The 71,036-nt window shown below is 42.6% G+C and overlaps 2 protein-coding genes across 5 annotated transcripts; one reads left to right on the top strand and one right to left on the bottom strand.

Annotated features, from left to right (window-relative positions):
* The first annotated feature begins 594 nt into the window (after positions 1-594).
* ZFYVE27 (zinc finger FYVE-type containing 27) lies at positions 595-19,271 on the top strand. 4 transcript variants are annotated; one of them, XM_031956212.1, is made up of 13 exons: positions 598-825; positions 2,050-2,247; positions 4,195-4,265; positions 9,396-9,582; positions 9,832-9,927; positions 10,462-10,574; positions 11,984-12,120; positions 12,458-12,529; positions 12,896-12,916; positions 13,094-13,238; positions 16,213-16,259; positions 17,089-17,170; positions 17,612-19,271. In XM_031956212.1, exons 2-13 carry the CDS (start codon positions 2,051-2,053, stop codon positions 17,674-17,676), a joined length of 1,233 nt encoding a protein of 410 aa, XP_031812072.1. In that variant the 5' UTR covers positions 598-825; position 2,050; the 3' UTR covers positions 17,677-19,271. The 4 variants fall into 4 exon arrangements, 3 of the variants coding, with proteins under 3 accessions (XP_031812072.1, XP_031812073.1, XP_003755240.1); XM_031956213.1 differs by having other exon boundaries at positions 9,447-9,582; XR_004232509.1 differs by lacking the exons at positions 17,089-17,170; positions 17,612-19,271 and adding an exon at positions 13,573-13,919 and having other exon boundaries at positions 595-825.
* A 12,079-nt stretch (positions 19,272-31,350) lies between these two features.
* Positions 31,351-37,758, bottom strand: SFRP5 (secreted frizzled related protein 5). The gene is made up of 3 exons (XM_031956214.1): positions 36,963-37,758; positions 34,693-34,770; positions 31,351-32,613 (listed from the first exon to the last, which is right to left on the bottom strand). The coding sequence occupies exons 1-3, from the start codon at positions 37,741-37,743 to the stop codon at positions 32,267-32,269; spliced, it is 1,206 nt and encodes a 401-aa protein (XP_031812074.1). The 5' UTR covers positions 37,744-37,758; the 3' UTR covers positions 31,351-32,266.
* Between the last annotated feature and the right edge of the window lie 33,278 nt (positions 37,759-71,036).

A 71,036-nucleotide genomic window follows, 5' to 3' on the forward strand; every position in this document is an offset into this window, starting at 1 on the left:
GGAGTTTGTTCCACCTGGTGATCCCAGGTGATCCCGGATGCCAGAGAAATCAAGGCTCCTTATCCCACTGCAGAGGTGGGGGGCCACGGGTGAGAAGTGGCGTAGACGTGTGGGTTGGTTTGATAAATTGCTCTTCCCTTCCCCCACCCCCCATCTTTGTGACCAGCCGGGGACGCGAGCAGGGATCTATCTGCAAATGCATGTGATGGGAAAGACAGCAATAAACAAGTGAGAAGGGCGATCTTGGACTAGATGACTTTTGAGACGCCTTCAGTTCGGAGGCCGTCATTGCATCCTTCTTGCCCCAGGAGGATTAATTTCACTGGGGGCTGCAGCTCAATCCAATCTCAAATTGCCCAGAGAGGAGGCGGGTCGATTTCCTGGTGACGTCACTCTGAACCCGGGGAAGGTTGCTTAGAAACCGGGGCTCGGAGAAAGACCCGCACAGGCGCAGTGCTTCCGAGGGCGACCCTGGAAGGGGAGTAGGCAAAAAAAGCTTGGGCGGAGGCGGACGTGGGGCGGGCTCCTCTATGGACACGCCTCCTCCCTCCGTCCTCGGGGAATCTGGACTATGATTGGGAGACTGACAGGAGGCGTGCCCGACGCGCTGACGTCACGGGGCACGCCGCGTAAACGCCAATGTCGGTGAGATTTCCGGAAGAAGCGGTGACAGAAGCTGCGCTGGAGGGGAAGCTATTGAGCCCCTGGGGCGGGGGGCTGCTCTCCTGACCGGGCCGCCCCCACCGGACCCGGTTGCGGTCCGGGCCCCGGTCCCGATCCTGAGAGTCGCAGACAGGCCGTCCCGGCCGGCCGGCCGCAGGTCGGGTACGTGGGGCTCGGGCACCTGGGCAGCGGCTCCCCTTCCTCGGCCATCCTGGGCTTCTCACCTGCGGCCGGCCCGGCTCTGGGCGCCCTCCGAGCCCCCTCCCCCGCTCGCGCTGCTCTCCCCCTGCTGGCTCGGCGGGGGGCCGCAGGCGCCGGGCTCCCCCCGTGTTAGGGGCCAGGGCCGGAGGGACCGTAGCAATGAACTAGATGGAGACCTTGAAAGCCAGAGCGCGGGAGGGGTCTGTCCCCCAGTGCGGGGTCGGGAGTCTCAGGGCGCGCAGGTTTGGACCCTGGCTCCGATATCTGTGGGGAAAGTAGCGTAACTTCTTGTGCTCATTTCTCCCCACGAGGCGGAGGCTGCGCTACATCTGGAGCGCTTAGCCTTCGAGGCGGACCCCGCTCCGTCTGGGGAAGCTTCGGAGTTCAGAGTTTCAAATGCAGGAAATAAAGCACAGCGCTGCCAAAGAAACGGATCCCGTCCGAGTCGCTATCAAAATGTCCAAAGATCATCCAGCGCTTAGGGTTTTGCGCACGTTTCTTGTCCGATGTGCTTCCCACTGAAGGAATAGAGTCCTTTTGTATGTAATGTCACCCCCTCTCCCAGGACTCCTTGCGACTGATGAGAAGTTTTAAAGTGTTTATATTTTAATTCTTTTTAAATCTGGCCTGGTTCAGCTCTTAGATCAGTGGTTCTCAAACTTTTGTTTTCAGTATCTTTATCCTATTAAAAATGATTGAGGATCTCTCCAAAGCTTTTTTTTTTTTTTAAATCTGGGTTATATTTATAGACATTTACCATATTGGAAATAAAAACTATTTTTGAATTCGTAGACCCTCTAAAAGGGTTTCAGAGATCCCCAGGACTCTCTAGATCATACTTTGAGAACCATTGTCTTGGATATTCAGGGAAAGTGATGTGCTGTATTGGGGGAGGTATCCAAGATTTTGAAGTTGGGAACAATGGTGGGTTACCTCCTTTAGAGGAAGGATATGAGGGAGTTGGTTCTTTTGAATCTCATAAAAGAGTAATTATTGTTTGAAGTAATGACAGGGAAGTTCCAAGAAGTTACCAGATTATCCTGTTGGGGAGTAAGGATGTCAAAGTATCAGTATCTATGGGTAAATAGGAGAATGTCTGTAGGAGCCAGGAGATTTTTTTCTCTTATCCACTTCTTTTCTCATTAATGTGTTTGTGTGTAATATTTCCATTCTAACTTAATATAGGATGCAGGCAGTAGAACAAGAGGGGTGTGGGCCAGAGGGGACCCCCACTGCCAATCCCGAGGCCCAACCTGATTCTCCGCCTGTCCCACCTAAGCCTCCAGGGCTTGATCTCTTCAACTTGGTCCTATTTTACAAGAGGCTTGTTCTCTACTTCGAACCCCTTAAGGATGCAGGCGATGGGATCCTCTATTTGCTCAGGTATGGTCTTCTTGGAGTAGGGATACCTGGTCTCCTGCTTCTTCACTTTGTTGCAATAGCCATTTTCAGAAACCTGGCCTGTATCACAATAGCTTAAGATTTATTCCTTGTTCTGGGCAGCCAAGCTAGGTAGCCTGTTTTTAGTCTGAAGCACTTGGTCAACAAGCATTTATTTAGCACCTCTCTGTGCTGGGCTCTGTGTTTAGCTCTGAGAACTCAAAATAATTGCGGGAGACAATACCTGAACTAAACCCCAGCTTTTTGAACTGTGGTTTGAACTATGGGGTCTCATAACTGAATGTGGAGGTTAGTCGTGACATTATGATTTATTATCATTAAATGTTTGATTTGTATGCCTATATTCTGTACCTGGTGTCAAGTAAGATTTCCCAGGTAAAAAAAGGTATTGTGAGTGGTAAACATTTCTTCCCCTCCCACCCCCACCCCCCAAAAAAAGTCTACAAGAATCTGATTTCTGGAGCCCCAGGGTATGAGATAAGCTTGTTCTTTGACTCTGTTCCTCTGTTAGTAAAAAGCACTCAGTGTTGAAAGGGTTTTAACCTTGGTCTGTAGTGATGACATCAGATCCGTATATAATCAGCCATGATTTCCTAAGAGGCTCTTCTTTTGTGAGCATCCCTTCCTGTGGGTAGTAGTTCTGTCACCACAAAAGTGTTTGTAAAGGGAGAAGTTAGCATGGAAGAAGCTTTAATGATAGAGTGGCTTCAATAGAAATAAGGTATTTTTCACACCATAAAGAGGTTGAGGTTTTAGGGGTAGTTCTAAAGAGCCTTCTTATTTCCTACGTCTTATACCTTTGTGCTACTATCCAGTGATCAGTGGGACTTGATTAGTTTAAGGTTGGCAGTAGTCAGACATTAGGTGCAGCTTGCAGAGAAATATCATTACAGAGAGTCTTAAGGTTTTTTTTTCTTTCAAAGTAAAATATATTTATATGAAACCAGAGAAATTAAGTTTATTTGGAAAATGAGGAAATAGTCCAATTAGATAGAATAAATGGTTTTTTGAAAGTACACATAGTAAAACTAAACACTCTTAATTGTCTTTTTATATTTGTTTATATTACTTTTGACTTCTATTTCTTGGCTTCTTTTCACCCACTTTTTATCTCTTCTGGGCAGTGATTACCTTATGCTCACAATCAGCTGATTAGATCTGTCATAGACAGATATTTTGCTTTTCTGAGTCTTTTCTTTACTGGAATTGAACTTCCTTCTAAAGGGATGCTTATAACTATTCTGTCTTCCCCAGGTAGTCCTATATCACTCAGGGTCCCTCACGTCAGGAGAATGATAAGACTGATAAGGGACCTCAGAAGTCATTTGGTCTAGTCCACCCTTATCCTTTTTGAAGTAATTTTTAAAATTGGTTGAATTTGTTCCTTCACAGGTATACTTTTGTAGGGTCTGCCCTGGTGATAGTCTAGAGGTCCTTTTTTTTTTTTTTTTTTTTTTTTTTTTTTGGTATAGATCTCTTTGGTAGGCTGGTGAAGCCTGTGGACCCTTTACTTAGAAGAATGCTTTTAAATAAGTGAAAGATGGAGGTTACTGAAAAGAAAGATATAATTTTTTTTTTCATTCAAGTTCATGGTTCCTCTGAAATCTACCCACAGATTTCCCCAGTGAAGCACCCTATTCTAAGTCCCCCAAGATGATCATTCTTCCAATCACAAGGATTAGGATGTGACTTGTTCCAGAGACATCTCCCCTCCCACTCCTGACATACTTATTAGGGCCTGCCTCCTCTCCCTACTCCTTAATTAAAGGAAAAGCCCACTCATTATTTAGCATTTCTCTTCAATCTCACATGTCCTGTCTTTGCTCCTTGCTGTCTTTGTGGTGTCATACAGAGTTTGCTTTCATTTCTGACATTCTGTAGGAGGGAACGAAGCATCATCTTTACTGATCAAGGTTTTCTGTGTTGTAGGTGGCAGACACCAGTGTGTTCCCTGCTGACCTGCTTGGGTCTCAATTTCCTCTTCTTAACTTTGAATGAGGGTAAGAATTGGTTTGGAGGGCTGAGGGAGGGCCCACATATTAATGAGAGGGAGAGAACTTGCAGATTGGGGGAGTGGGTGAAAGCTAATTTCTCTTCGTACTTTGATATTATGGAAGTGTTTAGCATGCTTAGAACAGGTCAGGGAACAAGGGCAGCCAGCCCTGGTTCTGTATCAGTTATAGTGTCCTGTCCCTGCTCTCTTTTATACCAAACAGCTCTTCTGGATGGACTCATGGCCTCCTTTACTTCCAAAAAGCTGATACATCAAGGCAAATGGCTTTTAGAATAGCAGCTATGTGGAGACAGTGGAGAATCTGAGTTCAAATTCTGCTTCAGACATGTACTAACTATGTGACTCTGTGCAAGTCACTTAGCTACTATTTCCTTCTGCTGCCTTATCTATAAAATGGGTATGATGATAGTTTTCACTTCCCTAGGGTTGTTGTGAGGCTTAAATGAGATCATGTTTCTAAAGTAATTTGTCAACTGTAAAGCACTCTTTAAATATATAGCTATTAGCTATTATTGTGCCATTGGTCTATGTATTAGAAAGAACGTGAACAAGGGTGAGGGAATGATCACAAATGATCGGTGAATGGGGAGTTGATATCCCCAGTTGTGGAAGGTTGTAGTACTGATCACATGTACCAAGAAAAAGTTGAGGTTTGAAATTGTTGGAAAATATAAGTGATCAGATCAACAAGTGTATATTAGAAAAGAATAGAGTAAGTTAAGTTGTGACTGCATTATGGATGGCAGCCTGGCCAGTATAATTATATGAACCTTTTTACACATGCCAGCAGTGCTTCTGGTTTTATCCAGGTAACTATAGGGGTTGGACCAGGCCTTCTATCTGTCTAAAGCAAAAAGGACAGATTGCAAAAAGGACATGATGTACTTTAAATAAGATTAGAATTTAGACCTCCCTTCCTTTGTACTAATACTTGCTGAGAAATCTGCAGACACTTCTGTATTAGCATATATAACATACTGAGTATAAAGAGGTGATAATTGACATGGTCACATAATCACACATTCTTAGAGTTGTAAGGGACCCTTAGTTGAACAAGAATCCTTTTTCTAATGTCACTGACAAATGATCATCCATCTTAGCTTGAAGACTTCTATTGAGTTCTTTAATCCATGATCTCCCAATGCTTTAATTGTTAGGATTTTTTTTTCTGATATCTAGTCAAAATCAGCCTCTTTGAAACATCCACTTGGTGCTCCTTATTTTGCTTTTAAGGGCCCACTAACTAATACTTGCTTGATCCCATTTCTTTGTGCTAATCAACCTTTAATTCAGGGGCTAGAAGATAGCGCTCTCGCTCTTGTACTCTCTCTCTCTCTCTCTGTCTCTGTCTCTCTCTTGGAGCTCTTTTCTAAAAAATAATAAGTTTTTTCTATTTCAAAATATATGCAAAGATAGTTTTCAGCATTCATCCTTGCAAAACCTTGTGTTCTACATTTTTCTCCCGTATTCCTCACCTCCTCCTTCCCCAGACAGCAAGTAATGCAGTATAGATTAAACATGTGCACTTCTTTTAAACATATTTCCATGCTGCACAAGAAAAATCAGATCAAAAGGGAAAAGTCAGATCAAAAGGGAAAAATAATGAAAAAGGAAAAAAGCAAGCAAACAACAATAGCAAAAATGATGAAAACACTATGCTTTGATCCATATTCAGTCTCCATAGTTCTCTCTCTAGGATGTGGATGGCTCTTTCAATCATGCCTATCAGAAATGCCTTGAATCGCCTCATTGTTGAAAAGGGCCACATCCATCATAGTTGATCATCACCATGTGATCATATACCTTAACTTATTCAGCCATTCTCCAATGGATAGGCATCCTCAGTTTCCAATTTCTTGTCACTACAAAAAGGGCTGCCAAAAACATTTTTGCCCATGTAGGTCTTTCCCCCTCTTTTATGATTTCTTTGGGATATAGACCCAGTAGAGATAATGCTGGATCAAAGAGTATGCACAGTTTGATTGCTCTTTGCACATATTAACTCTTTTCTCAAAATTAAATATTTCCAGATTTTACAAATGATTCATATATTCTCTTCATCATTATGATCACCTTGCTCCAACTGTTCTTCAGCTTCCCATTGTCCTTCCTATCACCTACCTAGTCCAGCACACTGTGCCCCTCCTAATGCAGTCCAGTCTTGCATTAGCATTTTTTAATCTGCCAGATGTCTCTGCTGATGAATACTGATTTTGCAGTCCACTAAAAGTCCCAGATATTTTCAGATGAACTATTATTCAGCCATGTCATTCTACTTCTCCTAAATCTTGTCCTTGTGAAGTTGAGATTTTGAACCCCTATGTAAGAATTTATATTTAAACTTATTACATTTCATCTTGTATTCTATTTAAGATCATTTTGGGTCCTGACTCTGTAATCTGTTGTCTTAGGTATTTCTCCTAGTTTTGTAAAGTTGATAGTTATACTGTCTGTGATTGTATACAGGTTGTTGGTGGACATGACATCAGAACCAAGCAGAGATTCTTGAGGCAAAGACATTGAACAATTAAGGACTTATTTGAGTCCAGTCACTTATCCACTTTCTAATTCACTTTACTATCATCTCCCTACCTTGTCCACAAGAATAACATCAGTAATAATCCAGGTAAATTGTCACTTTCTTGTGACAATTCCCCCACTTTCTTGTCTAGTAACTGTCAGTAAAGAAAACTCATCATTAAATTTATTATTAGTTTGAACAACAAATGTAAAACATTACAGTGTACAAAGAATAACAAAAAGAGGACTGTCAGTAAAGAAAACTCATCATTAAATTTATTATTAGTTTGAACAACAAATGTAAAACATTACAGTGTACAAAGAATAGCAAAAAGAGGATTTTGTCTGAAACTGTGAGCTTGAAGTATATATAGGATTTTACAGAAGCAACAAAATTGCTTTATTTGTGTCCTCTTTAGGGATTCTTATTTCAGAAATGTTTTATTGTTGTTAACTAGCACTTACACAATTCTTCTAAGTTAACAAAGTTCTTTCCGACTATTATCTTATTTGATCTTCACAGTAACCTTGGGAGGTAGATGCTATTATTTTCATTTTAGAGATGAAGTGATTCATCCAAGATAGCACAGCTAGCAATTTTCTAAGAGTAGTTTTGAACTCTGGTCTTCTTGATTCCAATACCAGAACTTTACCCACTTTGTCCCCACGTGCCACTCTTTCCTTTTCTTTTATTTTGCATTGTTACCACTATGTACAAACTCCCCTATAAAAGCCTTTCCTTGTAACACAGATATGGACATTCATAAATTGGCCATGTCAGAAAATGTCCCTCATCTCTCCAGTAAAATGACAGTGATTTGCTTCCTCATTGTGACTGGTAACTGTTGCCTAGAGTTTTGTTGTTTTCAAAGTTGCTTCCTTTTAATTATTCTCATTATCATTTGAATTGTTTTTCTGATTCTTTTTAAGTCACTCTGCATCAGTTCATGCAAATCCTTTTGGCTTGGTCTTATTTGCCATTTCTTTAAGAGTATGGTAATATTCCATTTCATTCATAAACCACAATTCATCCAGCTGTTCCCCAGTTAATGGGTATTTACTTTGTTTCCAGTTCTTAGCTACAACAGAAAGTGTTGCTATAAATATTTTTGTGTGTGGTAGGTCTTATCCCTTTGTCTTTGTATATGCTTGGTAGCCATATTACTAGGTCAGAGAATGTGTACATTTTAGTGATTTCTTGGCATTGTGCCAAATTGCTTTCTGGAATAGTTGGACCAACTATAGTGCATTAGTGTCTATCTTCCCACATCTCTTCCCGGCACTTGCCATTTTTATCTTTTATTGTTGTCCATCTGATGGATATGAAGTGGGACCACGGTTGTTTTAATGTGCTTATCTTTTAATTATTAGTTACTTGGACTGTTTTTTTTTTCCATGTGGTTATTGAACCAGAAGCTTTAGTTTTTTCATTTAAAAACTGGCCATACTTATTCTTTGATCACCTTTGCCTTGATGCTGGCTCTTTGTTATAACTGCTTTCTTTGCTATATGTTCCTTAATCATCCCATTAATAACAGATTAAAGAATTTTAACTGGTTTATCAACCTTTAGTTTGGAGGTCCACATGTTTTCTTCCCTTTTTTTTGGAAATCAAGACAGCTATTTTTCTTTTTCTAGTCTTGCAGCCATTCTCTTATTCTTCATGTTTTAAAGATCACTGACAGTGACTCAGTAAAGACATCCACCCCTCTTTCCAGTACCCCAGGACATTGTTCATTTGGGCATAGTCACTCGGTCTCATCAAGCCAGCAAAGATTTTACTTACTATTTTCCTACTTATCTTGGCTGTCACCTTCTTATTAGTCATATTTGTTTTGCCCTTTGCAGTCAAAGGAATGTTTTTCTTGGCAGAGGAAAAAAAAGAAGCAAAATAAGAGTTGAGGAGTTCTTCCTTTTGACCACTGTATATTATCATTGCTGCCCATCTCCTGGGTGGTAGGTCTACCCTATCTTGGATTTTCCTTTGCTTTCTTTTTCCTAGTCTAGCTAAAAATCCTTTTGTTGTTGTTGTTGTCTTTGACTTTCCTTGCTAGCCTTTGCTCATTCTGAGCTTTAGCACTCCTGATACTATTCCCACCAGATTATGCCATTTTTTTTTTTTTTTTGCATTTACTTCATCTTGCTTTCATCTTTTACATGTCTTTAAAAAAAAATCTAATGAGTTCCTTATGTTCACACCCATTCCCATAACTCTTCTTGTTTCTCCTTATCAGAATTTATTTTTTCTTCCTCAAGTAGTTAACAGTTTAGCCAGAAGATGAGACATGTTCACACAAATAATCCTATTTTGACTTGTACTGTAATAAAGTGCAGAGGAGAAGTGTTGGCTTTTTTGAATAGTTAGTTTGAATTACAGGTCCAAGTGGATTGTCTTGGTTCATAACTGGCTGGCCTTCTTCCCCTTTTATCAGGACATGAAAATAGTCCCTTGAGTGTGTTGATAGGCCAGGAGTTGATACTGGAATCACAGGGAGAATGTTTGACTCTGACTGGTGTCCCACATTGCTGCCAGCTCCTGGGATGCTCTGCAGACTCGAGAGTTCCCTTGTCTGACCTGCGGCTCTTTTGCGTTTAGGTGCCTGGTACTCAGTGGGTGCCCTGCTGATTTCTGTGCCTGCCCTGCTAGGCTACCTGCAGGAGGTGTGCCGGGTCCGCCTCCCCGAGCCCGAGCTGATGAGGAGGAAGTATCACAGCGTGAGGCAGGAGGATCTGCGCAAGGTGCGCCTGTCACGGCCTGAGGCCGTGGCAGAGGTGAAGAGCTTGTGAGTGTGAGACACCAGCTGGGAGAAGGTGGGCTGGGGGAGAACCGGCCAGAGGGAGTTGGGCTGACATGAGCTCAGACTGGGACCCCAGGAGTGCTCACCGAGTTGACGTGGCTTGTTCCTGTCCTCCTTTGTGATCTCCTCATTCTTCATTCGTGTTTAAAGAAGGGCACTGACCTTTGCTCCTGGGCTGACTAATGAAATCACGTGGTCTGGGCCTCTCATGGCTGCTTCTCTGTGCCTCTGCAGCTTGATCCAGTTGGAGAGCTTCCTGAATCAGTTGTGCTCTAGGTGTGAATCGGTCTATCGAGTGCTGTACTGGGAGAACCCAGCAGTGTCCTCACAGTGAGTTCCGTCCCTCCCTCCTCACAGGGAGCCTTGAGCTGGTCCTAACCCTTTGGCGCTTGGCCCCTAAAAAATGGGGCGCTGGGCTGGGTGATCTCAGGTCCCTCCCGGTTCTTTTGTTCTCTGATTGATAGGATCAACATTGATGAGGCTCTCTAGCTTGAGCCTGAGAAAAGCTGATGATTACTTTCTGGGGAAGGAGAATTAATTTCTTCAGTAGGTGGAGAAGGGGAGCTGGCATGTCTGGACTCCTTGGGTCTAGCCATACAGCGTATTCATGGGCAGAGGTGCTTCAAGCCGAGCTTCTGGCTTTGCCCTCCTGGCTGTGAAACTAGGGACCGTGGCCTCTGGGGCTGGCTCTTGGATTCCTGACCCCAATTCTCTCTGGGTGGGCTTGGGCAGGTCGGTGGGCCCCTGAGAGCGCTTCTTTTGTCAGGTAGGCCTGAGGTGCGGCTCTCTTGCAGTGGGAGTGTGGAGAAGGCCCCGCAGGGGTCAGTGCTGGGCTCTGACGGGCAGGGGGCTTCCTCTCTCCAGGTTCTATGGGGCCCTCCTGGCCTCCGTCTTTGTGCTGTATGTGTTTCCCCTGTGCTGGGTCCTTGCCCTTCTCAACAGCACCCTCTTTCTGGGAAATGTGGAGTTCTATCGAGGTGAGCACTTCTCCCCAGGGCCTGGGGGGGGGGGGGGGGGGGGGGGGGGGGAGGGGGTCCTCCTGGATGACACCTGAAGGCCGTAGAACACCTGGGTTTTGGCCTGTTTGCCCCACCAGGGGGCAGCACCCCACCAAAGAAGTCCCTCTCCTCATGGCTCCAGGTTGGAGGCTGCATCTCTGACACAGTCCTGGCCCGCTGCCTCTGGGCCGAGATTGATGACAACGGAGTGACTCGTGTCTTGTAACAGTCTCTCCACCGAGATTAGAGCCTTTTGATGTAGCGATTGCTGCAGTTTGTCCGCTGCCTCGTGCCCTGAAGAGACAGTCTAGGGGATGTCTGAGTCATGGCATGCTGGTGCAGAGATGTGTGTGGGCCTTGTTTTTTTGCGTCTCATGAGTTGTTTGAGCCAAAAAATATCATCACCTGGTGGCAAAAGTGTGCTGGACCCCTCTGTACTTAGAGTGACTTTTTTTTTTTTTTTTTGCTGTTTGCTGAGGCAATTGGAGGTAATGACTTGCCCGGGATCACACAGCCAAGAAATGTTAAGTGTCTGAGGCTAGATTTGAGCTTAGGTCCTCCTAACTTCAGGGCTGATGCTCTATCCACTGCACCAACTGCTGCCTCCCTAGATTGACTCTAAAAAAAATTTTATTTATACGGCATTTCATCAGCAAGCATACAGAAAACCCCACCTTTAAAGTATGTTCCTTGAAAACAATTAAGCAAAATCATCTGAGAGAATATTACTGATCCACATAAGGTTTTCACCTCTCAATGTTTACTGATTATTTTTTTAAAATTATTGATCTGTTTTGCATTTATGTGATCTGCATAAAGCCTGATGCTATATGTTATGGACTTATAATCCCCCTCCTCTACAAATAAGAGAGGGCAATTAGACTGGTTTTTGAACTGTACTTAAAACCTTCTAGTTTCATAGTATCTGCCAGAGTTTGAATTCAGTTGGCATAACTTTCAGGGACCCAGAATCACATTCAACATCTAGATGAGAGGAGGATTTTTGTGGATGGGAGAGGACATTTCTTATGGAGGAGCATCCTTGCTGATGAGAGATCATAGATCATCTAAATTTTAAGTGTAGATAGTGCTTCTTGGTCTGTCTTTCTCCATCAGCTATTCTTTCCCAGACAGATTGAGGTGAGAGGAAAAGGGCAAAAACATTATCTGTGGAGAGGTGGCGGTTTGCTGAATTAAAAACTATTTAGGCTACTGATCAATCAGGAAATGTTTATTGAGTGTTTACTGTGTGCCATCCACTGTGCTAAGTTCCTGGGATACAAAGAAAGGCAAAAATTGCCCTTGTCTTCAAGGAAGGCAATGGAGAAATCGCTAAAGATATTTTTTTATTCTGAATTGGTACCTTTGCCTCACTTGCTCCTGAGTAGTAGTGGCAGAATACCGGGCTTCCCTGCAGCAGCGGATGAACCCTAAGCTACCAGTGAGTACTGAGGAATGCCTGGAATCAGACAGCGGGGGAAGAGGAGCTCTTCTGGACTGCAGTTCAACCCCTACTCCCACCGAGGTGAGCATCTAGTATGGGGTCCTTGGAACCTGCTCACCAGTGACCTTCTTGAGGGTCATTGTCTCTTGGGGCTGTGCCTGCTCTTGCCTGGACTCTTCTGGAATCCTTAGTCTTTCTTGACCCCAGCTTCCATGCATTTTTAAAGGCTGAATTGGGTTTTGGTTCCTGTTTCTTCTAAGAAACTACCTTTCTAAGTCTCCTATCTCAAAAACTTCTTCTTTAGCATGTCTTCCCTGGTGGGAGCAAGCATCTTTCTGACCAGGTATTCCCCTTTCTCAATGACTGATGTTAATAATGAAACGCCTTCATAGGTGATGTCCTCGGCTTTTCTTCACAGGACCTCACACCAGGCAGCGTGGAGGAAGCAGAGGAGGCTGAGCCAGATGAAGAATTTAAAGATGCTATTGAGGTGGGTGTCTTTTTGATAGAGCCTTGTACCCAGGAATCCCAAATGGTTTTGATGGTTATTTTGTGAAGAGTTGGTAGCTTGCTGTCTTCTGTTTTCTTCTTTCATTCTCAAAAACCTACCAGCCCATTGGGAATCCTCTTGAAAAGGGTGGGGAGGATCTTGGGGCTTCTGATGGTAAGGAAAATAGAGTCAAGACTTCCCAGAACTTGAGAGTAGGTTTTAAAAATGGGTACTCTCTGAGCCCCACCCAGAACTCCAGGATGGTTGACTTAGAGTAGTCCACGTCTTGCCATAGTCTCTCCCTTCTCCTGGCTATCTATCTTCTCTTCTTTTCTCTCCTTCTCCCCCCTGCACCCTGGGAGGCAGGAGACCCACCTGGTGGTACTGGTGAGTATGTCTGTGTTGATGGGGAAGGGATCTGGGGACAGGGTGGATGGTTGGACTAGTTGAGTCTTTTGCTTGGCTTTGTGCAGCCTGCTTCATCTCTGCTGTTCTTACCCAGGAGCTCTGTGTCTCAGGGCCCAGTCAGCAACTGGGTAGGGCTAAAAAGTTCTTTTCCCACAGGAGGATGACGAGGGATCTCCCTGCAATGTGGAATATGATCTGGCCCTACATGACAATGGTTTTATGAGCAAGAATGAAGTGATTCGAAGCAAGGTGTCTCGACTCACCGAGAAGCTCCGAAAACGTTATCCCACCAACAATTTTGGTATTTGGTTGAAGAGAGCAAGGGAAGGTTTTAGGGTAGAGGAGGGAAATGGAGGCTGAGAATTTGGGTGGTGTTTAGCTCCAGAGATTAGTGTTTGGGTGGGAATCTAGAATTGGGACAAATGCAAATCAATATTGGGGTATAGAAGCTGAACTTGGGCTCTTCCTTACTTGTTCTTATAGATTGATGTGAGTTTTCAGAGAGGTAAGGAAAGTGATACCAGATCAGGCGTCCCAGGAATTGTAGAAAACTTTGACTCTGAGATAAACTGTATTTTAGGAAGACCTGAATTCTTATAGAAATACCTAAGATCCTGCCTGATTTGCCTTTTCAGTTCTAAATGGAAACAAGGTGAAGCACACAGCTTTTTCCATCCCAGAACTTAGCTTATGTATTTGTGGAAAGACTGTCAACTTCAGGTCTATGTATTTTGGATTTTGGTCAGCCCTAAATTTGTTGGGGAAAAGGTATGTATGGAGCAGCAGGGAGTGACTGGCTGGACTACTGGAGGCCTGGCTTAGGACTCAGGAACTTGAAGGCTAGAGCAGCTGAGCTAAAGGGAACATGAAGGATCTTTAGACTTTGGCTCATCCCTGTTAACAAGCCTTGGCTGAGAGGTCAGAAAGGCAGCCTTCTTTTTCCAATATCCATGGCACCAACAGCACCCAGGACACACCCATGGTAAGCATAGCACCTACGGTACCCACGGTACCATGGTACCCACAGTACCCACAGCAGAGCAGATTTGGAATGAGCTTGATTGAGGAGGTCTGACACCTATAGCCCCCAGCTGAAGTTACATGAATTGGTGGTTGATTTGAGTTATGCGATTAGAAGAGTCTGATTTCCTCTCCTTGCAGCAACTGATGGTTAAGGACCTCTTTCCCTTTTTTCTTAGGTGTTTTGTATCTCCCTTCCCCGTTAGTGTGTGTCACCTTGGGCTTGGAGAGGTCTTTCTGGGGCCACGTGACTTGCAAGGGCAGCCATTGCCTCTCTGAGGCTCTCCTGTTATGTTCCCTCAAGTTCCCCACCCCATCCCATGTCCTTCCCCCTCCCCCTGTGCAGCTTTGGATTGCACAGAGTCTTGGGCCATAGCCCTGGGTCTGCTGGATTTGTTGCAGTTCTGGCCAAGGAGCTCCTTTCTCCCTGGGCTCATCAGCTTCTAGGTCAGCCATCCACTGGAGGGGGCTAGAGCTGTTTGGGAAGAATGAGCAGCATCCAACCTTGGGCTCTAGCCTGGACTTGGGGTGAGAGGGGGAGAACGTCCTGATAGGGCAAATTCCTCATCTCTCTGACTTCATATTTACCTTAAAAACATCAATCATTGTTTCATGGCCAGGAGGTCTTGCTTGGGCCCTCCTATTTTTCTCTATTCCTAATGCCTGCTGTTTATCATCACACTGATTAATCTAGATGGGAAATATTTATTTGGTTGGAGTCAGGGTCTTTCCAAATAGGGGCAAAACCTTTTTTTAGGCATTGGAAGGAAGCCAAGGACCTTTTATTCCTCTCTGATCCCTCCTGTGATGCTGCCAGAACTTCTACTCCCTGTGACTATGTAGAAGTTTCATCAGCTTCTCTGACCCTACATGAAAGTGTTTGCTCTTGAGGCCTTCTTGGTCAAGCAGAGAACAGAACCATGTGGGGAGAACATTCCTAGAAAAACGCTACAGAGCCTTGAATCTGAAGTGCCCTTAGGGCAGTCCCCTCTCGCCTCTGCCTTTGTCAGTGGATCACGGCCCAGACTAGAAGCTTTGGGGGTCTCCTCTCTGGTTTGCTCCTGGAACTAACTGCTTACTGGCATTTAGTGAGCCAGCCGGGCCATAGGCATTTATAATTATAATGATGGCTATTGTTATTATCTGCTGAGCACTGTGCAGTACAAAGAAATATAGCCTCTGCCTGCAAGGAGCTCACCTAATGGGGAAGGTGGCCCATAAAAAGGAGCTGAAAGTTCAGATGCTGCTTCTGGCTGCCCTGGCTTCCATCCATGGGCCTTGCCGTAGGACAAGGGCTGGGTTAGCCCCCCCCCCCCCCCCCATAGTAGCCATGTGGGAGCCAAGGCTCTTCTGGATTCTGCAGAGAATGGCTGGCCTTCCCCTCCTCTGTCCAGAGCAGCTTCTCACTCCAGGCCTTAGCTTCCCTTCTTTATCTCCCTCAGACTTCTCCATTGCACCCTGGAGCCCTGAGCTCTCTCCCTTTTGGCTCTTTCCTCCATCCTCATTACTTACAGTATAGGAATAGCTTGTCCTGCAGTCTATACTGCAGGGAATTTAAATTATTTTGGGGAATTTTCAGGGTGAAAGGGAGAAACGGGGCCTTCAGATTGGGAGGGGGCACTGCCACCTTTAATATAAGCCTGGTGGTCTGCAAACAACAGCCCTGGGAAGTGATGGGGTTTGGCAGGCCAAAGAGCCAGCTCTTTTCTTTGGATGTGAGCAGCCCACTCAATCTCCCCCCTTTGTACTTCTGAAGTGACACCTGATCCCAGGCAGAAACAGTGGCCTGTCAGCGCCTCTTTTTTGTTCACCACTTACTTTGACTTTCCAAGGAAAATGCCTGAAATCAGGAATGAGTAGGCAAGGGACCTCTCTAGGCTGGGATGAGAAAGGGACTTTCAGGGCAGGCAGGAGGGTTAATATTAACCCTCTGAGGCCAGTGGATGAGCAGGGTGAGCAGGTGCTTTGGTGACAGAAGGGGCAGAGGAAATGGGTTTGGGGGGCATACAGCATCTTCAAGGCCCTCATTCCTGCTCAGCCTAAACCACTCCTTTGGTTCACTTGGGCTTTCAGGAGAGTATCCTCAGCTTTAGAGTCAGATGTGCTGCTTTTAGCCGGCTCTTGCCAGCCAGAATGAGTGGCTTGAGAAATTATTCTTAATGTAATTCAGGGAAAATTGGGGATGTAGAGGAGCAAGTAGAGGGTCAGGGGACTGGGTCAGGTGAGAGGGTGACCTTTTGCCTCTTATTTCTCAGGAAACTGTACCAGCTGCTCTGCTACTTTCTCAGTGCTGAAGAAGAGGGTGAGTCTTCCTTAGGGGGGTGGCTGTGGGTTGCAGGGTCATCCTGGACTTGGTTCCCCAGCTGATCCAGGCTTCTGCTTTCCTGACTGAGCTTCTCTCTTCACTAGAACTCACTTCTGCCCTGTCAGTTTAGGATTGCAGCCATAGACTTGTGCCCAGATGTCTTGGGCACCCTCAGATGGCATCATAATACTCTATTCCTGGGCAGCTGCTGGAAGGATACTCGGACATAGAAGCAAGGGAAACGGAGATCTAACAGGGAAAAGAACTAATGTCTTTACCTTGAATTTTGAAAATGGTCTGCTAGAATTTATTGTGTGTCAAGTGTGGTGCTAATTAGGCACTGATGTTTAGTTTAATTAGAAATTGAGTCGAGTTGGAGAGATGATGAGAAGTGATAGAAAGTTTTCTCAGCCCTTGATACCATTGTCCTTCCCATTCCTTCCTGTCAGCTCCCTGGTCTTTCTGTAAAGCTCATGCTCCAGGTACCCATGACTCAGATAGGGGTGGCAGAGGTCCCCTTTGGCTTCTGAATGAGCAGATTTCCAAAGCCTAAGAGAAAGCTCAGATTGCCAAGCATTGGAGGCTTAGGATGTCACCTGATAGCCATTGTACTCCCCGGTCTCTTTAGCTGGGCCTTGAAGTCCCTTGGGGTCTCCTTCAGTGACCTCTCTGATGGGGGAGCCTGAAACTTGGGGCCTAGAAGGTAGAAGATCCAGCTGTTGGGAACTTGGGGGTGAGCTCTAGTGTCCAGGAGCCAGGGAGCAGGGCTCGGACCATCAGGGAGAGACTTACTTGTGCTGACCTTGGCCGGCTCTTCTCTTTACAGCGCAGCTGTAGTAACTGTGGAAATAGCTTTTGCTCCCGGTGCTGCTCCTTCAAGGTCCCCAGGTCCTCCATGGGAGCCACAGGTGAGTGAGTGACTGCAGGGGTGGGAGCAGTGGGGGGATGGTATAAAGGAAAAGTGGGGGACGAAGTTGAAGGCACGAGGGATTTGGAGCCCAGTTATAGGGGTCTTGTTTACATTTTTCAGAAAAATTCTAACAGTGAATAATGTGAATGCTTTATTAAAGTTGCCTCTAGTTCCTTGGGAGAGAGCATTGTTGTCATGGTGGCCATGAAATCCCTAGGATTTTTCAAGAACTGCCGTTTCCATGGAAAAGAAATTCTAAAGGTCAAGTTAGTTAGGAAGTGAGGAACAATGGGACGGCCTGTAGTTAGTGATAGGGAGGGGTTGCTCCTCCTGGCCATCTGCAGGAACTTGTAAGAGATGAGTGTGTCTCCTGTTCTTGTGGTCGAGGACCGCCATGGGAGTGTGGGACGCCTCTCACTGAATTCTTTCTTCTTTTCAGCCCCTGAAGCACAGAGGGAGACTGTATTTGTGTGTGGTTCATGTAACCAGACCCTGAGCAAGTGAGAAGAGAGCCCTGGGGTGGCACTTGGGAGCCTGCCCTGCTCACCCTCCTCTCCTGAACCTGCTCCAGAGGCTAGTTAGACTCCCCAGACCCCTCATGCCAGTGTGTGGAGGTAGCTGGGCAGAGCTGATGTGAACATTGGCTAGGTGCCTCCCCTCCCTTTCTCCACCTGGGAGATGCCCACCCGGGGTCACCGATGACATTTCCAGCTTCTCTTTGTGTTCCTCTGGGTGACTGGAGTGATGGCCGCCCTCCAGTTTCTGTGCGGGGTAAACCCTGGATTGCCAAAGGTGTTGGCTGGGACCGCGGGCTAGAGGGAAGCGGGACTGAGCGGGGGATCAGAGTGGGCAGCAGTGGGGGAAGCCAGACCTTGGCTCTTCCTTGTGAGTGTGGACTCCCCTTCATCCTGTGGCCTTCATGACACTGGCAGTTGTGAAGGAACCTCCAAAGCTAAGAAGGAGCCTGCATCGCACATCAGCCTGGAGGGACAGAAGCACCTGAGAACTCGACCCCGGGCCCTTCCAGGAGAACTCGGGCAGAGCTGGAGGGGGAGTAGCTGTAGGCCCCCCCCACCCCCGTCCGTGGCATTTCACTGCTCCTCAAGGGCTGCAGGTGCAAGGTGTTGCCCCCTGACCTTTGGCACTGTAATTGTCAGAGGGTCCAGAATGAGGACTATGCAAGACCAGTTAGAAGCCAGCCGTCAGCTCTGTGTGAGCTGGACAGAAAGGCTTTTATGACTGCAGCCTTCAGCCCACCCTGCTCCATTCCCACAGTCGCTCCCTTGGAAAGTAAGACAGGGTAGGGAACTTGTAAGTTCCATGTTACTGTTCTGACTCTCAGCCAGGGGAGGCAGCTTGGGGAACTGGCTAGCTTGCTACCATTTGTTCTTAGGCCTCCGTAGACGTCCCTTCTGCTACACAGTCTCCCTTTAAGTGGACTGGATCCCTTCTTCACGTTGCCCGGGCTCCCCTCCCGTGTCATGGATGTGCTCAGAGATGTAGTGGTGAAGCCAGGAGATCCCTTTGACCCTCTGGGCCTGGGAGGTACAAGAACCTTCTGGCCACATCTCTGTTAAGGGATTGCTTGATGCTGGCCACACCCTTTGATTAGTTTGGGCAGATAGCTACTTTCTTGAGGACCAAATGGCGCTTCCTAGGCTATGAGTCTGGTCAGGTTCTCTTTCTACACTGGCACTTCCCTCTCTATATTGGAAATATTTATTTATTTATTACATGGTTCTTGGGAACAGGGGGTGTTGGAACTAGATTAAAGAGGAACCTGGGACTACCCTTAGCCTGAGACTTTCTGGAACTATGAGGTTCCTTCAGACATAGGACTTAGGAGGCTGAAGTATTTCAGGTCCTCACACCTTCCCCGCCCCCTTTCTCTCCCTCTCCCCCCCTTCAGTTGGAGGCACTAGGATACCCAGGGGTCTACCAGATCTTAGTGCCTCCCTTTCTGCCACTTCTTCCAATCTCTCCCCTTAAAAGTGTGAGCTTGAATATACTATGCTTTACACTGGAAGTGTGCTAAAGAAATCTCTGTGTACATGGAGACGACAATAAAAAGCATCAGGCCATTTGTGTTACTCCTTTCAGTTCTTGTAAACCTTTCCTGTGGAGGCTGGGTAACTGAACCTCTCTCTTCCTTCCCTGCCCTGTTTTCTGTTGGGTCCATCTTGGTAAATGGTGGCATTTTGTCCTATGATTGCTTGAGCTGAGACCTTTGCTGATATGTTCCTCCCGCTGTCTCCTTATTTAAAGACCTGCTACCACCATGGCTGTAGGTGGAAAGTGGCCATCTTGGGGAAGATGATCTTCAATCAGCAGGAGACAGAGTTTGAAGGCTTCTCCCTCTAACTAGAAGAAATGGGTCTAGAGCTGGGCCAGACTTGTGGCCTTCTAAGAGTAAGAGGTGGGGCTGGGTCAGTACAGGGGAAATGCTGGCTTTGGTGAAAACAAGGACCAGGCAAAATGAACTGGGGGTTGAGGGGACCCTGTAGTCAACAACAGATGCTGGAAAGCAGGGGTGGAGAGCAGAACTGATGAAAATTGGGGAGAGGTGGCCTTTTGTATGTCTTAACACTAAATTCTAGTTTTGTGGCAGAGAGAGGAAGACAAGAATGATGGGAAAGTGGGACCCTCTTGGTAGCTTTCTGAAACTCTCCTGGCCTGTCTCTGTTATCACAAGAGTTTGGGCAAAGGGGGAAGGTGCGATGAGAGCAGACTGAATATGGGGCTCTCTTAGATGATTATGGATGGTCTCTGGATTATGTTGTGGAAACCAGGAGCACGGGAGATTGCAGATCGGAGGGCACTGAGCCTCGAAATCTGCCATGTTTCTCTTAGAGAGGCTCAGAAGTTGATTCCCACCCTGTTGGGAAGTCCTTGATTGACCTCATTATGCAAGAAGTTTTGGCCTTGAGGCTGGGCCTGATTATAAAGGGACAACTAGAACAATTTGCTCATGATCATTCCGAGTGACCTTTAAAGAGGGCAAGAGTAGAAGCTGCCCCTGGAACATTGTGGAAAATGCCAAAGGAGTGAACGCCTAATTCCTTTCCTCTTGATGGAGGACTGTAGGGGAAATTGGATGGAGTAGGGAATTCAAGTGGGCAGCACCAAAGAAGGCCTTCTCTTGGCTTAGTCTTAAACTGGGGACTTTTCTAAGGCTGGGGAAGCAAAAGGCAGTGGGTGTCAGAAAGAATGGAGAGCGGGGGCTGATGGGTGGTGGATGTAGGGGGAGGGAGGGATGCAGAAAGAAGGGGCTGTAGAACCTGAGGGCAAACTTGCAATTTTGCCTAAAACTGGACCTGTTTATCTTTAAACATTTTTGGAGGTGCAGACCCTGAGAGTGGAGGATCGTTGTTTCCCGCCCCCCTCCCCCCCAATCACATAGCTTATCAGGAATGTCACTGAGCCTTTTGACAAAAGCCAGCTCTGCTACTTTTTTTTTTTTTTTTTAATAAAGGACATTCATTAATTAAGGTATACATGTCTAAGAATCATTTGAAGTGATTTTTTTTTCTTTTTAAAAAAAATTCAATTTTATTTTCAATTCTAAATTGTTTCCCTTGCCCTCTCCTACCCAATGAGAGAACAAGAAAAAGCCCATTACAAATATGTATAATTGTCAGTGGGAGGGGAAGGAAAAGAAAATATGCTTTTACCTTTTAAGTTTGTTAGTTCTTGGTCTGGAGGTAGAATGCATATTTCATCATGAGTCCTTTGGAACTGTGGTTGGTCCTTGTGTTGATCAGAATTCTTGAATTTTTCAAAGTTGATTGTCCTTATGATATTGTCACACTGTAAGTTGTTTCCCTGATTTTGCTCACTTCACTTTGCATCGGTTCATGCAAGTTTTCTCAAGTTTTTCTGAAACCATGCTGTTCATCATTTCATCCCACTCAAATTTCATAACTTGTCCAGCCATTCTCCAATTGGTGGGCATTCTCTGTTGCCATTTCTTTGCTACCATGAAAAGCTATTACAAATGTTTTTGAATATATGGGTCCTTTTCTTCTCTTTGATCTCTTTGGGATAAAGACCTTTTAATGACATCACTAGATCAAAGGATACACACAATTTAATCGCTTTATGGGCACAGTTCCAAATTGTTTTCCAGAATGGTAGGACCAGTTCACAGCTTCCCCAGTAGTGCATTTGTGTACCTGTTTTTCCACAATCCCAGCATTTTTCATTTTTTTTAATCTTATGGATGTGAGTTAGTATCTCAAAGTTGGTTTAATCTACATTTCTCTAAATAAAGATTCAGAACATTTTTATCCGACTATTGATAGCTTAGGTTTCTTCCTCTGAAAACTGCTTGTTTATATTCTTTGACCATTTATCTTTTGGGTAGTAGCTTTTATAAATTTGACTCAGTTTCTCATATATCTTAGAAATGAGACCTTTATCAGAGAAACTTGATGCAAAGATTTTCCCCCACTTTCCTAAAAAGTGCTTTTCAAGAGGGCCAAGAGTAGAAGTCTTTGGAGTATTAGATTGCAAATTCAATGAGACCAAGCACCACATTTTGTCTACATTATAGCTTTTCCCATAGCAGACACAAATGTTGAATTGAATTGGATTTTGGGTTACCCTAACACAGAGGTCCTTAAAAAATGGCCTGCGGCAGCTGAGGACGATTATCCCCCTCACCCAGGGCTATGAAGTTTCTTTCTTTAAAGGCCCATAAAACAAAGTTTTTGTTTTTACTATAGTCCAGCCCTCCAGCAGTCTGAGGGATAGTGAACTGGCCCCCTATTTAAAAAGTTTGAGGACCTCTGCCCTAAGGCCTGTGTCTGTCTGGTGTCACTGTAGGCCATTCGATGAAAAAATCACTGGAACTGGAACCAAAAACTCAGGTTCAAATGGCTTTTAAAGAGGCCAGGAGTAAAAGCTGCCCCTCAAACATTGATGGTGGACTTCAGGAGAAATTGAATTGAGCAGGATGATTATGGGTGATTATGGACAAACAAATCACTTAATCTCTCTGTAAAATGTGATTTATTTATTTATTTTTCCCTTGTCTCACAGAGTTATGAGGTAAGTGCTTTTGATGAGGTCCTGGATGGGGGGCAGAGAGAAACTGAAGAATTAATACATTTTATCCCTAGGGCAGGCAGGGAGAAGGCTCTGATAGAGATCAGTTTAGTCTGTGGTCCCACCTTCTGCGGAGATGGTCCAGTCAGAAATCCAAGTTATGTCAAACCCACCCTCTGTAGGGGTCTTGGTTAGCCTCACCTTACCAGGTCCTGTTAGGAACCCCAGTGATGTACTTGAAGTTTATTTTCCCTACAAAATCTACTTATGGCCCATGCCATATTCACTGCCCTCCTTTGGGTCAGTCCACACTGGCACTCTGTCTCCTCTGTTTCCCTTTACCCCCTTCCCATACCATATGGTATCTCCCCGGACTCCATTTCTCTTCCTTACAGCTGACTTTTTTCGGTATAACTCCCTTTCGGGAGTTGGCCAGTTCCACTAGGGAATTTGCCCTTTCCATAGTTAATTAAAACTGCTTTCTATGCTTTCCCACTCTCTTTCATATTTACCATTCCCGATGTCTATTGTTTCCCTTCATTTTTGTCTATAACCTCTTCTCTTTTTGCCAAAAAGAATGGCCATTGCGAGTTCTTCATGTGACTGAACCCCAACTTTTGGTGCCTGCCATTGTCTGGTGTCTGCATCAGCCGCATCACTTTATCTCTGTGAACTCTGAGCAGTTGGGTTGGTATTCTTGTAAATCCAGTCCCAATCATGAAGAAGTGGACGGGGAGAGGGAATTGATTTCCTTGTCTCAAATGATGACTTTTTAACCATATGCCCAAGCCTAGGACCCTTAGTTCTGAGAAAGTGACGTTTGAAGCCCTGCTTAGAGAGAGTGTGTGAGGAGAGCCCTGAGCTTGGGTTTGAAGCACAAACTATGGTGATTGGTCACTAAGTTTTCTCATCTGTAAGATGGGTGTAAAAATTTTTTATTACTTCCTTCAGAGGCTTGCTGTAAAGAAAGTGCTTTACAAACCTTAAAGCATTAATTTGTGATGATAAACAGCTGGCATAGTGCTTCAAAGTTGGCAGAGGGCTTTATATACAGTATCTCATTTGATCCTCTGAGATTGGGACTATAATTATCTTCATTTTACAGAATAGGGAGCAGGTAACATGTCTACTCGATGTCAGGCAGGATTTGAGCTTGGGTTTTCCTGATTCCAAGTCTGGAACAGTCTGTCACTCTGATGATGAGGATCTTGTCTTCTGCCCCAAACCTGAGTGCTGCTCTTAAAGAAAGAGATTTCCTTCTGATAGAGGGGTTTGGATCAGCTGCGAAGGTCATTCTTTTGCTCACATCACCAGAAGTATCTCCTCTGTTCCTGTTCCCAAGGTGCGATCCGGGGCTTTGTTACCTGGACCTTGACATTAGAGGATTGTGTCCACTTTTGGTCATCACCTTCAGTGGATATGGAGAAATCTGCTGCTTAGAATAGTATCATGGAGGCTGCAGCTGAAGCTGGAGAAGATTCAGAGAGGAACAGTAGAGATGGCATAGAACGGATGTACTGTAGGAAAAGGAGTTTATTTTGCTAAGAGAAGGGAGAGGTTCAGGGTTTATTTGACTGCTGTCTAGGTGTGAGATGAGTTTTTATGAAGGTCATAGAGGACAGATTTTTTTTTTTAATGCCTAGAAGAACGAACAGCAGGAAATGAGTAATTAATAGTAGAAATTAAATAGTAGCTCAGATTTGCATAGGGTATGAAGAAGGCTGCATAATTCTTCTCTCAGTAACCTTGTGGGTAGGTAATGTGAATATTAGCATGTCTATTTTAAAAATGAGGAAACCAGACACTGAGATGAGGTGATGCTCAGGATTGTCTAGTTAATAAGCGTGCATACTAACCTAAGGTGTCCTGTCCTCAAGCCCAGATTCTGACACTTCCTCAGTTTGTTAGGTGTGAAGAATAATTTAATTACCTTCCTTAGGTTGTGAAGAAAGGGTTTTGTAAACAAAGTGGGGCCTTCAAGGCTGTTTTTATTATAATTTGTCAGGACCTCGGGTTAAGGGAGCTTATGCCCTCCATTCTGCTTGGCGTTCAGCTCAAATCTCAAAGTCTCCAGTGAATTCTAAGGACTCATCGGACACGTTCTTAATAATGAGATAGGTACAACATAATTCTGATAACAACCCACACTTCAAGAGCTCTACAATTTGTAAGGCACCTTCTTCACTCTGGGTCTGTGAGCCAGCAAGTTACAAATGTGGAAACTCGGACGCATTAAAGTGATTTACCCTACTCCTTAGACGGAGCATCCATTTTATTGTTTTAAGGCTGATGGAAATCAGAAAAGGCATTACATTGTTTTTTGGGGGTTTTATTTGCAAGGCGATTGGGGTTAAGTGACTTGCCTAGAATCACACAGCTACTAAGTTTTAAGTGTCTGAGGCTGGATTTGAACTGGGACCCCCCTTTCTTCAGGGCTGGTGTTCTGTCCACTGGGCCATCCAGTGGCATTGTCTCAGTGTCTCTGAGACGGTTGAACAATAATGCTAATTTCTTCCTCTAACTTGGCAAATGCTGAACAAAGATAGAAGTGGGCTTGGATCCTCTCTGATTGGACTTAGCTTCCTGGGGACCAGGGCCAGTCTCCTGGTGTGAGTCTTATTTGAGCTCCTAGTGGCCCCTGATAGCCTCCCCTCTGCTCGCCCTTGCTAGCGTTCTTCCCTCAGCCAAGGGTTAGACGGGTTATAGCTGGGCCTCCAGCCGACACTGAGCGCAGCACATTCCATTCACGCCCAGCCTGTCTGGGGGCTGTGGGATTCCAGCCTCCTTCAGGCCTCTTCCCCCACTTTTCCAGCCTCAGCTCTTCCCTCCCCCCACTGGATTCTGCTACCCTGAGCGGGGAGCTAGAACCCAGCCACATATTCCAGCCACCACAACTCCCATGAGGGTTTTCCCAAGGAGTGAACTTTTGTCAGGATTACAGTTGGCAAAGTGGTTCAAGAATGTGACCCCTTTTCAGGGAAGAGGCGGGATACCTTCAGGGCTGGGGATGGGAGATGATTCAGGCCCTGCATCTCCAGCCCGGAGAACCCAGCTGGCCTCTGGTAGGGAACCCTGGACTCCTCCTGGGACTCGTGTAGGTCCGAGCCATCGGTCTGTACAATAGGTCTGTAGGATGTTGTCCAGGTGTTTGGGTGTATGCTAGAAAGAGCACTGGGCTGGCAGGCAGGAGATCTGGTTTGTCTGGGTTTGCCAAGACTGGCAGTGTGAACTTGGGCAAGCCCCTTCCTCACCAAGCCTCGATTCCTTTTTTCTGAAAGGAGGGAGTTGGAGTGCATGATCTCTGAGGTCCCTTCGGGAGTTAACACTTGATGCCTTGGACTGCTGAATGTTGTAGAAGGGGAACTTGGTCCAACCAGGCCTGTCATCGGGGAGCTCAGAGAATACTGTGGCATTGACCATAAGTGCTCCGGTCTCGGAACTGATCACAGATGCTTTAAGGAGCTAAGTCAGGAGCCCCGTCTTGACAGATGTGAGGCTGAGAATAATAAAGGCTGACATTTTGTAGTGCTTCTCAGTACTCTGGGGTAAATTTCCAAATCTGGAGATTAGGAAACAGATTCAGAGAGGAGAGACTTGTCCGGTGGCCTAGTACTGTTAGTAAATGACAGGTATCCATGGAGCCTAGGTCATTGAAGACTTCTGTTCTCTCATGTTGCCTCTGAAGTAGCATAAGGATTAAAAAAGAGGTGGGGAAGGGAAGGACAGGAAAAAGACAATGCTAGGAAAAACTCATTAGCCTAGGGACTAAATTAAATTTTTTAATAGTATTTTATTTTTTTTTCCAATTAGATCCAGAGATAGTTTTCAACATTCATTTTTGTAAGATTTGGAGTTGCTATTTTTTCTCCCTCACTTCCTTCTCCCCGCTCCCCAAGACAGCAAGCAATCCAAAATAGGCTATACATGTATAATCATGTTAAATATATTTCCATATTAGTCATGTTGGGAAAGAAGAATTAGAACAAAAGAAAAAAGTCATGAGAAAGAAAAAGCAAACCCCAAAAAAAAAAAAAAAAAAAAGGAAAATAGTCTGTTTCCATCTGCAGCATTCAGATCCCATAGTTCCCGGACTGAATTTGTTTTTCCAGAAAGTGGTGGTGATCCCAGCATAGAGCAGGGAGCGTTGCCCTTGGAATTAGGAGATCTGACATGGAAACCTCACTCACTTAGCAGTGATGACCTTGGACAAACCATTTAAACTTTCTTTGTGCCTCAATTTCCCCAACGATCCTTCCTGTAGGTGAAGAACAGATGTAGCATATCACAATGGAGAGAGCACTAGACCAAAACTTGGGTCTACGTCTGTGGGATAGGGAATAGAGTATAAGTTAGAGTCAGGGAGTCCTGCATTCTAATCTCGCCTCCTACACAAGCTTGTGGGCAAGTCATTTAGCCTTATCCAGCTTCAATAAAAGGATGGTTATAATACCTCCTCATAACTTTTTGAAGTTCTGAGACTATGTAGGTAAAGTGCTTTGGAGATTTAAGTGTCAGTTATTACTGAGTGGCTGAGGATGAATCTCCCGAGCTTGGAGCTTCAGTTTTGTCACCTGCTTGTAGAACTTAAAGAAAGAGAGCCTGCTTCACAAGCTTATTATTACAAGTACCTTGTAATAATACTAATAGCTAATGGCATTTCTATGGCACTTTCAGATTTGCCAAGCAGTTTGTCTAGGTTATTTGATCCCACAACAAGCTTGCAATTATTATCCGGATTTTATAGATGAGAACACCAACATTTAGAGAGATTAAAAGACTTGATAAGCTCCATCAGTGGCTTAGACAGCATTTGAATTCAGATCTTCACTTCTCAGCTGGTGCTCTATTCACTAGTGTCTAGCTGCCCGCAAAGTGCTAAATCACTAGGGGTGGCAGAGTCATCCGCTGCCTGGGGGCTGGCTGTGAGGACCACACGGGAGAGTGGATGTGAAGCCCTTTGTAGACTGGAGTGCTGTACACGAGTCAGGGACAGTGATGTTGGCCACAGCCCGAGGGCTCCTTAGAACCAGTGTCAGGTGGGGTGAAGGAGCAAGCTGGGTGGGCCCTGCCCTGAGCTGCCAGCACCTAACAGAACCAGCTACTATGCTGGGACCAAGAGCGGAGGCCGCTTGTCTGCTCCCGGGAAAAATAGCCCTGGGCCCAACTCGCCAAGAAAGCATCCACAAATATTTGGCCAGAGCAAGGGTGAGATGAGGACCAGATTCAGGAAATCAGCAGGGCTTCGGGGTGGGCGGCCGGGCTCCTCCCTCCGCAGAAGAGACAAAGGGGAAGCTGTGCATGCTGCTGTTTACCTTGTGGCTGGCCCACCTGCTTGCTTGGGAAGGGTGATTTATACCCCAGTGCTGCCAGCCGGCGGCCATATTAGGCCCCACCTGTTGGTGTGGTCTCAGAGAACTCTCTTTTCTCAGAGGGAGAATTCCTGGGATTATGCCCTTTTTCCTTCCCCTCCCTTTTAAACCGTTTTTTTCCTATAATAGTTGCTTTTCCCCTTTCCAGGGTGTGTGTGGGATGGAGCCCTTGGACAGAGAAAAAAACTGAAGCTTTTTCTTTTTTTTCTCCTTCCTTCCTTCCTCTCCTTCCTCTCCTTTCTCTCTTTCTTTCTTCTCCTCCTCCTCTTTGTTATCCTCTTCCTCCTTGTTCCTCCTCCTTGTCTCTGGGATTTTTCATTTCTTTTTTCATTGAAAACCAAGCAGCCAAGACATTTTCATTGCACTTCCTTGATTCTATTTCTAAGAACAGAATTCTTAAATTTTTTTTTGTTGTTGTTGTCATAGAACTCTGAGTGTGGTGAAGCCCATAAAACCTTCCTCTGAATAATGTTTTCCAATAATTGAAGGGAATGCTAAATTTGTGAGGCTAGTGAAAATATATCTATATATTTTGTCATATGAGTTCATGAACTTCCCCAAATCTATCCACAGACTCCTTGGTTAAGAACCCCTGTTCTAGAAGAATTTTCTAGCAGCATCCCCAGAGGCTAATGACCCAAGGAGAGTGAGAATAATTCAATAATTCAAATAATTCAAAATTCACAGGAACATCCAACAAAGCTTCCTTTGAGGATTGGGAACAGGGAGAGGAGATGACTGTGGTAGCCCAGATGGACACCAGTTCAAAGTAAGAATGCCCCAGCCAGGCTTTCTGTCTTGGCCAGCCTTAGAAAGCCTTACTGTTTACTAGTCCCAGAGGGAAAGGCTCCACCTTGGAGCACCTGTTCAAAGTTTGTTAAATCTGTGATCTTCCATTTCAACTACATTCTTATATGCAAACTCCATAGAGGTATAGTAACAGGGTGAGGAAAACCTGAATCAAATTCTGCTTCTGATACTTCTTAGCTGTGTGACTTGACCTCTTTCTGCCTCAGTTTCCTCATCTGTATAAAAATGGAGATAATAATAGTAATAGATAATAACTTCCCAGGGTTTTTGTGAAGCTCAAATAAGATGATTACACACACACACACACACACACACACACACACATATCACTTTATAAACTCTGTGCTGTATAAGTGTTTGCTATTATTATAATGTATTTCCCTCAAGGCAAATCTCCATAACTTTCAAATGGACACTCAAACCCTTGCAGTAGCAACAGATCTAGGATCTCCTCCTGCTCACCAACTTTACCTCTGCTGCAGATCTTACCTTTTAACAGCATAGTTATCTCTAGTACCGTAGGGTGGAAAATTAATAATTTAGAACATGAAATTCCTCTAATCTAATCCCTTCATTTTACATATAATAAAACCGAGACACTGAAAATTTAAAGTTACTTGCCTGAGGTTGCATTATTGCTTTTCTCTATATCTTCTGTGCCTGGTGCACTTTAATAAATGCTTCTTGAGCTAAGTAGTAAATGGTAGAATCAGCAGCCAAACCCAAATTCCGCTCTCTGCTAACCCTATTTTCAGGTCCCCGTGTACCACCTAGTGGCCTAAGCTTTGAGTGATTGCTACCCTTCCCAGAGTCTTCAAATGTCTCCTGGCCTTTTCATGGTACTTCATAAACTATGAATTCCCTATTTAAGGGATGCTGGGAAACTGAAGGTCAAGAATAAGAGGGGCCATTGTCCCAACCCTCCCGACAAGCTCCCCCTGCTTCTCCCAGACAAACAAGCAGAGTGATGAGAGCCCGTATTTATTTACCCTGTAGATGCAGTGTGGCCTAATGGAGAGAATGTGGGGTTTCGAGGCAGGAATGTCCGGATTCGAATCTTGCCACTGACTACTTGTGTGACAGCAGGCAGACAATGCCCTACGGACATTGCCCTAGCAAATCTCAGAAAGGATCATCTGAAGCACAGGGGGACTAGCCCAGGATTGCTACACACGGAGTTCAGCATGGATGCTCCCCGTCTTTGGGCAAGGTTTGGGATATTCTCTTCTCAAAGGAAGTAGACACCTTAGTAGCCCCATTTACAGATGAGAACACTGGAGGCCAGAAAAGTAAGTGAACAGCTGGCACATGAAATCTTTCTCTGGAAAACAGAGACAGAAAAGCAGCTTTCTCCCAGGGGTCGTTGTGACGTTCAAATGACATGGCGAATGGAAAGCACTTTGTAAACTTTAAAGCCTTCTATAGAGGCTAGTTATTTTTATAATATATATGACAGTTAGGAGGCTCATCTTTGTGAGTTCAAATCTGGCCTCAGACACTTCCTAGTTATGTGATCTTCCCTCAGTTTCCTTATCTACGAAGGGAGAAAGAAATGCAAGCCTCTCCATCAGCCCTGCCAAGAAAACCCCAAATAGGGTCATGTAGAGTCCACTCCACTGAAATGACTAAACAACAACAGTTTTTATTATGATCACACTGCTAGGAAGTGCCCCAGGGGAAATCCAAACCCGGACCTCTTAACTTCAAGTCCCCCTCTCAGTAAGAGATCTTCCGATTAGGAGGATTTGATTCCTGGGTAACTGAACATCCATTACACAGTCATCTCTGAGGGCGACCTCTCCCCTCGGCTTATGCGACAAAAGCAGGGACGTCGGCACTGGCCTTTGAGATCTGAAGGCTTCCCCCAAATACCAGCTGGCGCAAGGAGCAGAGCACGGGGTCCGGGACCAGAGGACCCCTGAAAAGGGGTTTCCTGCTCTGGTCCTCCCTTCCCCCAGTGCTTTGAAATTACCTGTCATGTATTTTGTGTATTAACTGAGGGGATAGACTCAGGACCCAGAAATCCTAGATTCGACCATCTCCAAAGTGTTATCTGTTTGTCCCTGGCAAAACAGGATTTTTCAGTGCTCTGCATGAGAAGCTTCAGATGTAGGGGTTGCGTGGGGCCCGTGGCACTCCTGAGCACCCCCACAAGCAGATTAAAATGGGACAAAATAAAAATACAGTAACCTATAGATAGCATTATATTTAAAACAATCTGTAGCCTGTAGCGATCCTCTTGGACTGCTTAGTGAGCTTGGCTTCTGCCAGGCTTTGATCCTGATGCTCTGGGTGATTCTGTAGGGCTATAAACTGTAGAAAAGATGCCAACCAGCCTCCTTTCGTAAGTCATTCACCAGGAGCTCCTACACTTGCAAATCACAGGTCCAGGCCTTATCTTTAGGTTTTATATGTTCTTATCTGTGGCTTGCAGGATAGGAACGATTTCATTTCTCTCTGTATTCTGGCACAGTGTTTGGCACATAGGAGATAGTAAATAGTAATAATGATGATAATTGCTATCATTTATGTAGTCCTTTAAGTTTGCGAAGCACTTTACATGTTTTATTTTATCTTCATTACAATTCTTAGAATTAGCTGTTATTATTCCCATTTTACAGATGTGGAAACTGAGGCAGACTTGCCCAGGGTCACAGAGCTAATAAGTGTCTGAGGTTGAATTTGAACTCAGATCATCCTGACTCCAAGCCCAGGATTCTACTTACTTTACCATGCAATTACACTAAGCTTGTTTTCTTATCTGTAAAATGGGGATTCCATGGCTTCCATTCCCTACCTCAGAAGACTTTTTTTTGGGGAAAAATTTCACCTTTAGTGGTGAAATGTGTGTATTTCTGAATTCATGAGTGCACCTGAAGTAAAGCTTCTTTGCTTCTAACTGTCCCTCCTCCTCCCAATCTTTCTGAAAACGTCAGGCAAAGAAACTCTTGGGTCCGATCCCATTGGTTGATTCCTCTGGTTTAATTAAAAACTTACAAAAACCAAATGACATAAATTCTTTAGCCCCTGTGACTTCAGCACTAGCAATAATTTACTTAAAACAGGCTGGGGAGGGTGGTGGCAGGAAGGAAATGTTAAGGATGGTGAATGAACCCCCAGGAGGAATTCTGGAGGGGGCAGTAATTGCATAGAACTGGGGACTGGTCTTCCTCTTTCAGTCAGGGCAATGGTAGGTAAACCTAAGTGGAAGGTAGGACAATGGGGGAAGACTAGGTCAATGGTAGGAGGGAAAGAGGGGAGTTGGGGCTTGGCCGATAACGCTACAATGCATTTAACTGATGGTTCTAATTTCTTTTACTTTCTGGAGGAATAAAGTGAGGAACAGAAAGAAATTTGACGCTAGTCAGGGCAGCTTATTGTATTTCAGAACGAAACTTCCCAGTTCTTGCTTTCATCATTGAGAATGAGAAAGGCTAAAGAAATTTCCATTTCTCTCTGGAAATAACCTTCTCGAGTTGGTCAGACCCTCCTCATTCCCTCCTATTACTTGCTTTCTGAACCCCCGAGGTCTCAGTGTCAATAGAGATCCACTCCTTAGGTACCAGCCAGGTGCACTGTAGCACCTCGCGGCCATTGAAGGTGACCCTTTTACTCCATACCTTCCCTTAAGGCCGGGATATCACCTGGTTGCCATGGCAATCATATCTTGCTAATTGGGCCTCAGTTTATTTGTCATTTCCTCCCACATGGAATTGCTCCTTCCTACTCATTGGCTCCATCAGGCCCGGCAGCAGGGAAGACCAGGGTGGGGGTGTGTGTGGAAGAGGCAGCCAGTCCACAGGACTGGGAGAAGAAGGCACCAGCTGAGACCAAGTGGGGCTGGGTGGGGGAGAAGGAAGGGCAGCCCTTCAGTGTTGCTCTGAAGCCCCATAGAAAAAGGGATAGTAGAGGGAGCAAGGGTAGGAGAACATGAACTTGACGGCAAACTTCATTTCCTTGTTCTTTTTCTCCCAGCGGTAGACAGCTGTAAGCAGAAGTTGTCCCTCCACCTTTCGCCCCATGATAAGGAAGTTCCCAGTCAGGCTGTCCAGCTGGGGGCAGGGACAGCTGGCCCCATTCTTCATATAGAGCACCAACTTCTTGGTGTCCTTGCGCTTTAAGGGTCCAGTCTTGAGTAGCTTCTTCTTCTTCTGGGCCCCAATGAGCTTCCGGTCGCCGTTTTCATTTTTGATCTCTTTGATCCGCATTTTGACCACTGTGGGAAGGATGGAAGGGAAGAAGTAAGGAGGACTTAAGGGAGGGAGGGAATCTACGTGCTGGAAGTGGCTTCTGAAATGCTGTTCTATGTAGTGTGCATTGGAAAGAGCACAGGACTGATGGTCGGAGGACCTAGGTTCTAGCTCTGTCACTGGTAAGCTCAATAAATCACCCAGTTTCTCTGAACCTTTTTTCTCATCTGTAAAGTGCAAATATATTGGTCCTGTCCACTTCTTGCAGACTATCAAATGAATCATAAACGTGAAAATGATTTGTAGCTTGTAAAATACCATACAAGTGTCTGTAGTTAAAATACCATACGAATGTCAGGAGTCATAATTTTAAAAAAGGAGATTTTTGGGAGATGATTGATAGGAGAAATACAGGATGAGAGGTGTGTGTGAGTTGCTATCTACTTTGGTGGGGAATAACTTGAATTGATGAAATAGTAAACCCATATAAATACTGATGATGATGATGATGATGATGATGACAGCAAACATTTATAGAGTGTTTTAAAGCTTGCAAAATGCTTTAAAAATACCTCCTTTGGGCAGCTAGTGCAGCCCTGAAGTCAGGAGGACCTGAGTTCAAATTTGATCTCAGACACTTAATATTGTGTGACCCAGGGACAAGGCACTTAACCCCAATGCCTCAGGAGGAAAAATATCTCATTTTATTGTCATAAAACCCTGGGAGGTAGGTACTATTATTATTGCCATTTTACAGATGAGAAAGCTGAGGCAGGTTCCCACAGTAGTAAGAAAGTGAGGGAGAATTTGAAGTTGGGTCTTCCTTATTCCAAGTCCAATGCCCTGTCCACTGTGCCACCTAGTGTCCGCCCTGTTGAACTATGAGATTTATTTTAAAGATACCCATCTCTGCCCTGGCTTTGACCCGGCTGTGGCAGTGTCCTTGGGAAAGTGTGCTGAGTTATTTTGGGCAAGCCTAGGCAAACGGGGGGTCTCCAGAGGAGAGCGATGAGCAGCCAAAGCCCTGCATGTTGTAGGGGAGTCTGTGGAAGCCTTGGGCTTTCAGGAAACCTGGTACCAAGAAACTAAAGAGGAAGAATCAGCCCTGCCGCGTGCAGGTAATGGAATTGTTTCACCATGTGACCTCTCACTTTCCTGATCCAAACCTCAGTTTCCCCTTCTAAGCTCCTTCATCTGTAGATAGCTAGTGGGAAGCCTCTGGGCTTTATTACGTTATTAGAAGCAGCGTGGTGTTTGGATGGATGCTGGGTTTGCAGTCAAGACGATCAGGGTTAAAACTCACCCTCAAACTTAGTAGCAACATAACCTTGGGTAACTCAGTGACTTATTTAACCTTGGGAAAAGCACAGCTCAGATACCTCTTCTGACAAGAGAGACCTTCTGATCTCAGCTCTTAATGTTTTCTTCCCTTTCTCCTCACAACCTTATTTAGTAATTACCCATCCTGTATGTGTACACACACCCACAAATGCACATATATTTAAGTGCATAGAGAACAACTCATCGAGTTGCCCAGGATCCCAGCTGCTCCCTCGGACCTCAAACATTTTTTGAGCCTCAGTTTCTCTATCTGTAAAATGGGCACAATAATAGTACCTATTTGTTAAGAACAGATGCGACAATGTATAAAAAGTACCTTTCAGACTCTAAACTAATACATTTGCTGGCAAATTTTTGAGAGACTGTGTAGTATAGAAGAAAGTGATATCAGGAGAGACCTGGATTTGAATTCTGTCTTTCACATTTAGGAGCTATATCATAGTTTCTACTTCCCAGGATAGTTGTGAGGATCAAATGTTATCCTGGGTATACAAAGTACTTTGGAAATCTTAAAATGTGAAATAAATAGAGTTTTTTTAAAAGTAGACTTTATATCCATCTTTGTTTGTAGGCAAGATAAATATATATACATATATGCATACATACATATAATATATGTAAACAAAAAATATATATAACACACACACACACACACATCTCCCAGAGATGCATATGTGATACCTTCTCTCTGATAGAGGCTTGAAGCTTTTTGGAAGCCAGGTGAGGACTGAATTTGAGGGAGGTTCCCTGGCAGCCATACTCACCAAAGTCGCTGGAGCACATCTGTTCCATGAGGCCATCCGCACTTTGCTCCATTTCACATTGGGCACAGATCTTGGTCACTGCAGAGAGAAGGAAGAGCTGATGCTATGAGATGCCATTTCTTGGCTTTGACCATTCTCATCCGCTACCCTTTCCCATGGTTGTCCACTTTGATCACTGGACCTCTAGGGCCACAGGAGCACTGAAAACTGCGTACAGGTCAGAGAGACCCAATTCCCCTTTAATCTAGTTCCTTTTCCCTGAGAAACTCCCCAGTTTATACTATCTATGTTTGTTGTACATAGTTGTTTTATTTGTTTCTCCTCTATAAGATTGAGCTCCTTGACAGCAAAGGGTTTTTGTTTATTTTTTTGAGCAAGGGCTTTTTGTCTGTCTTTGTATTCCTAACACTTAAAATAGTTTCTGGCACATAACAAACACTTAATAAAATGTCTGGATTTCTCTAGTCAAGGGAGAAAGTGAGGAAGAGACTGAAAAGGCACTGCCAATTCCACTATCCCTGTACCCTCTAGCTGAGGGCACACTCTCTCACCTTCCTCCATTTTAGAGTGATTCTTACCCCTAATGCTTTCCTGTGCTGTTATTGATCAAAACCTCACTAGACTAACCCCAGGGACTAGTCTGTAAGTCCTTGAATCCCAGATTAAACCAGGAAGGGATTTTACAAGCCATTTAGTCCCACCCTCTTAGTTTACAGCTGAGGGAGTGGAGGTCCAGGGGAAAAGGTTATATCATTTGCCTGTAGTCACACAGGTAGTAAGCATCAGAGACAGGATTAAATTCAGGTTCACCGAGTCTGTGCCAAATGAGAGAGTGCAGAATCCTGGACTGCCGAGGCAAGCTGTTCCCACTTCTAGACTAGAGCCCTCTGGTTGCAGAGTTTCAAGGTCTGCAATATGATTCCCCCCAATATTGTGGGACAGTGGATACAGAAATACCTTGCTCCTACCTTGCTCTGTTTAGTAAAAATATTACACTGGGTTAGAGGGAATTATGGATTAATTAAGGGGAGATTGGTAGAAAGCTTAAAGTCAGGTATCAAAAGTGAGTTTTCAGGGAGGAAGGTTAAGGAAGAGGCAGAAGTGTACGGGTCCTTTCAATAGTTTTTCCCCCCAACCCTTTGGGGAAAAAAGTCAAACCAGAAGAATGCCCCATTCTAGAGTGTTGCTGCCCATCTTGGAGTTATCTACCTGACTTTGGCTTGAGGGCATACCTAGGTACTCCACGTTTAACCAAGACAGAAGCACAAATATAGTACTTTACTAACAGATAGAGAAGGGATAGATAGGGGAGGGAACTGCTGTGGATCTGGGTTGGATTCCAGATGGATCCCTCTCCTCCCACTCCAAAGGGCCATTGAGACTGATTAAGGGGAACTCAGAGAAAGGGAGTCTAAGTTGAGGGACTTGTTTGGATTTTGATCTTCAAGGAAAGAGAAGGGAGCTTGAGTGTTAGCTGAGCAAATGCCCCACTGATGCGGCTTCCTCTTTTTTGCTCTTTCTCTGCCCTGATTCCAGAGCCCTCTTCCTCCACCCTCTTTGTCCCGATCCAAAAGGCTGCGACCTTATGGTAGGTTAAGGCTCGACCTTTAATAAAGATCCTCAGGAACTCAATTTCAGGGTTTCCCTTCTTGCTGGGGTCTTGTGAAGGAATAAATTGAGGGCGTTACTCGAGTGGATTTTGTGGATTAGCATACCATCAGCGTCAATTTTGGATAGGATTTAATCTATCTGTGGTGGATGCAAACATGTGGGTTGGGGTCGCTTGGAGCCCGTACGTCCCAGGGAAAGGACTGTGGGGAAAGCTAGGGAGCGTTGCCCAGAGATGAGAGTTAAGACAGTGGGGTCCCAATCCGGGCTAAGCTCCCTTCCTGGACGGCTGGCTTTATTTTTCATTACCTCAGTTCGCTTTCTCACCCCCCCCCCCCATCCCCAATATTTCTTTGCCTCATTGACACCGAATCTGGACTTGGGGAGTGAACTGAGAGACGGCGGGGACAAAAAGCCACGAATTCAGGCACATCCCGTTGTTGCTCCAAAGAACGAGAAGAGAAGGTGGAGAAAAGTTGGAGCTGGTGACGGGAAAAGCTGGAGTGAAAGTGGTTCAGCGCGGGAGTAAGAGAGGCTTTGGGGAGGGCGGAGGTAGAGGAGATACGAACTGGGGAGGCAAGGGAGGGCGCGCGGAGAAGCCTCTGCGCCCCCCCACCCCCCCAGCCCAGTGAGCGGGGTGGAGGTGGGGTGCAGCTCGCTACCTGGCGGCGCGGTGGCCTGCACGTGGCCGAACTGCACGGTGATGCACAGGTCGTTGTCCAGAGGAAACTTGTGGCAGTGCAGCATCTCGGGCCAGGGGAAGCCGTAGGAGCCCATGAGCGGGGAGCAGCCGTCGCGCACCGCCTCGCAGAGCGAGCGGCAGGGGTAGATGGGCCGGTCCAGGCAGACGGGGGCAAAGAGCGAGCACAGGAAGACCTGCGTGTCCGAGTGGCAGCGCTTGGCCAGCAGCGGCACCCAGCTGCTCGCCTGCTGCTTCACCTCGGCCAGGCTCTCGTGCTCCAGCAGGTTGGGCAGCCGCATGCGCTTGTAGCCCACCGTGTGGCAGAGAGCCAGGTCGGCCGGGATGTCCAGGCACTGCGGGGGCTTGGAGTAGAAGCGCCCCCCGCCCCCGCCGGGCAGGGGCTCCGCTTGCCAGCCGTAGTAGTCGTACTCCTCGGCTCGGGCGGCCGGAGCGCCCGGCACCGCCAGCAGCCCCAAGCCCAGTCCCAGCCCCAGCAGCAGCAGCCGCAGCGTCGTCCGTGCGCCCCGCATCTCTTTGTGTGCGGCCTCCCGGCCAGGGCTCGGGCCGCTCCCCCGGCCCCCGGGCAGGTCGGGCTCCCCGGTGCTCCGCCGGGCTTCGCGCGCGGGGACTTGGAGCGCAATGTGTGTGTCTGCTGCAGGTTGGGCTCCCGGGCGGGCCGATTGAGTAAGCCTGGCGCCACCCACCTCGGAGCGCTGGCTGCAGCCCCGGCGATTAGCCGCAGCCAATCTCCTGCGGCCCATGGCCCGGGGGCAGCGGGGAGGCAGCTCTGACCCCCCTCGCCCGCTTCATCCTCCCCCTCCCCACCACACAGCAGGGCGCGCCCTGTCCCGAGCCCCTGTTCTCCCCCTGCTTCCCCCTTCTGGGCCTCTGGCCTCTCGCCTTCTGCCTCTTGCTCCTTCTCTTTCTCCTGCCCTCGGTCCGGCGCGTCTCCCTGAGAGCCTCCCCCGCCCCCCAACATCCATTCCTCCTTATCTTGCTCCTCTCCTGTTCCTTCTCTCGCTCACTTAGCTCTCTTATCTCTATCCCCTCGGGCCCTCTCCTCCCGCTCTGGTTTCTCTTCCCTCACACCTCTGCCCCCTCCTTTTTCTCCCCATTCTTGCATTGGCTGACTCTGACCCTCCTTGTCCAAGTTAGACCCGACTTCATCGGGATCCTCGTTCCCGAGTTCTTGCCTTTGCTGGGTGATGGTAGGCAGTTAGAAGACACCTTTTCGTGACTAGCCTGGGATCCTTACATTAGCATCCATGGGCCCCGAGGTGGGGCTCAATGGGGCACAGAAAGGTTGGAGTGCTTTCCGCTGGAAAGAGAGCCTGCCTCGGATAGATGTCCCAGGGCCCTTTGGGGTCCATGTCTTGTTTCATCACCTATACTTGGGCTTCAGTTTTGGAAATCTCCATTTACTTCCCTGATCCTTCAAGTTCTGTGAGTTGTGAGGTTGGAATTGCAAGCAACCTCTTCATGCCAAAGCCAGCTTGGGAAATAAAGGCCTTTGCCTCAGGATGCCAACATAGTAGGTGAAGAGAGGTTCTTTCCTGAGGTCACTGTGGTTTCTTTGTCTTGAAGATCAGGGAGAAAGTGGGTAGGAGTTTCGGGAGATGACTGGCTCCCTCCCCATTATCCCCTTGGCTTCTAGTTGGATTGGTTAGCCTCTATGCCATTCACCAGCCCCCCTTCTCCATCTTCATGGATGACATGATTTTTGCCACTTATGACTTTTCATCCTGTCCCATCAATGAGGAAACTGAATGATTTTTCCAAGAAAGAGCCACTTAAACCAGATCTTCTGCCTCCTTCCTGTCTTTAGTCACCGGCCTCTTCCTCATCCTCTGAGAAATGGCTCCTTCTGTCTTTAGGAAGAAAGGACAGCACAGAGTTAGCAACTGGGTGGGGGGGAGGAGAGGAGGTGATAGTGATGTTCTCCAAGCTTGACTGGTTACAGAATGATGGCAAGTAGATCTGGTGACCATGGGATCTGGGTTTAGTTCCATTTCTGTCACTGTTACTGCAGCCATAGGGAAGTGCCATAACCTCTCTGAACATCAGTTTCCTCTTTTGTAAAAGGAAGATAATAATACTTGCACTGAATCCCCGGGACATTTTCAGGAAAGAACTTTGTAAAATAAAACAATTGCTGTTACTACGTTTGGTCTCAGCAACCTTGATGGGGAATTTTGGCCAAGGTTCTACTGGAAAGCTCTAGATGCTAGCTCTGTTCCCCGAGGTGTCCACTCCTTTTAGGAGTGCTGGTGCACTAGGGGTTGAGCACCAGGTGGGCTTGGCCTTGGACAACTGGAGAAGTAGGAGCTACTCAGGTACTTGTGTAAGGTGCTGGCGCCCTTCAGTGTCCCACAGTTCTGCTGTTCTTGGCTGCTCAGTCAGCTGGCTCACAAAGACATGCATTTTTGCTTTGGGTAGTTTCATAAGACCTGCTTACAACATCCACCCCTTCCCAGAGAGTTGGGGTGGATAACTAGCAGCCCTTTTGGGGCAGTAAGCTCCTTGGGATAGCAGGAGCCAATTAATCTCTCCTCCCCCCAAAGCCCTTCTGCAAATATAGATGGGAATGTGAGCAGATGTTCTTTGGGAGATGGCTCAGGACAGCTCTGAGGGAGTCTGGCTAACAGGAATAAATCTGACTTCTAGGGGACACCACCTTGGAGGGGCAGATTGGGACCCTTCTTCAGGGCAGCAGGGGCTCATCTTGGAAACAAGTGCCCTTATAACAATTTTAAACATCCCATTTTCAAACTATAGACTGATATATGTGGGGGCCATTTAGTTCCACTTTTTTATTTTGTAGAGGAGGAAACAGGTTCAGAGAAGGGAAATTAATTGTCTAAGGTGTTAGTGGGACTAAAACAAGTCTTCTGATTCCCAGACTCAGTAGAAGTCCTTGGCATTCTGCTACAATGTCACTTAATGTATTGTCTCATGGGGATAGAATAGAATGAATTGAATGGATGCTAGTTATTGCCTTGAGGAGGCTTTTGGAGTGACAGATGGACCCCTGGACTCCCTGACCAGGGAGAAGGAGCTGTTGGGGAGGAAGGAGCTGCAAGTAATACTGACTCTGGAGGGAGAGAACTAGGAGAAGGTTTCATAAAAACATGGAATATGAAGACTGAGTTAGCACCCTGGATACCTTAGAATCAGCCGGAGTCAGGATAAGCAAAAGTCCTTGGTCTTTATTCTTGATCTTTAGGGGTTGAAGTGAAGGGAATGGACACAGGATTTCCATTAGCTCTCCTCTCTACCTCTACCGCCAAAAGTAACTCTGGCTATTCTTACTCCACCCCCTAGTCCCTCCTACAATTCTCTGTATACACCAAAAGATTGAACCAGCACAGGATAGTGGGAAGGGCCATTTTCCAAACATATGCTAATAAGTGCTCAATTGGCTGACCTCAGTGCATCAACTCAGAGTTTCAGCCCTTTACATGTGCCACTTTCTTTTGTTTTAGAACACAGGTGGTCACTCCATCCCTGACTTCTCAGGGAGGAGAGAATCCCAAAAAGGAGGTGATCACGCCTCCCCCCCCCCAACTTCTCAGGAAGGGAGGTGAAAGCACTAAAAAGGAGATGATCACACCCTCCCTGACTTCTCAGGAAGGGAGATGAAAAACACCAAAGGGAAGTGGGGATTGCTAGCAGGTTTCTGGGTTGAAGGGTCTTATTAGAAACAGATATGCCCACTACACACCTGTCAGATTGGCTAAGATGACAGGAAAAAATAATGATGATTGTTGGAGGGGATGCGGGAAAACTGGGACACTGATGCATTGTTGGTGGAGTTGTGAACGAATCCAACCATTCTGGAGAGCAATCTGGAATTATGCCCCAAAAGTTGTCAAACTGTGCATACCCTTTGATCCAGCAGTGTTTCTATTGGGCTTATACCCCAAAGAGATACTAAAGAAGGGAAAGGGACCAGTATGTGCCAAAATGTTTGTGGCAGCCCTGTTTGTAGTGGCCAGAAGCTGGAAACTGAGTGGATGCCCATCAATTGGAGAATGGCTGAATAAATCGTGGTATATAAATATTATGGAATATTATTGTTCTGTAAGAAATGACCAGCAGGATGAATACAGAGAGGCTTGGAAAGACTTACATGAACTAATGCTAAGTGAAATGAGCAGAACCAAGAGATCATTATATATGTCAACAACGATACTGTATGAGGATGTATTCTGATGGAAGTGGATTTCTTTGACAAAGAGACCTAATTCAGTTTCAATTGATCAATGATGAACAGAAGCAGCTACACCCAAAGAAGAAACACTGGGAAATGAGTGTAAACTGCTTGCATTTTTGTTTTTCTTCCCGGGTTATTTTTACCTTCTGAATCCAATTCTCCCTGTGCAACAAGAAAACTGTTTGGATCTGTACACATACATTGTATCTAAGATATACTAGGACATATTCAACATATATAGGACTGCTTGCCATCTGGGGGAGGGGGTGGAGGGAGAGAGGGAAAAATCAGAAGAGAAGTGAGTGCAAGGGATAATGTTGTAAAAAAAATTACCCAGGCATGGATTCTGTCAATAAAAAGTTACTATAATAAAAAAAATAAATAAAAGCAAAACAACAACAACAACAACAACAAAAAAGAAACAGATATGCACAAACCCACCAGCATGGGAGGTATTACACAAGCACATAGCAATAACACAGAGGCTATTAGTGGTGACTCTCCTCACAGTTAGTGCAGGTGGTGCAACAAACATGAATTGTACATGCAAGTAGTGATATAACAACCAATATAAATCAACATAATATTGTAAAAGATTTCCAGAAGTCCTAGAAGGAGGGTGTGTAAACAACAGTCACACATATCCCCTCTTCAGTAGCAAGAGATAGTCCAAAACCAATCTATTGTTTATTGCTTCACATGTCAGGGAATCCAATGATCCCTTGGAAGTTTTTGAAGTCCTGCAAAGTTTTTTATTTTTAAATTTTTATTTGTTTTTATTATAAGTTTTTATTGACAGAACATATGCCTGAGTAATTTTTTTACAACATTATCCCTTGCACTCACTTCTGTTCCAACTTTTCCCTTCCCTCCCTCTGCCCCCTCCCCTAGATGGCAAGCAATCCTATACATGTTAAATATGTTAGAGTATATCCTAGATACAATATATGTGTGCAGAACCGAACAATTCTCTCTGCAACAATCTTTTTATGTAGATTCCTGCAGATTTTGAATTCCTGCAACAGTCTTAGCATTTCTCAGAAAATGCAATGATTGCTAAGGGTTTTGAAGTCTAACAATTTTTGATATCCATGAGTCAAACGCCATAACTTCCAGGCTCTTTCAGTGGTGGGCAGTCAGTGACAGAACCACCTGATGTTTCTTGAGTCTTCTTCGTTTCAAGGGTGTGCTCTATCTCTCTCCGATGGACAAGACAAATACGGCTTGTTGGCACCCACCCATCTGATTCCTTCTCCACCTGTAGAGATAAAAGCAAACCCTCTCCCCCAAGCAGTAACCTATCTGGTCCCTTCCATTCACCACTTTCTAAATCTCTCCATATCACCTGGTGATTATCTCAAGATAGTGGAGCTTCTCACACTGGACACTGCCCTTCTGGTGGGTTATAAAACCTGTCTGCTGGAGCCAGTGCATTTTTGTCAAAAATCAAGAAGTTAATAGTACAAAGAGCTAGATTTAGAAGTTCTCTGGGTTACCTGTAGCTCTCCCTTTCTTTTGTTTTTGGAGGAGCATCTTAATGTCTCTGTTTCTCCGCTCTACTATTGCCTGTCCTTGAGGATTAAAAGGTATGCCAGTGGTGTGTAAAATCTTATACTGTGCACAAAACTGTGCAAAATGTTTAGAAGTATATGCTGGTTCATTATCTGTTTTTATTGCTTGTGGCATACCCATGATTGTAAATGCTGGTACAAGGAATTCAGTGACCACTTGGGCTGTCTCTTTTGATGCTGGTATTGCAAAAGTGAATCCTGAAAAGGTGTCTACTACAATATGGATAAAAGACAGACAACCAAAAGATTTATAATGGGTCACATCCATTTGCCAGATTTCATTGGGTCTCAAACCACGAGGGTTCTTCCCTGGAGGCAGTGTAGGAGTGTGGAAAGGAATGCAAGCTGTACAGGCTTTTACTATGCTCCTAGCTTCCTCTCTTGTTATTCCAAATTGTAAACGTAAAGCTCAAGCAGCCTGATGATATTTAGAATGAGATTCTTGGGCTTCCTGAAATAAAGGAATATTGGCCAATATTAGGTTCACAGGCTACCTGCCTTTGAATTACCATCAAAAATAGGAGCTGGAAGTCCACTATGAGAGTGGACGTGCAAGATATAAATCTTACCTGGATGCTTTCTCACTTGCTCTTGAAGGTCCTTAAAGAGCTGATATATATTAGAGGCTACAAATTTTATTTGGGCTGTGGCAATTCTTTGTACCACACCTACTGAATAGGCCGAATCAGATATTATATTTATATCTCCTAGATATTAAGTAAGAATTAGAATGATTGCATATAATTCATTCTACTGAGTGGACTGAAAAGGAGTTCTGACTACTCTCTTTATAGTTAAGTCACGAGAGTATACAGCACAAATATTATGTTAGGATGCATCTGTAAAGACAGTTGGTCCTTTAAGAGGAACTTTAGAAACCTTCTCTTCAAGAATCCATTGCCAATTATGTAATAGTTTGGTTATCTTTAATGGAGTCCCGTGTGTAAAATTTGGAGCCATGATTAATAAAATTTGCCACTCTGGGATGGTTTCACAGCATACATTAATTTGTGCATTAGTATAAAAGGTGTATGTCTTATCCCAGATAATTGTTCTGCTCACTTAATGGCCTTTAATAAAATTCTAGCCACAAGCACTGGGTAAGGAGTAAGGCTTTGTCACACTGTCTCCTTGATGAAGAACTTCTGTGGGTGCCTCTTGTGTAGCAAAAACTGATATTTCCATGGGTTTTTGAGTGACTTTTTCAACCACATTGGATAAAGCCAGTTCAACTTCTCCCAAAGCCTCTTGAGCTTCTTTTGTAAGCTGGCATGGTGAGTTTAAAGCACTGTCTCCACTTAAAATGTCATATAATGGTTGCAATTAATAGGTGGTCATGCCTAACACTGGATGCATCCATTGGATATCTCTCCTATCAATTTCTGAAAGTCATTTAAGGTGTTAAGCTTCTTAAGGAAAGTTTTTGTACTGTAAGCACTTTAGGATATACTTCATATCCTAAATATTGAAAAGGAGAATGTTTTTGAATTTTTCTGGAGCTATGTGCAATTTGTAGTTCCTTAGTGTTTCTATGGTCTTTTGTAGACATGCTTCTAACATTTGTTCCTCAGGTGCACATCCCAAAATATCATCCATGTAATGTAATAACATTACTTTTGGAAATGCTTTTTTTTTACTGGAGTAAGAGCAGCAGCAACATCCATTTGACACATAGTAGGGCTGTTTTTCATTCCCTGTGGCAAAACTGTCCATTCATATCTTTTATAAGGCTCAGCTAAGTTAACGCTGGGCACTGAAAAGGCAAATCTTTTCATATTCTACTTATCCAAAGGGATAGAATAGAAACAATCCTTAATGTCTATTACCCAAAGAGGCCATTCTCTAGGCAATTGAGTAGGAGATGGAAGTCCAGGCTGAAGAGTTCCCATAGTTTCCATCTGTTAATTTACCTTTCTTAAATCAGTCAACATCCTCCATTTTCCAGATTTCTTTTTTTTACAACAAATACTGGGGAATTCCAAGGACTTAGAGAAGGTTATAAGTGTCCTTGGTCAAGTTGCTCCTGTATTCTATCTAATGAGGCTTGAATTTTATCGCTACCTAAGGGCCACTGTTCTATCCACACTGGTGTATCAGTTTTCCATTGGATAGGAACAGGTAATAGTGTTGGCAGGCCTTCAACAGCAGCCCTGCCTAAAAAACCGAAGTACTCATTTTTAATTCTAATTGTTGTAAAATGTGTCTTCCCCACAGATTGATGGGGATTTTTTCAACTATAAAAGGAGTAAAAACTCCTATTTCACCTTCAAAAGTCCATCTCAAAGAGGTAGCACTAACTTCAGCTGCTATTGATCCCTCTACGCCAGACATACTGACCATAGATCGCTCAGCTCTCACAGCTACTGTCCAGCTTAGAGTCAGAATCTGTGTGACTATCACCAGATTGCTTATTAGGAGTCTGTATCAGTAAACCTGATGCTACTACTTCTTCTGGGTGATAAACCACACATTGTCTACTTGTATTAGTGAGTGGAATATTATCTACACATTCCCCAGTTTCCCACATCAGTGTATGGATGGACACTGTTTTGTACGTACTCTCAGGAGGTGAAATGGTCAAGGCTACTGTGCTTGGAGGTAAGGAATCCATAGGCTGGAGAGGAACAGATTTCACCTCTCCAAGGGGTATCTCAGTAGTCCCAGCTGCATACAATTCTATTCTCCCAATTGTAATCCCTTTCTCCCATCAGATGGTTTACTGGCTGATTGGTCATATCTGGGTACTGAACTTATAGGCACTCTCTGGGTGTAGCATTGGCTGCCATCATGCCCCCCCAAAATATTTTTTGCCTTGGGCCCTGGGGTTGAGTATCCTCATCTCATTTCCCTGAATTAGTCTACATTCTGAGGCCCAATGGAAGCCTCTGTTACATTTTGGACATGGGATATTGGGTCTTGTTCTCCCACCCTGTTTTCTCACTCTGTCTCTATGCCAACATTGAGCTTTCAGATGCCCCACTTTACCTCATTGAAAGCATTGACGAGTCTTTCTGGAAGTCCCTTGCCAGAAGGGACTGTCTTCCCATGTTGGGATCTTGGGAAGTCTGCATCATAGCATGGGTATAAAAGGTATTTGTGCCCACTGAGGCACAGCGTCTTATGATCTCCTCTAAAGGAGCATCCTTGCACAGTCGTAGTATAATTCTTCTACAAACTTCATTAGCATTTTCTTTAGCAAGTTGCCTTATCATAATGTCTGTTCCTGCATTTTCATCATTAGTTCATACAACAGCAGTCTGCATATATCCCACTAAATCAGTAAAGGGTTCATTTGGCCCTTGTGCATTTTTGTGAAGGCCTCACCCTTATCATTTTTACCGGGAGAAAAGCCCATGCTTTGATAGCAGCTACGGCAATTTGCTCATATGCTGCTATGGAGTAATTAATCTGTACTGAAATTTCTGCATAAGAACCTACACCTGTTAGTTGGTCACAGGTGATTGGAGGATTAACTCCACTATGACTATTTTGTTGGGCTTGTATCCCACAGAGCTCACTATATTCAGAAAGCCACAACAAGTTTTGTCCAGGTTCTAAGCATGTCCTTGCTATAGATTTCCAGTCTCTAGAGGTTAAGACTTCATAAGCCAAATTCTGTAATAACATCTTAACATAAGCTGATGTACCCTCATTAACAGTGCAAGCCTTTTTCAGGTCTTTGAGGATTTCTATATCAAAAGAAGTATATCTTCTACTTTCTTGACCTGAAGAATTAAACCATTGAATCACTGGATACATTCCTATTTTCAAATCAGCTAAATTCTGCCCTTCTTCCCTGGCTTTAAGTACTGCCTTTTGCAATCTAGTCATAGGAGGGGGTGATTGCTGGGGGGGAGGTGCTGGTGGTATCAGTGCCCCTCCCACTCCTCCTCTTCTCTCCATCCCAGAAGGTGGAGTTGATGAGGGTGTGCCAAGAACCTCCTCTGTAGGCGGGGTTGAAGCTGACTTATGAAAGGGAGAATCACCACGCCCTTTATTCTCACTTAACTCCTCATGCCCTCTGTTGATATAGCCATTAGTCTGTTCATTGTCTTCCTCTTTCTCCTCATATTTCCTCATCTGGCTGTTCTTAGAATTTTTCTTTTTTCTATAACTTGCAGGATTCTTTAAGACCACTTGTATTATGTTGTACATATAGAATGTTTCCTTGGAAATTGAACCAGGACTTTTATCATTGTAGTATTCACATAGTTGATCTCCCACTAGTTTCCAATTATCTGGCCCTATCTCTTCCTTTAAGAATCAGGGGAACATGCGTTCTAATGTACCCAAGAGTCTAGTGTTCTGTTCCCAAGTTACAATTAAGCCTTGTCCCTTGATCAACTTAAGTATGTTTTCTATAGCACCCTGTTGGGGTGAGGGTGGGGGTGGGGCTGGGGCTTGGGGAGAATCTTTTCCTAACATCTGCCCCATTTCAGCTAGAAAAGCTTACTAGTTTAGCCCTTAACAAGGTAAGTTCCCTGTTTGTATATTAAAATACTCACCCTATTTCCTGGTCACTGAGAACTTCTTCAGTGAAATTAGGGTCCTTGGTCCACACATTGGGCACCAAATATGAAGACCGAGTTAGCACCCTGGATACTTTAGAATCAGTCAGAGTCAGGATAAGCAAAAGTCCTTGGTCTTTATTCTGGGTCTTTAGGGATAGAAGTGAAGGGAATGGACATAGGATCTCCATGGCCTCTCTTCTCTACCTCTATTGACAAAAGTGACTCTGGCTTGTCTTACTCTACCCCTAATCCTTCCCACAATTCTCTGAATACACCAGAAGATTGAACCAGCACAGAATAGTTGGAAGGTCCATTTTCCAAGCATATGCTATTAAGTGCTTGGTTGTCCAATCTCAGTGCATCAACTCAAGAGTTTTAGCCCTTTACAGAATATCCCTAAGGAGGGACCTTAGATATAATTGAAGGGTCCAGTAAGTGCCACAGTGAAAATAGACTGTGACCCTGAGTCAGGTAGATCTGAATTCAAATCCTGTTTCAAAGATTACTATGTGTGTTTTCCTAGGCAACTTCCTTAATCTGGGTCTGCCTCAGTTTCCTTATAGTATAATGGGAATAATAATATATTGGGGATGGAAATAGCATCTATCTTCTAGGGCTGTTTTGAAGATAAAATGAGAGCAATATGAATTAATATTATTTTATTATTAGTGGTCATCATTATTATTATCTAGTTCAGTGCTTCTCAAACTTTTGTTCTCAATATCCCTTTATACTACTAAAAATTATTGAAGATCTGTCCAAAGAATTTTGTTTATGCAGCTTATTTTCATGGATAATTACCATATTAGAAATAAAAAAATTAGTTTTGAATTTATAGACCCTCTGAGAGGGCTTCCGAGACCCCCAGGATTCTCTGGATCACACTTTGAGAACCATTAGATTCAAGTCCAGCCCTCTTATTTAACATTCTTCAGAGAAATGATTCAAAGCATCTAATAGCAGGGAAACACTGTGCTGACCTGGTTCCCTAAGACCATTGCAGACTGCTCAGAATAGCTGAGGCGTGGGTTAGATGCCTCCAGAGACATCTCGGAGGGCAAAAGATTTCTATGGACCTTGGGAACGCAGTGTGATTGACAGCTATTTGAACATATCGGGTGGCATTTCTGGGTTTCTTCTTAGCAACTGGAAGGGAAGGTTTTGTGTGGGACAGAAAGGAAAGGGAGTGTCCTTTTTTTTTTTTTTTTTTTTGACTGGTGTCTGTTTGGCAGGACTTGATGCCCTGGGGACCAGGAGAAACACTCTGGGTCACATAGGACCCAAGGAGTTAGTTCTCCTCTAGATAACCAAGGGAGGAATGGAGAACCTTCTGAGGAAGAAGAAGCCAAAGTGTGAAGGGGAAAGGGAGGGTAGGAGAGTGAGGAGGAGGCAGGGTGGCTAAGGGAACACACAACCAACAATGGCTTCATTAAGGAATAGGAAAATAGGGGAGGAGGAACTATCCATGAGAGCAAGGATGCTGATGTCCAAGTCTTGGGAACCAATGGAGGGATTGTCCTTCTCCTTGGAACCAGGGTCATGGCCTGGAACTGTAAGACACTTGAACTTGGGGCCACATGGCTGGACCTTGACTTCTGTCCTCAGCCCAAAGAAAGGCCTCTCTGTGTTCTGTTTCAACCCTCCACTCTCAGCCACTCATTAAACTGGTGATGGAGTCTCTGGGGGCCTTCAAGCTGCAGGGGGGGGACCTGCCTCTTCCAAGTGTGAATAACTCTGGGACACAGAGCACATGGGAGACTGCTTCAGGATTTCTTCAGTAGCAATTTACTAACCTTTCTGTGCAGGTTTGTGGAGACCAGGACATTGGTCATGGGACCTTCTTTCCCTTTCAAGACCCAGCATTTACTGAGTCTTATCATTCACTGCAACTGAGATTACTTTCCATTTACACTATGTACATCTTGTTCGGGTAGTTATTTTTCATGTTCTCTGCCAATAGAATTCACTCTTTTGAAGGCAGGGCTGTGTTTTTTCCTTTCTTTATATCCATTTCCTGTGCCTAGTACATAGAAAGTGTTTAATAAATGCTTGTAGACTGCATGAATGCCTGGATTAACTTCTGTCTCCAAAATTGGAAATGAAATGCTGAGACCTTGTCTTCACTTTATGGCTTTCTCCTTTTTTTTGGTGTCAGTATTCAGTTTTCAATTAACTGATCAATCAATTAAACATTTATTAATGCCTACTTTGTGCCAGGAACTGTACTGAGCATTAGGATTCAAAAGGAGGCAAAAGACAGTTCCTGCCCTCAAAGAATATACAATTTAATGATTTCTTTTCATCCTATGCTAGTAAAGAGGAATTTTCTACAATCATTCATAGGAAACTCCCACTAGCACTCAGAGAACAAAAAAAGGGCAGATGTTAAGAGAATTCAAGAATTTACTTTAGCTAAGAGGCAGGTGTCATAAGGCTAAGAGACTGAGAGTCAGGAGAATTGAAGTCCAATTAATTAAATTCAATAAAGTAGCTATCAATTAACCTATCAATTAGTTGGTATTTAATGTTCACCTGCAATGTGCCAGACCCTCTGCTGGTCTCTGGGGATACATAGAAAATAGAGAAACAGTTCCTGCCCTCAGGGAGTTTACATTCTGGGAAGTGAGACAATGCATATATCTATATAGGAATATGCTTTGTTGTTATTTAGTGATTGCAGTTATGTCTGACTCTTCATGACCCCATTTGGACTTTTCTTGACAAAGAAACTGGTGTGGTTTGCCATCATATTTGATAGATGAGGAAACTGAGGCAAACACACATGGGGCTGATTTGCCCAGGACATAGCTAAGAAGTGTCTGAGGATGTCTTTGAACTCAAAATTTCTCCACTGCACTATCCACTATCCATTGTGCCACTTGCCTGCCCAGGAATATAACAAATGCATATAAAATAAATATAAGGTAATTTTGAGAGGGAGGGGGAAATAATTATTTATTAAGCAGCTACTTTATTCCAGGCACTAGGCTTAGTGCTTTGCAAATATTATCCCATTTGATTCTTTGTAAATCTGCAAAGTAGATGTTATTAATATCCCCATTTTTAATTGAAGAACTTGAGGCAGGCAGCAGTGAAGTGACTTATGCAGAGACTCCCAGACTGATTTGAACTCAGTTCTTTCCTGCTCCACACGTTCAGCACTCAGTCCTCTCTACACCTCTTGGATAACTCAAAACAGCCTGAGATAGATGAAAGAATGTTGAGTATGAGGTACAGAGTTAGGAAGGCCAATTTATTTATTTTTATAATAATGAAATATATATATATATATATATATATAATTATATAAATATAACATATTAATAGTTTTTTATTTTTCAAAATAAATACAAAAATTTTCAAAATACATGCAAAGATAATTTTCAACATGCACCCTTGCAAAACCTTGTGTCCCCAATTTTTCTCCTTTCCTTCTCCCTTTCTCCTCTCTCCTAGACAGCAAATAACCTGATATAGGTTAAACACATGCAATTCTTCTAAACATAAAGGAAGACCGATTTAGCTGGACCATAGCATCCCTACCATCAGGAGCTAGGAAGTATGTAGGAGTAGGAGTATGAAGAAACAAAGTGGCCCTGCCTTCAATGAGCTTGCATTCTATTAGGGATGACTAGCAGTTAAATACAACACAAAGTAACTCAAATGGGAGCATAAGGCCAGCAACTGAGGCTCCTCGGAGGTGGCTTGTGGTAAGGGGACCCCAACCAAGTACTGTCTGAATTGAAAATCAGACAGGAAGCATTTGTTAAGTGTCTAGTAGGGCCTGGATATTATGCTATTAATTATAGCTAACATTTCCCTAGTGCCTACTATGAAACAGGCACGATGCTAAGCAGTTTACAAATATTATCTCACTTTATCCTCACAATAACCTTGAGAAGGTTATTATTATTATTATATATTATAATTATAATAACATATATTATTATCCCCATTTTACAGATGAGGAAACTGAGGCAAATATCAGTTGAGTGACTTGCTCAGGGTCACACAGCTAATAAGTTTCAGGCTGGTTTTGAACTCGGGTCTTTCTGACTCCAGGCTCAGTGCCAGTTGCCCACAGAGTAGATATAAATATAAAAACTCAGTTGTAGAAAATGGGGGGTTGGTGCAGAATGGAAAGTCTGCGTATTGGTGTTTTTTTTTAAAGGGAAAAATGAAATGGGATTTAGGTCTCAGATCAGTGCTCTAGCTCTGGCTGTCCCATTCAATTGGGGGAATCTCTCTCAGTTTTATAATGAGAGAGAGTGGGTGACCAGATGATCTCCAAGGTTCCCATCTGCCCCAGTATTCTGTGAGTCTGTGATTTTGCCTGCTAGACAAACACACATTTAGGTGCCAAACGGGGTGGTCCTGCCTGTAGGTGCAGTTGGAGTTCGGAGAAGGGAGAGGTCCATTTGGGTGTCACTTCTGGAGAAGCAATGGAAGCTTGAATAGAAGTCTGAGTAGGAAGAAAGAAACAAGCATTTAGTGAATGCTGACTGTGTGCCGGACACTGTGCACTTAGCTTTTTGAATGTTTACTTGATCCTCACAACCACCTTGGGAGGTAAGTGCTATTATGACCTTTATTTTGTAGTTGAGGAAACTGAGGCAAACAAAAGTTAAGTGACTTGAGATTCAGAGAGAGACAATGATTAGCACAAGGTGGCCAAGTCAGATTTCAAAATACTATATGTCATGTGTGGGGGATGGTGAGCAGATGGATCTTACTGGTGGGGGGCAGGTGACCCTGGATCAGCAGAAATGAGGAGGTATTGGGAGGTGAAGGGGCTTAAGAATAGGGTTCAAGTAGGAAGACTTCTGCCAGCTGCATTTTCACTAGGGGTTTCCTCTCTATGAGAGGGGTCTTGTGCAGGAGACCAGGAGGAAGGATTGGATTGGGAATAGCCAGAGGAAAAGAGATGTCCAAGACCTTTGTCCAACACTTTGCTGAGGGTGAGAAAACTGTGGCAAAGAGTTCCAGAGTTAAGCCCATTGTGAGAAGTTCCCCAGAAAGAGGTGCAAGTAACTGAGAAGTTTCCCTCTTTTTCCCTGGGGTGAGAGACTCGTAGGTTCATGTGGAGGCAATGGAAGCCTAGTTCTCCCTTCCCTCATGGAAACAGCGGGAGGGTTGGGGGAGAGATTGGGTTCCTGATCTCTTTTTAAAAAATTATTTTTTCTTTGAACGAAAACCCACCTTCTCTCCCTCCTCTCTTCCCCGTCCCCACAGAAATAGAAAGAAAAACAAAACTCTTATAACAACATGCATAGTCAAGCAAAACAAATTCCTGGGTTGCCACGTCCCAGAAATATATATCTCAGTCTGTGCCCTGAAGCTTTCACCTCTGGGTTAGGAGGGAAGTACAGGTGCTTCATCCTTATGATGCAAGAGGGGCAGGAGGAAGTAAAGGGCTCGTTTGGGCTGCGGTGGTTGGTGGGAGTCTGAGTGCTGATAGTACCGCCGGGCTGCATATTTTAGGCACAATGAGCAACACAAAAGCACAGTGGAAAGAAAGGATTCTCAACTTCTTTGGACTCCAGTTACCAGCTGTAAAAAGAGGAGGTGCTGCTGGGGAGCTCCAAGCTCTGCTTCAAGACTGTGATGCTGTGATCGGGCTCCTTATTACTGATCTGTTAGCTATGATGAGATCAAAAGAGAGAGGAAATTGTCAATAGGTGGGAGTAATGAGGCATTGAGTGTTCAGCACCTGAGGAGAAATAGGCAATCAGGCTGCAGGTGGGGGGTGTACATGCTTTCACATTGGACAGGGATGTCAGCAGAAGCAGGAAGGAGAGGATAAGGAGGAGCACACGTGAAATTAGTAGGACTTTGGTTCAAGTCCCTGTGCTTTACGAGAGGGACAACTGACAAGTCACATGGTATCTCTGAATTTTTTTTTCTTATCTGTAAAATGGGGATGTTGATAGCCCCCGTGTCATAGTTGTGAGGCTCAAATGAGATCATGTATGTAAAGCGAATTGCTAGTGTTAAAATGCCGTGTAAATCTCAGCTGTTACCAGTCTATAATCTGAAGGGACATCACTTCGGAGGAGAGATAGAGAGAGAGAGAGAGAGAGAGAGAGAGAGAGAGAGAGAGAGAGAGAGAGAGAGAGAGAGAGAGAAAACCATGTTTTTTAAATTGAATTGATTTGTTTAACACAGTAGGTAGTAAGCTCAGGGAGCTCAATTTCCCAAAAAGTGGTACACAAGCACTGATTGCATAAATTGCCTCAGGAGCACTTAGATAAACAGGGATAACAGATCCTCTTTTACACACAGGGGAAGGAATTTACAAAGCTTGATGGCTCTGGGATTTCAGATGTGCCGTCCCTCCACTGATAAAGATCATGGAACATCCATTATTCCTCATCCTATGCTTTCTTTCCCTCCTTCCTTCTTTCCTTCCTTCCCTCCCTCCTTCCTTCCTTCCTTCCTTCCTTCCTTCCTTCCTTCCTTCTTTCCTTTCTCCCTTCCTCCCATCTTCCTCTCTCTCTCTTGCCAGGCCAGAAAAAAATAGTGCCCACTCACAGGCCTGATTGGCAAGGAAATTTTAACCTATTCCATTTCCCAACCTGGACCAGTCTGCCTCTCCTTAGGGGTTCACCTTTTTTGTGCAGGATTTAGTGTAGACACTTGAACAGTTTTAGCCCAATTGCTATTAAGAACTCTGGACCTCAAGCTATTCATCAGCCCCACTCTCCCTAGCAGCAAGGACTTATAGGCATGAACCACCACAAACTTGCTCATCTTGTACCATTCTCGCTGATGACTTTGCATAAATTCTCCATCCAGAACCCCCTAACACGCTTGAGGCTTTCCTCTTCTTCCTTTAATATCTCCAGGGCAGCAGCCAACCACTTGGGTTGCCCACATGTAATCTCTAACTTCCACTGTTTGAGAGTCCCCTCTGCTTTTCTTCCTGTTAAAGCCCTGAAGATCTTTAATGATGCCTTTTTACATCCCTCTTCAAGGGTCAGTAGTCATTGTTGCTAAAGCACTGAGGCTACTCCTGTGCGATTTTCTGTTGCCCTGTGGGTCATCTTCCATTTTGATCCTTACAAGACTGTGGCTTTTCTGGATTCCCAGCCATATTGCAGCACTAGGAAAATATTGCTGCTAAAACTCATTCTTTTTCTGACAAGGAGCAATGTAGGATCACTGTTCGGTCTTCTAAGTGTGATCCAGCCCAGTCAATCTCCTCCCACTCAATGCTACCAAAAGGTGGCACAAACTGAAAATATGGGCTTAAACAGATTTAAATAAATGCATAGATGTTAAATAAATGCATGGATGACTGATCCAAGGTACGTTACTATGGGAAACAAGGCAGTTTGGGGTGGGGGGTAATAATAGCTGACATTTAAATATATAGCTGCACCACATGCTGTTTTAAATGATAGCCATGTGGTGATGAGTCTCATCGAATCATAGATTTAGAACTGGAAGAGGTCTTAGAGGTCATTCATCCCCTCTCTCCCCCATTTTATGGAAACTGAGAGGAATTAAGTGTCTTGCCCAGGGTTATACAAGGCATTATTCCTGACTCAAGCCTAGAGTTCTACTCATTGTGCTGTTTAGCTGCTCACAGTTTACTCATCTTAAAACAAGTATAATAAACCTTGGAATAACAGCAGACTTCTCCATGATGCTTGGTAATTATGTACATTATGTACATTATCTCATTTGAATCTCACTATCACCCTGTGAGGTAAGACAGTATTGCTATTGTCTTTACAGATGAGGAAACTGAGACTTAGGTTGGCCCACTTGCTCATCATCACACAGCTAGTTCGTGTCCGAGAAAGGATAGACACTCAGATCTTCCTCATTCACAATCCATCATGGCAGCCAATACACCAGACTGCCTACTTTACCAATCTGATGGGGAGAAAGAGCTTTGTGAACTTCTTGAAGTGGAACAGTCTGGTTTTATGGGGAAACACTAAAGAGCAGATTTAATCCTTGTTGAACGAGAGCATCTGTTTTCTATACACACACACACACACACACACACACACACACACGTGATGACCAACTCAGAAGTGGGTCCTTGGTTTGGCTTTTAAATCACTTTACAACCTGGCTCCAACCTAACTTTCACTCTTGCTATACTTGTATTTGTATTTCTAGCACCTTGGAGAAGGAAATGGCAAACCACTCCAGTATCTTAACTAAGAAAAGCCCAAATCGGGTTGCAGAGAGGCAGACAAGACTAAAAGATAACAAAACTAACAACCACAAAGTCTCCAGCACCTAAGATAATGGCTGGCCTGTACTAGGCACTTCCAAAATGCTTGTGGATTGATTGATACCTAATCTTCACTCTCCTTGGCTACCACTATTCCCTTTCATTCCCGTTCAACCTTCTAACAAAAGGGAAAAACCTAAAGTTTATCTTTAGGATATTGGTGGGTGAAATTTAAAACATGTCTTGGTTCAAGGCTGTCCCACTTACATAAAGAGTATAACTTTGGGCAAGTTCCTTGATTTATTTGCACCCTCTGTATCCTAATATATTCGATGAGGATAATAATTCCCACATGACTTGGCTCCCAACTTTGTTGTAGAATCAAATGAGATAATGCATTTAAAGTTCATATAAATGTCAATTTCCCTCTCCGCTCTCCCCAACCTCACTATTCTCTGGCTTGGGGAACAAAATCATTACCCGTACTCTTCTTCTCAGTCCAATTCTAGAAAGAGAAAATATTGAATTAGTAGGAACAGCAGTCATGGGCAGCAACAGAAGGACTAGGGAAGGAGCAGTTTTGCAGAAAGAGCTTCCCTTTAGAGATGTCAGATTCTGAGATTTTGTATTAATAGTTTTTTGGTCCTAATAGGCACCTAGAAAGAATTTGTTCATTCAGTTGTTCATTTGTTCATTAAATAAACATTGATTAAACCCCTATAATGTATTATTTTAGTTTCTGTGGATATGAAGATGAATAAGAGGTGGTCTTTGTTTTAAGGGAATTTACATTCTAGCGGAGAGAGATCTACTTAATATCTCAATTTATTGAGATTTAAAAACCCATGTATAAGACACTGCAGTAGTCACTAGAGTAGATACAAAGATAAAACAACAGTTTTTATCCTCCAGAAGTTTATAATCTAATAAAAAGTCATAACAGACTGATATAAGGAAATTAAATATACACACAATATTTATTTCTTTTGTCTTTAGATTATTGTCATTCTCCATCCATTCTTGCTGATTGAATTTTTGAGACAAATGAAAATAATTTTTAAAGGCATCCAATAGAAAAACCACTTCTTATTGCATGCAATATTTCATTTATCCTAGTAGTTTCTCATTTCTCTTGACACTAGGGAGAAGATACATGTCATTATCACCTCTCCAGAAATTTAATTGCTTTTTCCCTATTATTTCGGGGTAAACAGTGATCAGAAGTTCACTGATCTTTTTCATTTACATTGCTGTAATCATTGTATATCTTGTTTTCTTAGTTCTGTGTCTTTTTCTAGTTCATATAAATATCCCATTTCTCTGACTTCTTCATATTCATAATTTCTCACTGAACAATAATAGTCCATTATAGTTATATACTGTAATATTTTTTTAGACATTCCCCAATCAATGGGCACCTATTTTGTTTTTCGTTCTTTCAACCACAAAGAATGCTGTCATGAATATTTGTGGTATGAATTAGACTTTTGTTTCTGTCTTTAACTTCCTTGGGGGATATACCCAGTAGTGAGATTGCTGGGTCAAAGGTTGAGGACAGTTTAGTCATTTTTCTTGCATAACTCCTAATTTATATCCCAATGACCAGACTATATCACAGCTTTATGAACAATATATAAATGTCCCTATCTTTCTCATAGTCTTTTTAATATTACTGTTACTATCTATTTTTTTTCATTTCTGCCTGTCTTCTGGGTATGAGATGGAACCTCAGAGTTATTTCAATTTACATTTCTCTTACTATTAGTGATTTAAATCATGTTTTCATTTTTCAAAGTATAGTTTGCAATTCTTCTTTTGGAAACTATTCATTTCCTTTGACTACTTATCTACTGGGGAAAGGGCTCCTGGTGTTATATATTTATGTCAGTTCATTGTATATCTTAGACACCAGACTTTTATTAATATTTGATGTAAATCTTTTTAGCTCTATCATTTCTCTTCTTATTCTTTCTTTATTGATTTTATTCATGCAAAAGCTTTATAATTTTGTATTTGCAAAACTTGTCTATTTTATCTTTTATGATTGTTTATCTTTCTTCATTAAGAATTTTGCCCATAGAACTGATTCAATTTTATAAGAACAGAAGCCATTCCTCAATTGATAAATGATCAAAGGATATAAATAGGCAGTTTTTAGAGGAACAATTCCAAGAAAACATCAGCTATATGAAAAAAATACTCTAAACCATCAATTACACTAAATATACTGTTAGTAGATTAATTTCAAAATGCTTTCCAAAATGGAAAGTTAGTCCAACTTTCCATTTTGGAAAGCATTTTGAAATTATATCCCAAAAGCCAAAACTATGAATATTATTTTACCTGGAAAGTCTACTCTGACCCCAAAGAATCACATTTCTCATTGTTTTATGTGATATTGAATGTAGGATCAAGGAAGGGGATAAAAGGAGGTAGTGATATACGTGTCAGGGGAATAGAACTTGAGGTGATACCCTATAAAATTTGGGAATGGCTGAACAAGTTATGGAATTTAAATGTAATGGAATACTATTGTGTTGTAAGAAATGATGAAGAATATGGTTTCAGAGAAACCTGGGAAAATTTGCATGAGCTGATACAAAAATTAAGTGAGTAGAACCAGGATAAAAACAACAATATCATAAAGATAAGTCACTTTGAAAACCTTAGAAATTTGGCTCCACACAATAATTAACCATAACTCCAGAGAACTCATAATGAAACAGGCTACCTCCCTCCAGATAAAGAAGTTATGCACTCAGACTGTAGATTAAGGCACACAGGTAGCATCTGTCTGTCTGTCTATCTATCTATCTATCTATCTGTCTGTCTTTCTGTGTGTGTGTCCATATATACACCCATACACAATTTTTTAACAAGCTTTTTGTTCTTCTTGCCTTTTCAATGGGGAAGAGAAGTGAGAAGGAATTTGAAGATGAAATAGAATAGAATAGAATTTTTTAAAAATTTAAAAAAGAGTTCTTCCTTTAATCACAGTTGTGAAAATTACCTCACCCTGTTTTCTTTTAACTTTTTTTTGGTATGACCCTTAAGATTCAGGATTAAGTATCCATTTTGAGTTTATTGTAGTATATAAGATGTTAGTCTAAACTTTCTGTCTAGTTTTCTTAGGAATTCTTATTAAAAAGAAACATTCTTCCAGTAATATAAGTTCTTGTACCTATTAAACACTGGAATCAACATTCCATTGATTTGGCTGAGTAGGGGACACTGCATCTTTAACAAGGGCTTGGAGATAGGTAATGAGGACATAAAGATGTAAGATGTAAATTATGTGTGTGGATTTCTAGTTGGGACAGAGACAACTGCAAATATGATAATGATTCAGTAACCCCCTAGAACTGAGAATGATAGTAGTGCTATTCTTCTTTGGGTTTTACTCTACTGGAAAGTACATCCTGGTCCCAAAGAACGGCATTTCCCACTGGCTTCTGTAAGCCTGGAACTTGGACCAAAGCAAGGATCAAAGGGAGATGAGAAATTTCCCTTCCTTAGAAACCTTCCTATGGAGGTGTTTTATGTGGCCAAGGAGGAGGACCATTTGTTGCTGAATTGTGGCCACTCAAGACTCCAGCCTTAGGGAGGACCTTGGTTAAAGACTTTTGATCAGCCCTCAGACTAAGCCTTGGGGATACTGATGGTAGAAAAGGTTCTGAAAAATTCTGGCTCAAAATATAGATCTGAAGAAGCTTGAGATAGATGGGCCAAAATAAATTATTACTTAAACTAAACTGCTACATCTCCAAGTCTTTTTTTTTTTTAAATAAGTAATCCAAAGTGGATGCACATGACAATAGGTGGGATAGTATATCCCATGATTAGCCCTTGGAAGTGTCTTCACTGGCTTCCTCCCAACAACAAACATCCCTCCTATCACAATAATTCCAATAACAATACCCAAAGAGATAACCACCAATTTGCATACCATGCTAAAAAAAAGCCTTCCTTGGATTTTCTGTAGGATACTCAATGTAGATTGTCAAGTCTGAGAGCACTCCTACAAAACTAAGGCATCAGATTCCTGTTTTCCCCCATATTTTACATGTTCTCTCTTTAGTCTCCTTACATCTTTCCAGGATGAATATGCAACAGCATCGATGGCTCTTCTATGATTACTGGGTAGAGGGGGAAGACCACTGATCTTTTTCTGTGATATAATGAGTCTAATCCATGCTACCTTAACCACAAAAGCCCCTGAGAAGAGGTACAAAACCAAAATAATAAATGGAGGTCCTCGAATTAGTTCTTTGGGGATCAGAATTGGTAGAAAGAATTTGTTTTTTAATTTGAGGCCCAAATTACTCAGAAGAAAGGGAGGAGTACAGCTGGCCTTTTCTTACCACCTCTCCCCATTCTCCTGCCGGTAATTTTATTCTTTTTTTTTTTCAAATGAAGATTTTTTTCCCCTTTCCTCTCTCACTAAGAAATTAAGAAAAACAAAATCCCAGTTACATACATTTGAAATCACTGTCCCAAAGCCCATTGATTTGACATTTTCTTCTTATTGGAGGAGGTAAATGATCCCAAAGCCCATTGATATGACATTTTCTCCTTATTAGAGGAGGTGAATACTCTGTTATACATTAAAGGTGGGATGGAGTTGAACTGACTCTCTTGCTCTGGCCTTCTTGAATCCTCTGGCAAAATTCAAGCTTCAACTCTTTGATCTTTGGATAGCTTTGGTGCTTTTGGCTTCCAACTTTGAGAAGAAAGATGGAAAAGACCAACTCTTACTGGAGACAGACACTGAGATGCCATGAGAAGGACTGGCAGACTCCCTCATGTCCCTGTTCTTACCATCATGTTCTGGTCCCCAGCTTGCTACGCTAGAGATAGCTGGGATTTTTCTTTTGAGGGAGACGAAAATTCTCTTTCTTGGTCGAGATGAGTTATCTTGTTCCCCATGGGAGATCTCCTCCTTCACTTTCTATTGTCTGACACATATTCTCCCATATATACCCTCTCAGTTTCTGTTTTTCGATGATTTGGATAAATGAGTTTCTTTGCTATGTTATGTGTGTTTATTGTGGAATTGGTGGGAAAAGGGCTGAGCCTTGATTATAGAGATTAGAACCCCCTTCCCTCAGTAATGAGAAAGAGTGATTGAAAGTTAGATTGAATCCAATCATATCCCCTAAACTAATAATATTTAAAGATGTAAATAGATATAATTCTAACCTGATACATTTAGCCACAACTTCCTGATTTATTTCTTTTCAGGAACTGAAGAATAGTGGGAAGAGTGCAGAGATGCCTTTGATCTATAGAAGGACACCCCTTGATAGATGTGGGGGGATGGGCCTTGCACAGGAGAGCCTCTCTATATATGGGGGAGGGTCTTTCCTACACATGTATAGTTAAGTAAAACAAATCTCGCATTAGTTACTCTTAAAAAAAAGTGTGCTTCAATCCACAGTTGGATCCACTATTTCTGACCCTGTTTTGTCATGAATTCTCTGGAGTTATAGTGCTGATCATCTGGATCATTGTGCTGATCAGGAATTTCTAAGTTTTTTAGAGTTGTCTTTACATTTTTTTAAAAAATAAATTGTTCTCCTGACTTCATTCTATAAGTCTTCCAGCTTTTTCTGAAATCATTTTTTCATCATTTCTTACAGCACAATTTTATTCCACTAGGTTCATATTTTGCCATAATTTGTTCAGCCATTTCCAAATTGATGTGTATCACCTCAATTTCCAATTCTTTGCTACTGCAAAAAAAAAAAAACTGTTGTAATATTTTTGTACATATACATTTTTTCTTTGATTTCTTTGGAGTATAGACTTGGAAGTATTGCTGGGTCAAAGGGGAGGCACACATTAATAGCTTTTTGGGCATAGTTCCAAGTTGCTTTCCAGAATGGAAAGCTGGACTAATTTACAGCTCCACTAACATTATATTAATGTACCTGTTTCCTCACAGCCCCTCCAGCATTTGTCATTTTCCAGTTTTTGGTCAGCTTGGCCAATCTGATGAATGTGAGGAGAAATCTCAGGGTTGTTTTACTTTGCATTTCTCTAATTATTAGTAATGTAAGGCATTTTTAAAAATAGCATTTTATTTTTTTAAGAGCACTTTGTTTCATATGACTCTTGTTAGTCTGGATTTTTTCCTCTGAAAACAGCCTATTTGACTATTTAGGCAGCTAGCATTTTCTGCTGACCCTTTGGGAATCTGATCCTTTCTCCTTCCCTGGGCCTTGCACCGAGTTGGAGTAGTGGCCAGTTTCTTGAGACATGGGCTAAAAAAATATAAGGAAAGTGGGATTCTATAATCTTTAGTGGGAGCCTGCTGTGGCTTTTAAAGTTCTAAGAAATCAGAGGAAGAAAAAAGTCCTGTGATTCAGTAACTTCAAAGAGGCAAATTCTGGGTTTGCTGATTTTTCCCAGGGCTGTTCTAGACAAGAAAGGGATTGGATTCTGAAAAGCTATTTCAGAAGCCTCTAGTGTGCTGGTTGGTGATGGCTCCATGTGATTGATAAGCAAGGGATACAGGGAGGATGGTGTAGGGCAATGAACATAGATTTGCCATAACATATCCTGCTCTGTTAATTACTCTCTCTGCTGTTTTGGAGCTAGAAACATTACCTTTCTGGTCCTTACTTTCATTATCTGTAAAATGAAGAGATGCATGATTTCTATAATGCCCCAATTGTCAAATCAATGACTCAATTCATCCTTATAACATTTAAATTGTCCAGTGGACAGAGAAGAGGCCCTTGGAGTCAGTAAGACGCGAGTTCCAATTTTGCCTCAGATATTTACTAATTGCTTTATGACTCTAAGTTCTTTAATTTCTTTGGGCTTCAGTTTCTTCATGTGGGTAATGATAGCACCCCCTTCACGAAATTGTTATGAGGATCAAATGAAATATAACCTAGATAGAACCCTTTGCTTTGAATGCTATATCACTGTTGGTTATTATCTAGCTAGTATTGTAATATCTATAAAATGGTGTAAGTTTCAAAGAGGGCCATGAATCTTCCATGGTCTCTTAAATTTTTAAAGCCATTATCTATTTATTTATTAATTAAAGACTCACACTCTCTTCTTGTCCAAAAAAGGATTTATTCTGGCCAGCATGGTTTTAGATAGTTAAATACAATATAAAGCAAGGCAATTAAGAGGAAAACCAGAAATAGAATAGTTAAAAAAAGCAGAGAAATCGATGCTCTTTGTGAGCTTCTTTGAGACCAGTGTTTAGCCAGAAAATGGTAGATTCCTTCCCTGTGATTCACACATTTACCCAGAAGCCTCGGGTTTCCTGGAATTTGTGCTAAAATTCCAGATCTCTTGGCAATCACTCTCTGACACCACAATTTTCATTAGCAGGCCATCATTGGCTCTGAGCATCCCCCGACCATTTATTTTTCATGCCTTGCTCCCAACAGTGGGGAAAAAAATCCTCCATTTTAGGAAACCCTTTCTCTGAGGCAGCTTGCCATGCAAAACAGAGAGTAATGGGAAATTGGGGACTAATCAAACTTGAGCAGGAGACTGATCAAGCTGCCCAGCAGTTTGATTTTATTCCCCACTGGGCTAGGGCTCCCGAATGTGGAAGCACAGAGTTTGCTCAGGGCATATGTGGACATGTGGTTTCCTCTGGTAAGCCGCTTGAGGGTAGCAAGCACTTGTTACCTTAGTGCCTCTAGGCTCTCAGCACAGGGCCTGGCACACAGTGGGTGCTTTTGGATTGGTGGATGAATCTAGGAGCCTTCTTCAGAGCCTTCCTTTCTGACTTCCCCATCTCTGCCAATAAAACCTCCCTTTACCCCTGTTCTATTGTGTCTGGAAAGTGGTAGTTACTCTTGACTCTTTCCCTTCCTGCTGGTATTTTATCAGCTCTTAAATCCCATTCATTTTCTTCCTACCACATTACTCTTACCTGTCATCACTTCTCTATTCCTTTGACCATCAGACTAACACAGGCCCTCATTATCTCCTAAAATTCTCTCTCTTTTTTTTGAGAGTGAGCTATATACATTTGTCTTTTTAAAAAAATAGCATGGATTTAAACTATCAACAGGACAGAAAAATTCTAAATAATGATAATAAACCATTACAAGTTAATATAAATAACATTTTTAATGAAAAATAGCTATATTTAGGAAAATTGAGAACAGCAGCAGTGTTTTTGCATATTTTTGCAAGTCTTTTTAATGCCTGGCTTAATAGAAGACAGTTGGAGTCTCCTATCTGCCTCTGCATTCAATCTGTTGCCATATATTGTTTTGGTTGAAGTATGTGAAGAAAATCCAATCTCACATACTTGTGAGGAAAAGGGAGAGGTGTTTTAAGAGACAAACAATATCTTAGAATTATTATGAAAATAGTTTTGACCTCATGTACCCCCTGAAAGGTCTTAGGAACCCCTGAAGTCCTTGGACTGTACTTTGAGAACTATTGCCTTACACCAGTATGTCTTTATACCTTAATGTGATAATCTCACATATTACAAATTATTGAGCTATTCTACAATTGCTATTTCTATTTTTTTTGTAGTAAATAAAGCTACTACATAATACATTTCCCTCTCTCTCTTTCTTTCTCTCTCACTCTCCTTTTCACTTTATGCAGTCTTTATTTATGACCAAAGTAATAATATAATTAAAACAGAATGAAATAACCACTTTTGTGCTAGCAGCCTCTTCCATATGAGGGCCATCCATAATCAGTGTATGGACATGCCCCAGATTTAGAATTTCCTAGATGCAATTCAGATGCCAAGCTTTAAGTTTGAACACCAGAAGTTTCAGGTTTTCCAAATGTTGGATTTAATAAATATCCCCAAATCCTTCTTGTGGCCAACACATCCCCCATGGCTTCCTCATTTACAGACTCCTAGAGGATCAAAGTCAAAACAGCTGGGGAACTCAGGAGGCAGTTTCTGCTGTCAATGATTTTCTGCTCTTAGTTTTGCTGCTATTTTAGGACATATTTTCAATAAGGGGATTATTCTGTCAAGGGATATCATTAATTTAAAATTTTTTGACAGGTACTGCCAGACTACTTTCCAAAAGCATCCCACCAATTTGCAGTCCCATTAGCCATATATAGGTATTGTTTTTCTACAGCCCCACCACCATGGAGTTTTGTGGTATTAAAACTATTCTTGTTATTTTGATAGGTGTGAGTTGTATCCAAATGTCAAAATGAGGTCATATATTTCGTTGTAAGGACAATCCATTTAACTAACTGGGTTATCAATACACGTATCTCTAGTAGACAATAAACTGGGTCAAAGATTAAACAGAAGGAAGAGATTTGGATAGATTTGAATGTATTTGATGACATCTGAGGTTTTTTTCCCCCCCAAACATTGTGAATATTAGCAAGATTGAATATTTTTAAGTGATTAATTTGTAATTTATGTTCACTCTTTTGTGAATTATCTGTTAATATCCCTTTGCCAGTTATTACTCAAGTTTTTCCCTCAAATATTTTTTATCAGTTTCTTACAAACTTTAGATGTTAAGTTTCTATATTTGCCACAATGATCATATTGATCTTTGCTGTACAAGAATTTCAATTTTTTCATATTATCAAGTACATGCATCTACCTTAGCTCCAAAACTTTTTTATGTTTAGTAGATAAAAATTTGTCACCCTCTTGTATTTGAGATAAACCTAACTCCATTTCCTTCTCTTTCTTATAGTTCTTATTTTTTTAACTTTTGGGTTTGTTCTTTAAAATTTATTACTTATTTTAATATTTTTTTCTTTTAAAATTTTGAGTTTTAAATTCTTTCCCATCTACTGAGAAGGCAAGAAATATGAAATCAACTGTAAATGTGAAATCATGCAAAACATATTTCTATATAAGCTATATAGTAAAAACAAAAATCCTGAGAAAATTATTCGTCAGTTTGAACTTAGAATTCATCAGTTTTCTCTTTGGAGGTAAATAGTATTTTTCATCATGGTCTTTTAGGATGGTCTTGGATCTTTACATTGAGTAACCAAGTCTTTCATAGTTGATCATTGCTACAAGATTGCTGTTACAATGCACAATGATCTCACATTCTCACTTTACTTTATATCAGTTCATGAGGTCTTGCCATGGTTTTTAAAAAATTATTCCTCTCATCATTTCTTCTATCACACTAGTACTCATACACCACAACTTGCTCGCTCATTCCTCACTTGATGAACATTCCATCAATTTCCAATTTTTGCCACTATAAAAAGAGTTGATATAAATATCTTTGTACATATAGGTTCTTTTCCTTTTTCTTTGATATTTTTGGGTACAGACTTAGTAATGGTATCAGTGGGTGGAAGGTTATAGACTGTTTAATAACTCTTTAGAAATAGTTCCAATTTTTCTCCAGAATGGTTGGACCACTACACTACTCCAACAACAATTCATTAGAGTGCCCACTCCCCTCTCCCCCCAAATATTTGTCATTTCTGATAAATGTGAGGTGGTTTCTTAGATGTTTTAATTTGAATTTCTCTAATCAATAGTTATTCAGAGCATTTTTTCATGTGTCTATTGATAACTTTAATTTCTTCTTCCAAAAACTGCCTGTTAATATCCTTTGACCATTTATAAACTGGGGAATGGATCTCATTTTTAGAAATCTGACTCAGATAGATACTCAGTATATATTGAGATTTTATCAGAGGAAATGCTGAAAATATTTTGATATTATTTCATTGTCTGTGGTTGCTGTTGTTCAGTTGTGTCCAACCTTCCTGTTTGGGGGTTTTCTTAGCAGAAATATCAGCGTGGCTTGCCATTTCCTTCTCCAGCTTATTTGACAGCTCATTGACTTAGATAAACAGGATAAGAGACTTGCCTAGGGTCACATAGCTAGTAAGTGTTTGAGTTTGGTCTTTTGATTTCCTGATTCTAGGCCCAATGCTCTATTTACTGTGCCATCTAGTTGCTCATCTATGGTAACTGTCTATGATGCATTTTAGCATAATGAAGTTTCTTTAGTTATCTCTTTTAATTAGGCCTGTTTTTTGCTTTTGCTTTGTCTGAAATTGTGATTGCTGCTTCTATCTTTTTTACTTCAGCTGAAACATATTAGATTTTGTTCCAGTCCTTTATTTTAACCGTTTGTGTCTTCCTGCTTCAAGTATGTCTCTTAAAAACCATATGTTGTTGAATTCTGGTTTCTAATCCATTCTAATATCTGTTTCCACTTTATGGATAAGCACATCCTATTCATATTCACACTTATGATTACCAAGTATGTATTTTCCTCCATTCTGTTATCTACTATTTTTCCTTTCTCTTTTTATCCTGTCCCTCATCAAAAGCTTATTTTGCTTCTAAACACTGTCTTCCTTAATGCCTTCTCTTTTATCATCTCACCCCCCCCACTTTTTCATTCTCCCTTTTATCTATTTTTTCTATTTGCTAAGTTAGATTTCTATACAGAATTTAATATGTGTATATATATATATTCTTCCCCCTGAACCAATTCTAATGAAAATGAGATTCAAGTATTGCCTGTCATGCCCCATTTCCCCATTATTAGAAAAGCCTTTCCTTGCATGCTTCTTTTATGTGAGAAAATTTCCCCATTTTACAGCTCTTCCTTCCCTCTTCTTCCAGTGCATCCTTCTTTCTCACCCCATCTTCCTTTTTAAAAAATAAATCATCTCAACATAATCAACTCACATCTATCCCCTCTATCTAAGTCTTTCTCTAATAATATGTAACTACCCTAATAATTACAAAGGTTTCAGGAGTTACATGTTACATTGTCTCATATAGAAACGTAAGCAGTTTAACTTTTTTATAATTACCCTTTCATGTTTATCTTTTTATGCTCCTTTTGATTCTTGTAAAATTTTCTATTCAGTGCTGGTCTTTTCATCAGGAATTCTTGAAAGTCTTGTATTTCCTTAAATATCTACTCTCTCCCAGTAGGGTTACTCTCAGTTGTGCTGGGTGGGATATTCTTGCTTTGAAATCTTAGCTCCTTTGCCTTTTGGAATACTTTGCCTTTGGAATACCAAGCCATCAGCTCCTTTAATATGGAAGACATTAAATATTATATTATCTTTATTGTGGTTCTGTGATATCTGAATTGTTTCTTTCTGGCTACTTCTCATATTTTCTCTTCATCCTAGGAGTTCTGGAATTTGACTATAATATTTATGGAAGTTTTCATTTTGGGGTTGTTTTGAGAAATTCTTTCTATTTCTGTTTTACCCCTGGGTTCTAAAATATCAGGATTCTAGGACATCAAGAGTTCTAGGATTATCAGTTTTCCTTAATAATTTTTTTAAAAAATATAATGTCTAGGCTTTTTTTTTTTATTATGGCTTTTAGATAGTCCAGTGATTCTTAAATTAGCTCTTCTTGATCTGTTTTCCAGATCAGTTGTTTTTCTAATGAGACATTTTACATTTTCTTCTATATTTTCATTCTTTTGATTGATTGTTTCTTGATGTATCATGAAGTTATTAACTTCCAATTGCCAATTCTAATTTTAAAGGAATTATTTTCTTTAATGATATCTTATACTCTTTTTACATTTGGCTAATTTTCTTTTTTAAGGAGTTAATTTCTTTAGTGATTTTTTTTGTGTGTCTCCTTTACCATTAGACCAATCTGTTTTTTAAGGGGCTATTTTTTCCAGTATTTTCTGTACCTCTTTTACCAAGCTGTTAGCTCTCTTTTCATAATTTCCCCCAATTTTTCTTTAATGTTCTTAACTCTTTAATTCTTCCAAGTATTCTTGTTTAACTTGATTTTGAGTAACACTTTTCTTTGAGGCTTTTTTGGTAGCTGTTTTCACATTGTGCTGTCATCCTGGGTACTTGATTATGTTCTCTGTCTGGGTTGCAATCCAAGGTCCTTTGCCCTCCAGAATATGGTATTCCAGATCTTCTAGTCTTTTATTGCAGTAGTTGCCAAATTTTGAGTAATCCTAACTGTGGCTTCTTGATACCAGAATTATTTCTTTCTGACAGCTATTAGTATTTTCTCCTTGACCTTATAGTTCTAGAGTTTTTGCTACAATATTTCATGGAGTTTTCCTTGTGGGATCTCTTTCAGGAGGTGATAGATGGATTCTTTCAGTGACAATTTTGCCCTCTGGTTTTAGTATATCAGGGCAGTGTTCTTTGATGATTTCTTAAAGGTTGCTGTGCAGATTCTTTTTTTGGTCATGACTTTCAGGTAGTTCAATAATTTTTAAATTGTCTCTCCTGAAGGGACCTGTATGTGCATGAATGTTTGTGGCAGCCCTTTTTGTAGTGGTTAGAAACTGGAAACTGAATGGATGTCCATCAGTTGGAGAATGGCTGAATAAATTGTGGTATATGAATATTATGGAATATTACTGTTCTGTAAGAAATGACCAATAGGATGATTTCAGAAAGGCCTGGAGAGACTTACACGAACTAATGCTGAGTGAAATGAGCAGGACCAGGAGATCATTATATACTTCAACAACAATATTATATGGTGACCAGTTCTGATGGACCTGGCCATCCTCAGCAACGAGATCAACCAAATCATTTCCAATGGAGCAGTAATGAACTGAACCAGCTACGCCCAGAGAAAGAACTCTGGGAGATGACTAAAAACCATTACATTGAATTCCCAATCCCTATATTTATGCCCACCTGCATTTTTGATTTCCTTCACAAGCTAATTGTACAATATTTCAAAGTCTGATTCTTTTTGTACAGCAAAATAACATTTTGGTCATGTATACTTATTGTGTATCTAATTTATATTTTAATGTATTTAACATCTACTAGTCATCCTGCCATCTAGGGGAGGGGGTGGGGGGGTAAGGGGTGAAAAATTGGAACAAGAGGTTTAGCAATTGTTAATGCTGTAAAGTTACCCATGCATATAACCTGTAAATAAAAGGCTATTAAATAAAAAAAAAATTGTCTCTCCTGGCTCTATTTTCCAGATCAGTTGTTTTTTCCAATGAGGCACTTTACATTTTCTTCTATTTTTCCATTCTTTTTAGTTTGTTTTGACTGATTCTTGATGTCTCATAGAGTCATTAGCTTCCATTTCCTCCAGTTATAGTTTTTAATTTATTATTTTCTCAGTTATCTTTTGTATTTTCTTTTTCATTTGAATAATTCTTTTAAATGCATTGTTTTCTCCAACAGATTTCTCTTCCTTCCTTCCTTCCTTCCTTCCTTCCCTCCCTCCTAGGGCACAGAGGACACTGTAAAACTTCTTGTGTATCTTTGACCCTTGTTAGGTGTCTTGCTCACGGTGATGGTGGGAGTGGGTGACTTAGCTCAATCCACTCCTGCCTGTTGTTGCCTGGTTTCTCTGGCTGGCAATTTGCTTTCTGTGCTGGGATTAAAGGCTGCCATACTAGTCTGCTTGATACTGTTCTAATGAGCCATGGATCAGCAGGGTCTCAGTTGCTGATCTGCTGTGACTAAGACCCTCCTGCTGGCTTGCCCAACACCATCTCAGTTGGGCTTTCACTCCAGTGAGACTGACCTTTTCTGAAATGCTTCCAGCTTATTTTGAGTTGGAAAATGGTTTCATTCCATCTCTTGTTCATTTCAGAATCTGTTCAGAGATTTGGTTTCATGTTGTTTTTGAGGGAAACTGGGAGAGCTCAAGTGGCTTCCTGGCTTCATTCCATCATCTTGGAATTACCCCAGGGATAATTAATAATCAATTTGTTATTTAGGCTAGCTGACAATCAATAGGTTGATGGTCAATGGTTTCTCCTAGTAACTAAAGATGCCAAAGGAGACCCTGAAACACCTTAAATCTCTTCTGAAAAGGACCTCCTTTGACAAGTAAAACCCAACCCTGATTGGAGAACACTTAATGAGGAGTCTAAAAGTCTTTAGTTCCTCCTGCTGAGAAAATGGCTTGATCATGAGACTCAGTATTGGCACGAAATCTAGGCAGGGGAAGTCATTTCCATCTGGACATCTCCAACTAGTTTTCTGTTTCATAAATTGGATTTATATAGATTCTAATAGAAAGGATTAAGGAGAGGTGGGTTATTCCCCCATGCAAAGGCTCACCCAGACAGAATTCTGTTTATACTTTAAACAGAAATTAGTTCTTCCAATTGGGGGGGGGGGGTGTTTCATCCAAAGAGCATGTACCTTGACAGTTAGGAGCAAATTTCATCAATCAGCGATGCACTTCAGAAATTGACTGACCTTTTCAAGAGTTAGGTTTTAACAGAAAAGAGAGAAAAAGGGTGGATCAGAAATGAATAATTAGTCATTAACATAATAGTATAATGCCAATTTCTCTTATACCATAGAAACTTTTAATGATCAAATTCTTTATTGTTGTTGTTTTTGCCCATTTTCCTATTTTATTTCTTGACTTTGAAATTTATGTTAAAGTTGGGCTTTGCTTACCTTGGTAGGTAAGTACTCTCCTAATCTTCAGGCTTTTTTGTGCTGCTGTTTCCAGAGCTAGCTCTGGGGATCTGCAAGTTTTTAGTGCTTCCAAAGTGATGTGGTCTGGGAAGACATTGGGTCACTGCTTCCTGCTCTATAATCTGATCTTTACCAAAGAAGGGTGACCAAGCTCCTGCAGCTGCAAGTGCGAGCATTTCTCTTTGCTTTG

Source organism: Sarcophilus harrisii, chromosome 2 (assembly GCF_902635505.1).
Source record: "Sarcophilus harrisii chromosome 2, mSarHar1.11, whole genome shotgun sequence".
NCBI lineage: Eukaryota > Metazoa > Chordata > Mammalia > Dasyuromorphia > Dasyuridae > Sarcophilus > Sarcophilus harrisii.

Bases quoted from the DNA above. Each gene is read 5' to 3' on its own strand.
- ZFYVE27 (XM_031956212.1), top strand. From the start codon at position 2,051: ATGCAGGCAGTAGAACAAGAGGGGTGTGGGCCAGAGGGGACCCCCACT. The intron at 9,928-10,461 runs GTGAGTTCCGTC...TCCTCTCTCCAG, and splicing joins AACCCAGCAGTGTCCTCACA to GTTCTATGGGGCCCTCCTGG. The intron at 13,239-16,212 runs GTATTTGGTTGA...CTTATTTCTCAG, and splicing joins TTATCCCACCAACAATTTTG to GAAACTGTACCAGCTGCTCT.
- SFRP5 (XM_031956214.1), bottom strand. From the start codon at position 37,743: ATGGGCCGCAGGAGATTGGCTGCGGCTAATCGCCGGGGCTGCAGCCAG. The intron at 34,771-36,962 runs GTAGCGAGCTGC...TTCTCTCTGCAG, and splicing joins GCAGGCCACCGCGCCGCCAG to TGACCAAGATCTGTGCCCAA. The intron at 32,614-34,692 runs GTGAGTATGGCT...TCCTTCCCACAG, and splicing joins GATGTGCTCCAGCGACTTTG to TGGTCAAAATGCGGATCAAA.